The sequence below is a fragment of the Dermacentor andersoni genome, chromosome 2 (assembly GCF_023375885.2).
Source record: "Dermacentor andersoni chromosome 2, qqDerAnde1_hic_scaffold, whole genome shotgun sequence".
NCBI classification, from domain to species: domain Eukaryota; kingdom Metazoa; phylum Arthropoda; class Arachnida; order Ixodida; family Ixodidae; genus Dermacentor; species Dermacentor andersoni.
The window spans coordinates 253,989,218-254,061,306 of record NC_092815.1 but is presented as its reverse complement, the minus strand read 5'-3'; the positions used below and the strand labels follow the sequence as shown (position 1 = coordinate 254,061,306).

The following is a 72,089-nucleotide window of genomic DNA, read 5'->3' as shown; positions in this document are numbered from 1 at the left end:
GCAGGCATCACGAGTACATGATCTTTTTGGGTTGAACCAATTGGAGAATTGACCCACACATGCTGCCTGAAGGCATCCATGTTGCTGATTTCTAGACACTCTGTATGTAATGAACGAGAGGAACGCGATTAACAGAGGGGCCCGAATTTTATTTCCCATAGGAAGCGAACAAAGACACGAAGGACAACACACGGCAAATTACTTGTGCTTACTTATTGAAATAAACAAATTCTAAATTGATGGAATAGAAAGTGGATAATAACAACTTGCGGCATGTGGGGAACGCTCCTGCATCTTCGCATTACGCGTGCGATACTCTACCAATTGAGCTACCGCCGCGCCGTGTTCACATCCACCTTGTGCAGTATTTACGTTTTACTAGTAGGACTAAGCCGTGGGGTGTTAGCGAGATTCACTACCGAAGAACCTTGGCGACGTATGTGCACCATCCCTTCTGCCGCAGGCGTCACGAGTACATGATCTTTTTGGGTGAGAGCAAGTGGTGAATAAACCCACACATGCTGCCTGAAGGCATCCATGCTGCTGGATGATGCTACTGAACGATAGGAAAGCGGTTAACAGAGGGGCCAGATTTTTATTAACCATAGGAAGCCAACAAAGACATCAAGGACACAGGGGAAATTACTTGTACTTACTTATTGAAATAAAGGAATTCTGAATTGATGGAATGGAAAGTGGATTAAAATCAGCTTCCGGCAGGTGGGGAACGATCCTGCGTCCTCGCGCGCCGTCTTGACATACACCTTCTGTAGTATTTACGTTTTACTAGTAGAAATAAGCCTAGGTGTTTTAGCGAGCCCCACTACTCGGAAACCTTGGCGCTGTATGTGGACTATTCCTTGTGCCGCAGCCGTCACGACTAAATGATCGTTTTGAGTCAAAACAATTGGAGAATAAAGCCACACATGCTGCCTGGAGGTATCCATGTTGCTGGATTCGACACTCTATATGTAATGAACGACTGGAAAGGCGGTTAACACAGGGGCCCGAGTTTAGTTGACCATAGGAAGCCAACAGACACCAAAGGATTACACAGTGGAAATTTCATGTACTTATAGAAATAAAGAAATTCTAAATTCATGGAATTCAATGTGGATGAAAAAAACAACTTTAGGCAGATCCTGCTTCGTCGGATTACGCGTGCGATTCTCTACCACTTGGCAGCAGTGACAGCTGATCGGCGCAATGCTAAACACTTGATCCCTGTACCGCAGATATCGCGGACCTTGCTGACCACTAGGAGCCTTGGTCTGCTTGCGTCACTTCCTTGACGGTTCTTCCGCTGAGGACGTCGTCAGGACAAGCGGTCAAAAGCCGGCTGCCTTCGCTGGACCGACACTTGGCAGCAGTTACAGCTGATCGGTGCAACGCTAAAAACTTGATCCCTGTACTGCAGGTTAGTGTGCAAATTATACATGCTTTATAACTAGGCAGTTTATGCTGTCGATTCTGCCTTTCTGTATTGGTATGTATCTCTTGTATATTTATTATACCTTCTGTCCACTGGTACTGTTCCTTTGCGAAAACTTTACCAAATGTACAACTGAAAGAGAAAGCCGATGTGAAATCGGAGAACTTCGTGCTGAAATGAAGTCTCTCATGGACAGTGTTGAATTTATGAGCGATGAACTTGAGGAGATGAAAAAGAGGCTTAGAGAAGCCACAGAAGGCAGGGAATCCTGGTCAAAGGCGAATGAAAAGGTATGTGCTAGGTGCAAGGAAAATGAAAACGTTATTCAACAACTTCGGAAGAGGGTTGTTCAATCGGAGCAATACTCGTGCAGGCCCAGTATAGAAATGAATGGACGTGTGCAACAGGACAATGAACGCGTTACTGAACTTGTTGGAAAAATTGGTGATGTGCTAGCTGAGTCCATAACTCCTTCTGACATTGAAGTTCGTCACCGTGTGCCCACCCGAGAAGCTGGAAAATCTAATATAGTTGTCCAGTTTAAGAGCAAACAAAAGAGGGACAGTGTTCTTGAAAAGGCGCGGAAGGCTAGGTTGCGAAACAATCAGGTTGGAATTCCTGATGATACGAGAGTATTTATTAGTGAGCACCTCTGTCCCACCTTGAAACGTCTTCTTTCGCTGGCATTAGCAAGAAAGCGCGAATGTCTGTAGCGCTTTGTCTGGGCGCGAAATGGGAAAGTACTTGCACGCAAGACTGAAGCCAGTAGTGTTGTGCACATTGCCTCAGAGACTGACCTTCAAAAGATCGCCTAAATTGCAGCGTCTAAAGAAGTTCAACTTTCATCTGTCTTGACTACACGATGTATTGTGAGTATAGCTTACCAAACAAAATTGCTCTGCCCGCACGCGCAAAAAACATTTCCGCGCCTCACGTGAATTCACGTTCACTTGCCTATAAGCATGACATACTATGTTTCTAGCTGAGTTTACTTTTCCATTTGACATCATCATGTTCTCTGAAACGTGGTATCAGGAACACAGTGAAATGCTGATCATAGATGGTCACACCTTTCTTTATTAATCGCACCGATAAACGTGGGGGCGGTGTAGCATTGCATGTCAAGCGTGGCATACAATGTGATGTGCTTGACAAATTCACCTGCGTCACGCCATATTACGAAGTTCTAAGCGTTAAATCTGACAATAACCTGTTTGTTGTGATGTACCGACCACCTACTGGTAACATATCTAATTTCTTAGAATTTACTGAAAAGCTATTAAAGCAGGCTACTTTTCACAATTACAAAGTGCGTCTTGGTGGTGACTTCAACATTAACGTGCTTGATGAAAGCGCTCCAACTCGTGTAGTAACTAACGTAATCAATTCTTCCGGTTTCTGCAGCGTTATTACGACACCTACTCGCGTGGCACCATCTTGTCAATCAGGTCTCGACAATTTCATTGTTAACGCTGGTGCAGAGATTTACACAGACGGGACTATCAGCTATGATATCAGTGCTCATTGCCCAATATTCATAATATGTTCATTTTATATTCACGAAAGAACTTTACCTGATACCACGTTCATCTACTGATGCCTGTCAAGCGAAAACATGGAACACTTTCGCGCGCTTGCGTTGCGCACACACTGGTCTTCTCTTTATAACAATAAAGATGCTAGTCAAGCGTACGATGAATTTCTGTCCAAATTCAGTCGCCTATACAATTTGTCTTTGCCGCTTAAAACAGGAAAGGTAAGAAAACGCATTAGAAAGCCGTGGGTGCAACCACAGCATGTTAGAATGATTAACAAAAAAAAAAGGATGTTCAATAAATTTCTGTGTACGCGTCAGCAGAATGATTCGTTGCATTTAGGGAGTTAAAGAATATACTAAATAAAGAACTGCGAAAAGCTAAGGCCCTCTATTACGAGAGCCGTTTTGCCGCCGTGCAGAAAGAAAAAATCCAGAAAAGACTTGGACAATTATCAATGATGCAATTAGACAGAGAAATGTGAATCGCAGTTTGCGTGAGATAACCGTGAACAACGAAAAGCTGTCGGGCGTCCTTTTAACGGAACGTTTCAATGAACACTTTGTGAACATGACGGTATCATCAAAAAACACGGTCAGTGGTACTACTCTTAAGAGATGTACGCATAGCATTTTTCTGGAGCCGACTGACGATGCCGAAACTTGTCGTACATTTTTTAGCTTAATAAACACCAATGCTGTTGATGCAGACGGCATTCAAATCAGACCTGTAAAATTTGTAATCGATGTCATCGCAGTTCATCTCGCATTTGTGTTTAACCTTGTTGTGGAATCGGGACATTTTCCAACAAGTATGAAGAAAGCAAGGGTGCCAGTTATCTTCAAAGGTGGGAATCGAAATGACCTGGGGAGTTATAGGCCAATTTTGATTTTATCCCCTTTTTCTAAGGGTTTAGGAAAACTGAATTCTGCTCGCATTAACAATTTCTTTGCGAAGAATGACATTCTTTCTGATTGTCAACACGGACTCCGCTCGGGTAGATCAACCGAAACAGCTTTGTTACGCCAGAAAGAACTAATAATTAAATAATATAAATGATGGAAAACTTACGTTGGGTATGTTTATTGATAATAGCAAGGCATTTGATCGTTTAAGTCATCAAATTTTTATAAGTAAACTAGAAGGATATGGTATCCGTGGCCTGGCAAATCAGCTCTTTCAATCTTATCTGTCTGGGTGGACGCAGTGCGTTGCTATCGAAAAATACTGCTCTTCATATAGGGAAATTAAATCAGGTGTGCCCCATGGTAGCGTTTTGGGCCCGATTTTGTTTAATATCTATGTAAACAATATTGCTGAAATAGTAAGTGACACATCCATTCTAATAAACGCTGACGATACGAGCCTGTTTGTCTCTGTAAATGATCTTTATGATCTGTTACAGAGATCTCGCAGTATCCTTTCTAAATTGTCGAGTTGCTCTCGTGATAACGCTCTAACGATTAATAGCTCCAAATCAAAGGCCATATTGTTCAAGGCAAGAAACAGGCAGTCTTATTTAAATGAAGAATTATTATTAGATGGCGCGCCCATTGAGGTTGTAACCAAATACAAAGTATTGGGCGTTACGCTGTCAGAAGATATGAACTGGACATATCACATTGAAGTAGTTATGAAATCATTGTCATCTGCCGCAGGTGAATTGTCCCGTTGCCGTCATTTTTTTTCCAGAGAAAGTAAAGTTGCAGATATAGTATGCCTTGTTTGAATCGCATCTCAATTACTGTGCGCTTGTATGGGCTACCACCACGAAACGTAATCTTCATGCACTTCTCCGACTTAAAAAACGAGAACTTCGACATGTAGCAAATCTACCTTATTTCCATTCTACTGCGCAACTTTTTGAAAGTTATAAGATAATACAAGTAACTAGCATTTATGAATACAGGCTACTGTATTCTTTTTGCTTCGGCTCCGAAAACTTTAAGACATTTTTCAAAAATATGTCACGACTTGAATATGACAGAAGTGATGAGCGTACCCGCAGCAAAGACAGGTGGTTAGTACCGTACAGGCATACAAATTACCTCATGCAGTCGCTAAGATACACGTTACCTTCATTGTTAAGTAAGTTTGGGAAAGAAAATGTTATCATAAATACCTTGACTCGAAAACAGATTAGAGCATATTTTTGTAGACCTATTTTTGAAATGTGATCTTTGTAATTATTGTAAATGTGACCCAATGTATTTGTATACCCTAATAGATAAGTAATTCCATTGTTGACTTACTGCTGCAATGTGAGGGCCTTCAGGCACATTCAAGCTGCGTGTCGCAGCTTTTCGCCTGGAGGACCCGAAACAAGTGTGTTGAAAATAAAGCATTTGATTTGATACCAATTGAGCTACCGACGCACCGTCTTGGCATCCACCTTCTGCAGTATTTACGTTTTACTAGTAGAACTAAGCATGGGGGTGTTAGCGAGCGCCACTACTCAGAAACCTTGGCGGCGTATATGGACCATCCCTCCTGCAGCAGGCGTCAAGAGTACATGATCTTTTTGGGTCAAAACAATAAGAGAATAAACCCACACTTGATGCCTGAACGCATCCATGTTGCTGGATTCGAGACCCGCGTCATATGATGAACGAGAAGAAAGGCGGTTAAAAGAGGGGCCCGCTTTTTATTAAAGGAACACTAAAGTGAAAAATGATTTCTTCTGCATCAGTGTATTACCGTTCTAATACACCAAGAACACCACTCTTACAGCGATAAGACGTTTGGTAAGCCAGAAAAAGCGCACTAACGAAATACGGGTGGCGACGCATACTTAAGTTCCCGCACTTGGGGGCTGTGACGTCTTGGATTTTGATGTCATCATCTAGGGCCTACTAACTATATATAGCGGTACACATTGACTACACTGTGTTCCAAAGGAACCAAATATTAAACATGGCAAGTTTCGGGAACCTTTATCCAGCCAACGCGGCCCAAATGCGAAAACCTAATTTGGAATCCCTGCCGTCACGCAGACGTTCCGGCGCTGGGGTTTCTGCGCGAAATTCAAACACTGATACTGCTACCTTGATTTTCTCATCTAAAAACCAAACTATATTCTTGAAATGAGTGCCTGCAGGGTTCTCAAACAATGATTCATTAGCCTAACTGATTTATTGTTTCGCTTTAGTGTCCCTTTAAACATATGAAACAAACAAAGACACCAAGGACAACACAGGGGAATGAACTTGTACTTACTTATTGAAATAAAGAAATTCTAAATTGATAGAATTAAAAGTGGATGAAAAAAAAGACAATTTGCGGCAGATGGGGAACGCTCCTGCATTTTCACCTTACGCGTGCGATGCTCTACCAGCTCAGCTACCGGCGCGCCGTCTTCCCATCCACATTCTGTAGTATTTACGTTTTACTAGTAGAACTAAGCCTGGCGGTGTTAGCGAGCGCCGCTACCCAGGAAACTTGGCGGCGTATGTGGACCATCCCTTCTACCGCAGCCGTCACGAGTACATGATATTTTCGGTCAAAGCAATGGATGAATAAACCCACACATGCTGCCTGAAGGCATCCATGTTGCTGGATTCGAGACACTCTGTATGTAATGAACAATAGGAAAGCGGCTAACCGAGGGGCCCGATTTTTGTTACCCATAGGGGGCCAACAAAGACACCAAGGACAACACAGAGGAAATTACTTGTGCTTACTTATTGAAATAAAGAAATTCTAAATTGATGGAATTGATGGAAAAACAACTTGCGGCAGGTCGGGAACGCTCCTCAGTCATCGCATTACGCGTGCGATCCTCTACCAATTGAGCGACCGGCACGCCGTCTTGACATCCACCTTCTGTAATATTTGTTTTACTAGTAGAACTAAGCCTAGGTGTGTTGGCGAGCGCCACTACTCAGAAACCTTGGCAGCGTATGTGGACCATCCCTCCTGCCGCAGGCGTCATGAGCACATGATCTTTCTGGGTCAAAACAATTGGAGAATAAACCCACACATGATGTCTGAACGCATTCCTCTTGCTTGATTCGAGACCCTCGTCATATGTTGGAGAAGAAAGGCGGTTATTAGAAGGGCCCGCTTTTTCTTAAACATATGAAACCAACAAAGACACCAAGGACAACACAGGGGAAGAAACTTGCACTTACTTATTGAAATAAAGAAAGTCTAAATTGATGGAATTGGAAGTGGATGAAAAAAAAAAACTACTTGCGGCAGGTGAGGAACGACACTGCATTTTCGAATTACGCGTGCGATGCTCTACCAGTTGAGCTACCAGCACGCCCTCTTCCCGTCCACTTTCTGCAGTATTTAGGTTTTGCTATAGAACTAAGCCTAGGGGTGTTAGCGAACGCCACTACCCAGGAACGTTGGCGACGTATGTGGACCATTCCTTCTGCCGCAGGCGTCACAATTGCATGATCTTTTTGGGTGAGAGCAAGTGGTGAATAATCCCACATATGCTGCCTGAATGCATCCATGTTGCTCGATTCGAGACCCTCGTTATGCAATGAACGAGAGGAAAGGCGGTGAAACAGACTGGCCCGATTTTTATTAACCATAGAAAGCCAACGAAGGCAACACAGGGGAAATTTCTTGAACTTACTTATTGAAATAAAGAAATTCTAAATTTATGAAATTGAAAGTGGATGCAAGAACAATTTGGGGCAGGTGGGGAACAATCGCGCGTCTTCCCATTGCGCGTATGATGCTCTACCAATTGAGCTATCGGCGCGCCGTCTTGACATCCACCTTCTGTAATATTTATGTTTCACTAGAAGAAATAAGTCTAGGTGTGTTGGCGAGCGCTACTACTCAGAAACTTTGGCGGCATATGTGGACCATCCCTCCTGCCGCAGGGGTCATGAGCACATGACCTTTCTGGGTGAAAACAATTGGCGAATAAACCCACACATGATGCCTGAAGGCATCCATGTTGCTAGATTCGAGACCTTCGTCATATGATGGAGAACAATGGCGGTTATTAGAGGGGCCCGCTTTTTCTTAAACATGTGAACATAATCAACAAAGACACCAAGGACAACACAGGGGAAGAAACTTGTACTTACCTATTGAAATAAAGAAATTCTAAATTCATGGAATTGAAAGCGGACAAAAAACAACTTGAGGGAGGTGGGGAGCGATCCTGCTTCTTCGCATTACTGGTGCCATCCTCTACCAATTGAGCTACCGGTGCGCCGTCTTGACATCCACCTTCTGCAGTATTTACGTTTTGTAGAACTCAGCGTGGAGGTGTTAGCCAGCGCCACTGCTCAGAAACCTTGGCGGCGTATGTGGACCATCCCTCCTACCACAGGCGTCATGAGTACATGATCTTTTTGGATCAAAACAATTGCAGAATAAAGCAACACATTCTGCCTGAAGGCATCCATGTTGCTGATTTCGAGACCGTCGTAATGTAATGAACGAGAAGAAAGGCGGTTACCAGGGGGGCCCGCTTTTTATTAAACATATTTTTCCGTGTAGCAGAAGCCGAATGATATTTACAGTTTATTTACTGGGAAGCTAACGGAGGCCAAAATGGCGACGCTATATCAAGCCGGCGCACACGTCGTCTTGTTCCTCCTCAGTGCAGCCACAGTGTGGCGGGTGTTCCTTAGCATCCCCCCCGGCTGTAGAAGCACCGTTCCTGTGCTTAATCTACACATCCGCGGAGAAAGGTGTGTGGTATGGTTTTAGTCTCGCCACATTTTAGTCTCGCCACTTGCAGCTGAGGATGACGCTGAGAGGTCGGCGGGGATGATTTCAGACGTGACATCGGTCACTTGTCGCACCACACGGTTAGGGCCAGTGCAACGCGACAGCAGCTTTTCGGAAAGGCCCACACATCGAATGGGTGACCAGAGAAGCACCAGAGAACCAGAAGAAAAGTGTACGTCGCGATGGTGGCAATCATAGAGGCGTCTCTGATGCTCCTGTGAGGCATCGAGACGGGTGCGGGCGAGCTGGCGCGCGTGGTCGGCGTGTGCGATCGCGTCGCAGGCGTATTCAGTGCCTGAACGTGTGGCCGAGGGCAGCAAAGTGTCCAAGGGCAACGCGGGTTCTCGGCCATACAGGATATAGAATGGTGAATAGCCGGAGGTGTCGTGACGCGGTGAATTATACGCGAACGTCACAAATGGTAAGTGAAGATCCCAGTCGTGGTGGTCGGTCGCAACGTACTTCGAAAGCATGTCGGTGATGGTCCGGTTGAGGCGCTCCGTGAGGCCGTTGGTCTGTGGGTGACGTGCTGAACTTGTTCTTAGTCGAGGAGGAGCGGAGGATGTCCTCGACGACTGCCGAGAGAAAGCTGCGGCCACGATCAGTGAGTAATTGGCGCGGAGCACCGTGCACTAAAATGACGTCATACAGAAGAAAGTCAGCAACGTCAGTAGCACAACTTGTCGGGAGGGCTCTGGTGATTGCGTACCGCGTAGCACAATCAGTAGCGATGGCGACCCATTTATTTCCGGAGCCCGAGAGAGGAAATGGTCCAAGAAGGTCTAGACCAACACGGAAAAATGGTTCGGGTGGGTTACCGATCGGCTGGAGACATCCAGCTTCCTGACAGTATTGTTTTTTCATCAATTAAGGTTTTTGCAGATGACTGCGTAATTTACAACAAAATAACTAATTTATCTGGTTCACTAAATATCCAAAAAGATCTCGATCAATTATCTCTATGGTGTGACAAATGGCTTATGCAATTAAACGTTAATAAATGTAAAACCATGAGAATAACCCGGCGCCCTCACAGTACAAACCACAGTTATTTCCTGAAAGGAGCCCCCTTGAATGCCGTTAACTCCTACAAATACCTTGGCATTAATATGACTTACGACCTATCCTGGAACATGCACGTTGATTACGTAACCCGCAATGCTAACCGCACCCTTGGCTACTTGCGCCGAAACTTTTCCAAAGCGCCGTCTTCCTTAAAATTAATTCTTTATAAAACTTTAGTCCGTCCAAAACTAGAATATGCATTCAGCATCTGGGACCCCAGTCAATCCATACTAATCGCTTCCCTTGAATCTCTTTAGAATCGCGCAGCCCGGTTTATTCTATCAAACTATTCCCGCTACTCTTCTGTATCCACTATGAAGAACACACTAAACCTGCCTGATCTGTCTTTACGTCGTAAATTTCTTCGTCTCTGCCTCTTTCACAAAATCTATCATCAAAATGAAGTGTTAAAAAGCTGTCTTTTTCTTCAACCGACGCACATTTAATCGCGTGTGGACCATAAATTCAAGGTTGGTGTGCCATTTTGCCGAACCAACTTATATAATTATTCTTTCATTCCAAAAACCAGCGCAGAATGGAAACACCTTCCTGCATCCATCGCTGCCATTATCGACACTAAGTTCCGAAGTGCCATTGAAGATTACTCATTTTGTTAACTTGTATTTTCATAAATTGTATTATTGCACATTTGTATATGTATTAACCACTCCTTTCTGTAATGCCCTCGGGCTCTGAAAGTATTTGTAATAAATAAATAATAAAAAATAAATAAATTGAAAGTGGATGAAAAAATTGGCTGATGGCTTAGCTTGGTTAAGCCTGGAAGATTGCGGAAGCAACACCCTTGGCTGCGTCTTGGTTCGGCTGATGGTGTGGACATGGTTGCCCTTTGTTAAACTTATGGCTATACATCATCCGACATAGCGCAAGATAGCGCAGTTAAAGCCCAATCAATACCTGTTCTGTAGCTTGATCCGGAAATCCTCTATTTTCCCTCTTACCGCTAACTCATTGATCGGCTTCTTATGTACCGGATTATTCCGTTCCCTCCTCAAGTCTAGGCTAATTCGAGTTTTTACCATCCTACGGTCACTGCAGCGCACCTTGCCGAGCATGTCCACATCTTGTATGATGCCAGGGCTAGCGCAGAGTTTAAGGTCTATTTCATTTCAAGTCTCGCAATTCGGGCTCCTCCACGTCCACTTTCGGTTATCCAGCTTGTGGATGAAGGTGTTCATTATCCGCAAATTATTCCGATCAGAAAACTACTAATAACTCTCCACTGCTATTCCAAGAACCAATGCCATTATCCCCCATTGACTTGTGTCCAGCCTGCTCCTTGCCTACCCTGGCATTGAAGTCGCCCATCAATATAGTGTATCTCGTTTTGACTTTACACATCGCCAATACCGCGTCTTCATAGAAGCTTTCGACTTCCTGATCCTCATGACTGGATGTAGGAGCGTAGACCTGTACGACTTTCAATTTGTACATCTTATTAGGTTGACAGCAAGACCTGTCACCCTTTCGTTAATGCTATAGAATTTATCTATCTTACCAGCTATATCCTTATTAATCAGGAATCCGACTCCTAGTTCTCGTCTCTCCGCTTAGCCCCGGTAGCACAGGACGTGCCCGCTTTTTAGCACTGTATATGCTTCCCTTCTCCTCATACCTTCACTGAGCCCTATTATATCCCATTTGCTGCCCTCTAATTCCTCCAATATCACTATCAGACTCGCCTCACTAGATAACGTTCTAGCGTTAAACCTTGCCAGGTTCAGATTCCAATGGCGGCCTGTCCGGACCCAGGGATTCTTAGCACCCTCTGCTGCGTCACAGGTCTGACCGCCGCCGTGGTCAGCGGCTTCGCATCTGCTGGGGACTGCGCGCCGGGTTTTGATTGCTGTATGCACATAGGAGGCTGTGGCCAAGTACTGCACCAGGGTGGTCAATCCTGCTCTGGTGAGGGAGTGCGTTACCGGTTCAGGTCACCGGGATCAGGCCGCACTCCAGGCCTGTTTATGCAATTGTATCAACACGTGGATTTTTTTTATTCCGGTGGAAAATTGCGCGGCACCGGGATTGGAACCACGGTCCTCTTGCACGCTAGGCGGATGCTCTACCACCACCGCTGTGCTTTATTCAGCATAAATTATGAATTCCTCATGTGTTTTCAGTAAGTTCAAGATAACGCGCCCAATGGACCTCTTGCAGCGTGCAACTGAATGGCTGCTGCAAAAATTCTAACTAGCACTGGCGCTGCACGTAACTTCAGTGGTCGCAGATCACCCATGGGCGAAAGACACCGTCAAGCGCTCGGCCTATTTATAACGTAAGCATGCAGTAAGCAAAATGACACCTTCTGTTATGTGACTCCTTATTTCAACAGCGTTCCGTACAGAGTAGACTGCGAAACTCAATAAAATTAGACACAATACGCGCGCTAAGCACGTTCCGCATAGGCTCAGAATCATGGGCTGGTGAACGAACCATTTTAAGCGTCATCTCAGCACACGTCTTATTGAACACATCATGGTTCTGACAGCGTTTGCGATTTTCAAAGCTCTTCAGGACAGCGGCAAAATCACATGCAGTTATCGCGACGATTGGATTTTTCGATTGACATCGAAACACACAGAGCGCTTGCCTAGTTCGTTGTCAATCGCGTCGGCTAAGTGCCGCGACGAATTCTTGGCGATAGCATGTCACGTACGCAGAATGTGCCCTAAGTTAGAATTTACTTACCCTGGAGGATTTGTTGTTATATCCAACGAATGACGAATGAGTGTCGTGTTCTGGCGGCGACGCGAGATGGCTGATACACGACCTCCCTTGGACGGCTTTCATTGCTGCTCGCAGGACGGATCACCTTTCTCCAGCGCTGTGCTGTATCGCGATGTTGTGCGCGCGTGCGGTGGGGACTCTGAGTAAAAAAGTAGAGCGCTGGCTCCGCGTTTGTTTGAACTGTGGCTGCCTATTCTCTTAAAAGAAAACGGTGTGTTCCGTGTTCAGCGTGCGTGGGTGATACATCGCCATGTTCGGGGCCAGCCTCCTACAGTTGAGGCAGAAGTTTACGCTACATTTTGTTCTCTATTGCCGCAAGAGTACAACGGGCATTCTACTCTCTCTCAGAAGGACAGAGTGAAAAGCACAGTTCACTCTCTCCTTGCTGACGGAGTGAACAATGCCTTTCACTCCACTCGACATTTTGCGAGAGTAAAACAACCCTTTGAAGAGTAAATCGGCCCCTTCACTCCTGCAGTACCCTCCCTAGTCTTTAGAGTGCATATATATTGCCACGTGGTATACGGTGGCGTTAAACAACACAGTAGCAATGCTACGCAAGACAAAACTAGCTTTTATTGGCCGAACCTGTGCCCACAAAGACAGGCTACACTTAAAGCACAACGATAGCGGCGAATACAGTCGGCGATCTTCGAAAATCTGATCAGCGGGTCAAGCGCGCCGGCTTTTATAGATCAGTTGTCGAATGTTCCAGAGCAACCGCTGGGATCCGCGTGTCTTCCCCAAAGTTCTACACTATTCGCGTCGCGCATACATGCAATGAGATTACACAAGTTGCGGGGAAAGACAGCGAACCATCGATAACATTCCAGAAACTTCTTTTACATGCAGGTGCGTCCTGCGCTGTGCGATAACATTTGTTAGGTGGTGAGAAGTGGTCGCCCGATAAAGATAAAGAAGTACACGTGTTAATATATTATATATATATATATATATATATATATATATATATATATATATATATATATATATATATATATATATATATATATATTTGTGTATATATGTAGATATATGTGTGTGTGTGTGTGCCATCACGTAAGAAAATAGTTTTGAGTCCTCGCGCGTCCTGTTAATTTCTATTTCTGTTGTCTGTGTGTTTATAGTGCAGTAACCCCCTTATTCCAAGTTATATATGTCCTTTCCTCATTCCTCATTTATTCATTTCCTCAGTTATATATAAATCTTTCCTCATTTGTACACAAACTTTCGTTGGTGCCGTGGGACACTGTGTATAATATTACACATGCTTGCGCAGCTTAATAAGAATTCCTTAAAATCCTTAAACCTATATATACAGAGAACTTTCCTGTTGTACGCCTAAAACAAGAGAAAAATTCGTAAGCCCTGGATAACCTCTGACCTGGCAGCGCAAATTCGGGAGAAAAGTACAATGTTTAGCAAATTTATTAAGAACAGAGATCCAGAAGCACTGAAGAAGTTTAAAACTTCCCGTAACAGTTTAAACAAAGAGTTAAAAAGAGCAAGAAAACATCATTTTAATAATTTATTTACTTCCCTTTCTGGCAGCTCAAATGCTCTCTGGAAGAAGTTGAACTCAGTGTTACAATATAATGTTAAAAACCAATCAGTTCGTGAAATAAAATACAATGGCAACGAGTTGTCAGGGAAGGCGTTAGCCAATGCTTTCAATGAGCATATTGTGAACACCGCGGGTCAAATGGCAGCAACGAGTGATTTAAAAAATGTTTACTACAATAACAGTTCAGTGTTCCTTGACCCTGTCACTGAAGCTGAAGTGACAGAGGTAATAATAAGCCTAAATAACAGCAGTGCGTTGGATGTTGACGGGATGTAAGCGAAGCCTTTGAAGCATGCTGCCTCTTTGCTTGCTCCATGCATACGGTACATATTTAACCTATGCCTCGAGCAAGCGATCCTTCCACCCCGAATGCAAGTTGCTCATGTTAAGGTACTCTGTAAGAAGGATGACAAGAACGATATGGGCAATTACCGGCCTGTTTCTATACTGCCCGTGTTTTCAAAGGCCTTTGAAAAGTTAATCCTCAGAAGACTGAAAAAATTCGAACGGAAACACAACATCTTGATTGACTGCCAGTATGGTTTCCGTGAAGGTTTGAGCACTGAATCGGCACTTCTTGCACAAAAATAGTATATACTAGATCAAATCGAAAAAGAAAATGTAATACTGGGCATTTTTATAGATTTTTCAAGGGCCTTTGACCTTATTAATCATGAACTGCTTATTAGGAAGCTAGAACGATACGGTATGCGAGGTGTTGCTGCTTCTCTAATCTATTCATATTTAAGAAATAGGCAACGAATTGTAGACATAGAAGGCTTTCACTCGGATCCATTAGCACTTTCTTGCGGTGTGCCTCAAGACAGCATCTTGGGACCATTTCTTTTCAATCTCTATCTAAATGACATTGTAAGTATATGTCCAGAAGTAAAATTCGTCATTTATGCAGATGATACTAGTATATTTTTGTCAGCAAAAGAAACCAACCAAATAGTTCGCAACGCCAACGAAATCCTGGGTAAACTTGAAAAGTGGACAGAAGAAAATGCCTTAAAAATAAATGTACAGAAAACAAAGGCACTTTTGTTTCACGCTAGAAACAAGAAGATAACATTAAATCAAAGGGTTCGGCTTAACTCAACTCCAATTGAAATAGTGCCTTCTATTAAAACACTGGGTGTTGTCTTCCACAATACCTTGTCTTGGGACGAGCTCATAGATCAGTTAACAACAAAACTCTCCCAAGTAGTCGGCCTCATATATCGGAACGCAAGCATACTACCACGCCGTGTAATGATGCTAATTTACAATACTTTATTTTGTTCCATACTTAATTATTGTCACCTAGTTTGGGCCTCTACGACGCAAACCAATCTGCAAAAAATCCATGTTTTGCAAAAAAAGTTTCTTCGAGTTATTGCAGATGTACCCAGGTACCATCCATCTGAGCCCTTATTTCGCAGCTTCAACATAATGCCAGTAACAAATATTTATGATTATTGGCTGTACAAGCGATATAAACAAGAGATAAATATAATACTTGTTTCTTGCGTCAGTTAGCGAAGTTGAAGTATCACTCTACTAAAAATAATACGCGAAATTCTGAAACATGGGCAATAGATACATGTAGGACAACATATGGCTTACAAATGTTGAAAAACCGGCTGCCAAGGTTATTGAATACGCTACAGAAACAAAATATAGAGCCTGACAAAATTACTTTTGCGGACCTTCGAAAATACTTTAGTGCGTAGAAGAAGAAAACAAAAAGGGAAAGAAGAATAGTATAGTTAGTGTATAATTTTGCCGCACTTTTATGCGGAGTTATCTGCGCTTTCTGCGGATCATTTTGTGTGCGCTGGTCTCTGGTGGCGTTCTTGTATGGATAAACAGTGTCTTGAAAGCTGAATGTTTGCACTTCATAATTGTATAACTTCAAATTGTATTGTATTAATTGTATTGCAATTGTAATTGTATTAATTGTATAACTTCAAATTGTATAACATGATTTGTATAACGATGTCTGAATATGGAATGAGCTTTATCTTTTTGTATGTATGGATTTCAGTGAGTGCTGATCATAACTCACATATATTTTATAATTTGCTGACTGCTACGTGAAGTTGCCAGTGCGGGGGCCTGCGGCCTTGTCAAGCTGCAATGCGACAGCTTTTTCTGTAGGCCTCCGGCATCGTGTATTTCGGATGCAAATAAAGTTATTATTATTATTATTATTATTATTATCATTATTATTATTATTATTATTAAATGTTCATATGACAATGTTTGCAAGCGTTGTAGTTTCATCAAGATTACTCTTGAGGGTGGCTAGAACATATGCAAGTCAGGTGATAAATGAAAATAGAAACTCTATACGATCTGTCATGTTAAAAACTTGTTAAAAGGTAGCAAATGCTACCAAACTGCATCTGCCAGTAAGAAATACAGGAGTGTGATTTACTGATGCAGTCCAAGAGAGCAGTAATACTTTTCCATTTAAGTATCATGCAGTGTTCTTATGCTACACGGTAAGGTCAATAAACAAGCTGACACATTCAGACCTCAAGGGCAGATGACGTGCTCAAACGTGCAATATAAATTCTTTTTATCACATAGATGCATCAACTTTAAGCATGGGAGCTCTACACCACATCATTGCTGCTGCCTAGTTAATGCCGGTGATCAATTCAATTGATACACAAACGATCATCACGCTGTGGTGGCACATGTACCCATGCAAATCGTATTTAAATTGCGATGTGACAGCCTGATAAAGCAGTTTAAAGACCACCTCACCGCGGATATATAAACGTACACGAGCCAATGAGCACTTCATCCCAAGGACTATAGATGCATATTGACACGTGTACTTATCTTTATCGGGCGACCACGTTTCGCCGCCTAACAAATGTTATCGCACAGCGCGGGATGCGCCTGCATGCATCCGAAGTTTCTGGAAAGTTATCGATGCTTCTATCCGGCTGTCTGTTGTCGCCGAACCTTGTGTTATCTGATTTCATCGCGTAACGCGAATGGTGTAGAAATTTGTGGAAGGCCCGCGGGTCCAAACGATTAGTCTGGAACATTCGACGACTGCTGTATAAAAGCCGACGCGCTTCGCCCGCTGATCAGATTTTCGACGATCGCCGAATGTGTTCGCCGCTATCGTTGCGCTATAAGTGTAGCCTGTTTTGTGAGCACAGGTTCGCCCAATAAAATTTAGTTTAGTCGTCGACAGTGTTGCTACTGTGTTCTTCAACGTCACCACCACGTGACATCTGGTGGAGGTGCTAGAGCGTTCATGTACCGAACGCCCCCGCAAAGCCGCGATCCAAGCCCGAAGCCCGAGGACAAAACCAACATCGTCCAAGACCAAGCGTGCTAGCCGCAGACTGCAAGGACTGCCTCCAGAGCACGGACTTCTACCTGAGTCGACAAAGAAGATCGTGGTCAAAACAACCCCAATGGCTGCCCCAGCGTCCCCCGTTATCCTACAACAACCTCGGGACCCACCGACCTTCCATGGAGCAGCGACTGAAGACCCAGAACCCTGGCTGGAGTTCTACGAGCGAATCGCGACTTTTAACAACTGGAACTCCGACGACAAGCTGCGGCGTGTATACTTTGCTTTAGAAGATGCCGCCAGAGCATGGTTTGAGAACCGGGAGTCGACCTTGACGACATGGGACCTCTTCCGTAGCGGCTTCCTGCGCACCTTTACGAGCGTCGTGCGCAAGGAAAGGGCCGAAGCCATGCTGGACGCCCGAGTGCAGCTACCTAACGAGAACGTTGCCATCTTCACGGAAGAACTGAACCGTCTGTTCCGCCACGCCGACCCGGATATGCCCGAGGAGAAGAAATTCCGCCTTCTCATGCGTGGTGTGAAGGAAGAACGTTTCGGCGAAATGATACGGAGCCCACCGAAGACCGTCGACGAGTTTCTTCGCGAGGCCACCAGCATTGAGAAGACACTCGAGATGCGGAACCGGCAATTCAACCGCCGTACAAGCTCTACCCACAACGCAGGAATTCAATCACTGGCCACGGACGATCTGCGCGAGACCATCAGGGCCATTGTGCGCGAAGTACTGCGCAAGGTCTTGCCTTCGTCGCACCCTCAAGTGGCCTCGATCGCCGACATCGTGAAATAAGAGGTGCACCGATCGCTTGGAGTTCCTGAGGTGCAACCAGAATCACCACAGCGCCAGCCGGAAGCAATGACTTACGCCGCCGTCGCACGCCGTCAAGGCACGCCTCCGCGACCGCTCCAGGGCCCTGTAATGCCGCAATTTCGTCGTCCGCCGCCGCCGCCACCAGCACGCCCACCTGTCGCCCACCGCATCTACGCGAGGAAGAAGGACATTTCGCGAGCCCCCGACCACCGCCCGCTCTGCTATCACTGCGGAGAAGCCGGCCATGTGTGCCGCCGATGCCCATACCGCGACTTGGAACTGAGAGGGTTCGCCGTCAACGCGCCGCGTCCACAGCTTGGCGACCGCCCACGTGACATCGCCGATTACCTCGCCGCTACTCAGTGGAGCCCTCGACGGCCGTCCCGTTCGCCGTCACCAGGCCGCTACCTGTCGCCGCAGCGCCGACCATACACCGGCCCAGCCCGGGGCCGCTCTGCGAGCCCATATCCGGAAAACTAAAAGCAGCAACTGATGGAGGTGCGGTTGCTGTTCGTCGAACTGACGAAGATCCTCCGCCGCCGACGAAGACGACGAAGAGACCACCTCGACGACATAATAACGACCCGCCGCCGCCCCGACGAAGTCAGGAAGCCAAGACTACACCGACGAAAGACGACTTGACGACGCGACGTTCGACATTCAGTTCAACACGATGCAGCCGTGATCCGACGCCAAGACCTAACTGCAACGCCAGACAAAGAACCACCGACCTCGACGTGCTTCTCGACGGCCCGCCTTAGTGGACACAGGTGCTGATTACTCCGTCATGAGTGGACACATAGCCGCCCAGTTGAAGAAGGTTAAGACTGCATGGGAAGGCCCTCAAATTCGCACCGCTGGAGGACACCTGATTACGCCGACTGGAATCTGCACGGCAAGAATAACCGTTCATGACCGGACTTACCCTGCCACCTTCGTTATCATCCAACAGTGTTCGCGAGACGTCATTCTCGGCATGAACTTCCTGAACCAACACGGCGGAATCATTCACCTGAAGTGGAAGTCCATAACGCTGTCGGAAGATCGAGCGATACCGCCGGAGAGTCCTCGTAGTCGCCACGCCTTGAGTGTGCTCGAAGATCAAGTAAGCATCCCGCCTCGCTCCAGCATTATAATTTCGGTCGGCATCGAAATACCCGCTGACGTAGAAGGTGTCATAGAAGGCGACCAACGTCTACTGCTAGACCGTGAAATTTGCGTCGCAAGAGGGATCGCTCGACTTCATGGAGGGAAAACTGAAGTCTTGCTGACAAACTTCAGCCAGGAGTTCAAGCACATCAACAAGGGCACGACGATCGCGTACATCGAGGAAATTCTGGAAACCAGTAATGCGTTTGTCATCTCGGATTCCGCCGCATCTACCCCGACGAGCATAATTCACGAACCAGACTACGACAATAATCCAAGTCTCCCCGTGATTAAGCAACAGCAGCTCAGAAGTCTGCTCCGACGATACAATGGCTGCTTTCCGACGTCATCGAGGATTCGACAAACACCAGTCGCCAAGCATCGCATAATCACCGAGGATTACGCTCGACCACTCCGCCAGAGCACTTAACGAGTTTCGCCGTGAGAACGCGAAGCTATAAGAAAACAAGTCGACGAAATGCTGCGCAACGACATCACCCAGCCGTCGAAAAGCCCCTGGGCATCCCCTGTTGTCCTGGTGAAGAAAAAGGACTGAACCCTACGTTTTTGCGTCGATTATCGTCGTCTGAACAAGATCACCGAAGAAGGACGTATACCCCCCTCCCACGAATAGACGACGCATTGGATCGGCTCTGCAACGCTAAATACTTCTCGTCGATGGACCTCTGGTCTGGCTATTGGCAAATAGAGGTCGACGAACGAGATAGCGAAAAGACCGCCTTCATCACCCCAGACGGCCTCTACGGGTTCGAGGATATGCCTTTCGGAGTGTGCTCGGCACCTGCAACGTTCCAGCGCGTGATGGACACGGTTTTAGCAGGATTGAAGTGGCAGACCTGTCTCGTTTACTTGGATGACGTCGTTGTATTCGCCGGAAATTTCGACGATCACCTTAGGCGGCTTGCGCAGTACTAGAGGCCATCAAGTCATCAGGGCTCACTCTGAAGCCAGTAAAGTGCCGCTTCGCTTACAATGAGCTTCTCTTCCTAGGCCACGTCATCAGCAAAACCGGAGTACGCCCCGACCCGCAGAAAACAGCTGCCATCACAAAGTTCCCGCAGCCCATTGACAAAAAGGCAGTGCATAGATTCCTTGGCAAGTGTGCCTACAACAGGAGCTTTGTCAAGGACTTTTCACGCATCGCTGAGCCGCTAACGCATCTAACCAAATCTGATGTCGAGTTCAAATGGGAAACGCCGCAGGCCGACGCATTTCAAGAACTAAAACGACGCATGCAGTCGCCGCCCGTACCTGCGCACTTCGACGAGCACGCCGATACCGAAATCCACACTGACGCCAGTATTCTAGGCCTCGGTGCCGTCCTAGTCCAGAGAAAAGATGGTCATGAACACGTGATAGCTTACGCTAGCCGGTCGTTGTCAAAAGCGGAAGGCAATTATTCTGCAACCGAAAAGGAATGCCTCGCCATCGTTTGGGCTACAGCGAAATTTCGCCCTTACCTATATGGCAGGCCATTCAAAGTGGTCAGCAACCATCACGCGTTGTGTTGGCTAGCTAACTTAAAGGACCCTTCAGGACGGCTGGCACGGTGGAGCCTCAGACTACAACAATACGACATCACTGTAACATACAAGTCTGAACGAAAACACTCAGATGCTGATTGCCTATCACGCGCCCCCATTGACCCGCCACCGGAAGATGACGAGGATGACGACGCCTTACTTGGAATAATAAGCGCGGAAGACTTCGCCGAACAGCAACGAGGAGGCACGGAGCTAAAAGCCCTAGTCCAGCATTTGGAAGGGCACACCGACGTTGTCCCTAGGGCATTTAAGCGTGGATTGTCTTCGCTCACGCTACAAAACAACCTGCTCGTGAAGAAGAACTTCTCACCAGTCCGCGCCAGCTACCTTCTTGTTGTACCGTCAGCGCTGCGTCCAGAAATACTGCACACCCTACACGACGATCCAACCGCTGGGCACCTCGGATTCTCCCGGACGCTGTCGAGAATACAGGAAAGGTATTACTGGCCGCGTCTCACCGCCGACGTCGCCCGTTACGTCAAGACATGCCGAGACTGTCAGCCGCGCAAGACACCACCGACAAGGCCAGCAGGATTACTACAGCCGATCGAACCTCCTCGTCGACCATTCCAGCAGATTGGGATGGATTTGTTGGGGCCGTTTCCGATGTGAACATCCGGGAATAAGTGGATCGTCGTGGCGACGGACTATCTCACCCGCTTAGCTGAAACTAAAGCTCTACCAAAAGGCAGCGCAGCCGAAGAGGCGAAATTTTTCGTCGAGAGCATCCTGCTGCGACATGGTGCCCCAGAAGTCCTCATCACCGACAGAGGAACGGCTTTTACAGCAGAGTTCGTCCAAGCCATTCTGCAGTACAGCCAGACAAGCCACAGGAGGACAACTGCCTACCATCCGCAGACGAATGGTCTCACGGAACGCCTGAACAAGACCCTCGCCGACATGCTAGCAATGTACGTCGACGTCGAGCACAAGGCGTGGGACGCAGTCCTGCCGTATGTAACCTTCGCTTACAACACGGCAGTGCTAAACAACACAGCTCACGCCGTTTAAGCTGGTTTACGGCAGGAACGCGACGACGACGCTCGACGCCATGCTGCCCCACGTCACTGACGAAGAGAATGTTGACGTCGCTAGCTATTTCCAGCGCGCCGAAGAAGCCCGACAGCTCGGCCGCCTACGGATCAAGAACCAACGGAGGACCGACAGCCGATACTACAACCTGCGACGACGCTTCGTCGAGTACCAGCCCGGCGACCGTGTTTGGGTTTGGACCCTGATACGCCGACGAGGACTGAGTGAGAAACTATTGCGCCGCTATTTCGGACCCTACAAGGTCATTCGACGTATTGGCGCACTGGACTATGAGGTCGTGCCAGACGGAATTTCGCATTCACAGCGGCGCCGCGCACGATCTGAAGTGGTACACGTGGTGCGTCTGAAACCCTTTTACGCACGCTGACGAACTTCCTTATTTTGTTGTTTTCTTTGCTACGGGTGTTTTCTTTATTACTTTCGTTTGTATGCAGCATCGGGTCGATGCTTTTTAAGAGTTGGGTATTGACACGTGTACTTATCTTTATCGGGCGACCACGTTTCGCCGCCTAACAAATGTTATCGCACAGCGCGGGACGCGCCTGCATGCATCCGAAGTTTCTGGAAAGTTATCGATGCTTCTATCCGGCTATCTGTTGTCGCCGAACCTTGTGTTATCAGATTTCATCGCGTGACGCGAATTGTGTAGAACTTTGTGGAAGGCATGCGGGTCCCACCGATCAGTCTGGAACATTCGAAGCTTCGAAGTCTGGAACATTCGAGCTTCGAAGTGGATGCGTCCGTTGACCCTGCGCTGCATTTGAAGCTACAGCCTGTGCCCGCTTATGATGGTCTACCTCCGAACTGCCCTGTCACCTCCCCGTGTGACAGCTTTGGCAAGTGCGATAGTGGTCCTATCGTCGCGCCATATGGTTCCAACTTACATGTGACGTCATCGGACGGCCCAATAGGAGCATGCTGTTTGTCAATGACGTCATCGACACAACGCTTAAAAGTCCCGGACCCGGCTTCCCTCGTCAGTGGGCAAGACTGCAGCAGCACCAACAGGATGCTTAATCGCGTCTTGTTTTTCGTGCAGTTTCTTTGCTGTTCACCCGGAATCTTCAATGCTGGCCTTTCCTCGAGGTGCTTCGAAGTGGATGCGTCCGTTGACCCTGCGCTGCATTTGAAACTACAGCCTGTGCCCGTGTATGATGGTCTACCTCCGAACTGCCCTGTCACCTCCCCGTGTGACAGCTTTGGTAAGTGAGATAGTGGTCCTATCGTCGCGCCATATAGTTCCAACTTACATGTGACGTCATCGGACGGCCCAATAGGAGCATGCTGTTTGTCAATGACGTCATCGACACAACGCTTAAAAGTCCCGGACCCGGCTTCCCTCGTCAGTGGGCAAGACTGCAGCAGCACCAACAGGATGCTTAATCGCGTCTTGTTTTTGGTGCAGGTACATTACTTTAAACACGCTCATTGTTTGAGATCAGATGATCGTTGTTTGCTGCTGCTCTCTTGCCCACAGAGCTTTTTGTTTTGTTTTATGCATGCACTGTTCTGCGCAAATCGGCTTGTCCTTAGCGGTGATGTTGAATTAAATCCCGGTCCCACGAGAAAGACGATTCGTAACACCGGTAATTCAGGCGAAACTTCGTGTTCATCTGCTGAACCTGATAATGACTTGAACAATATTTCCGGCATGCTGACAGAACTATTGGCTGGGCAAAAAATGATCGCTCGTGACATCGCTGACAGCAAGGTTTTTCAGCAAACTGTTAACAAGCGTTTTGACGCTCTGGAATCCCGTGTGGCCGCTCTCGAAAAAACTAGCGCTGATCCTAGAGTCTCACTTGACCATTCTGGTTCTGACGTACGCTCTTTATCTCAGGCCGTCTCGGAACTAATTAAAAAGAATGATGACCTTGAAAATCGCTCGAGACGCAACAATATAATTTTGCATGGACTTGGTGAACGCAATGCTGAAAACACAGATACGCTTTTGTCTAATGTACACCAATGTTTCACAGAGAAACTTCAAATTGAATGCCCACCCATCGAACGTTGTCACAGAATTGGCACCAAACGTGAAGGTAGATTGCGCCCAGTTATATTACGAGTACTAGACTTTCGGAACAAAGTAGAAATAATGAAAATTGTCTCAAAGCTGAAAGGAATAAAATTTTACATAACTGAACATTACTCGGCTAATGTACGTGCCATTCGCAAAAAGCTATGGGCAGCAACCTCTTCTTTCGTGACCATGGCTCTGTGGTGAGGTTGCGTTATGACCATGTCTTTATATATAGTGTCCGCTACAGGTGGAATGATGCAGCTAATGCCCTAGCTGACGATTCAGGTCTCGCTGTAAACACCGTAGTGAATAATTCGAGCCTTTCTGACAACACTCTCCCGGCCACGTCATCTTCACCTTGACAAATTCGCGACTCTTACAAGCTTACTTTCTTGAATTTGAATGCAAGAAGTCTAGAAAATAAGTTCCTGCTGTTTCTTTTCTTGGTAGCCTCTTATTCCCCTCATTTCATTGGTGTCACTGAAACATGGCTTCACGATCACATATATGACTCTGAAATCACTCCACCCGGCTATGTAGCTGTCCGATCAGACCGCAAAACTGGCAGGGGAGGCGGTGTCGCCCTTTTTTTTAAATCGGACTTAAAGTTTTCGGTTATCTGTCCTCCAGCAGATCTTGAGTCTGTTTGGTGTAAATTGTACCTAGGCAAAAAAAAACAAAAAAAACAATCATAGTCTCTGTTTTCTACCATCCACCTGCCTCCTCACCTGATAACATTTTTCTTCTAGCTGATTACATCAACACGCGCAGTTTTCATGCATCTAGCTTAATTCTAATGGGAGACTTTAACACGCCAGATATTCACTGGCCCTCACTATCGCATCACAGTTGTTTAGGTAGCGAACTAATTAACTTTTCTTTATCTTTTGGGCTTACACATGTAGTGAATGGCGCAACAAGACAAAACACACTTCTTGACCTAGTGTTGATTAGTTCAGACCTTGTTGATAAGCTGTCTGAGTGTGAAATTACTGACAGAATTTCAGATCACAGGGCAGTGTTTATATCGCTACACTGCACAGTTTGTAAACCGCGCGCCGAAATTCAAACTTTTTTCGACTTTAATCGCTCTGACGACACGTCTATTCTTGATGTCTTATCAGAACGTTTTGAATCGTTTTGCACACTTAGTAAAGATTGTGACGTGAATACATTAGTTCGCCAATTTGAAAACATTATAAAGCTGTGTATTCGACGCTTTGTTCCGTTAAACAGTAAGGAAAAAAATCGTGCCCTTCCTTGGATAACTAGAGAAATCTTGCAGTTATCACGCCGCGTTAGAAGACTGAGACGCTCAAAAAGCAGTAATGACCCTGATGCAATTGCTAGATTCACCTCTGCCAAAGAGGAACTAAATTTGAAAATGAATACGGCCAAAGATTTTTTCTTTCATATCGAGCTGCCAGGATTACTAAGCAATAATCCTCGGAAGTTCTGGCGTTCTGTCATGCCTACTACTGAATCTTCATCTTCATTGACTATCAATGATGAAACTATAAATGATCCTGCACGCATCTCCAATGCATTCAATGAATATTTCCATTCGGTGTACGCAAACGATTCTCATGTCTGCCCTGCCTTTGATAATGATTCAGATTTTTCTATTTCCGACATTTCCGTTGATGTTAATGGCGTTCTTAATTTGATTTTAAATTTAGACACAAGAAAGTCTAGTGGCTCCGACGGTATTCCTAATTCGTTTTTACTTCGCTATTCACAATGGACATCACGCTATCTTGAAATTATATTCAATAAGTCTCTAGATACAGGAATCGTTCCTTCATCATGGAAACTTGCAAGAGTAATACCCTCGTATAAAACAGGCAGGAAGACAGACATAACGAATTGCAGACCAATTTCTTTAACTTCCCAATCGTGCAAAATACTGGAACGTATTATTTACAAACACATAATAGATTTTGTGGAGTCCAACACCATTCTTGCTAATGTTATGCACGGCTTTAGACGTGGTTTCAGTGCTATCACGCAGTTAACCGACTTCACCCATGACATCGCTTATCAGTTGGATCTTGGTAAACAGATTGATGCTATCTTCATTGATTTTTCTAAAGCTTTCGATTCATTACTTCATTCTCACCTCTTGCAAAAATTAAATGCAATACTAAAAAATTCCCATCTGGTCAATTGGATCGCTAGTTTCCTTTCTAACCGGTCCCAATACGTCGACTTTAGTTCTGCAAGGTCATCCATACTCGAAGTAGGCTCCGGGGTTCCTCAAGGATCCGTCCTGGGTCCGTTATTGTTTTTAATTTACGTCAATGACCTCCCAAAACATGTTTCCTCTAATATTCGTCTTTATTCTGACGATTGCGTCTTATACGACGTGATTGATTCCCCGAATAGTTTTCAGCGATTAAATGATTCCTTTGTCTCTTTCAGTGCTTGGTGTGAAAAATGGAAAATGAACATTAATTAAAAAAAAAAAAGGTTGTTTTGTCCTTCACGAAAAGAGCAGCACCTGTAATGAAGACATATTCCTTGAATGGGTCACCTTTAACCAGAGTTCGACAATACAAATACCTTGGCGTAACATTTACTCACAATCTCTCATGGACTACACACATTGACCAAACATGTTGAAAGGCCCTAAAACAGCTTGGATACCTACGTCGTACCATGCAAAAGGCTCCGAAGGCAGCTAAACCTTTAATGTATAAAACTCTTGTTCGCCCCATTATCGATTATGCCGCAACAGTCTGGTCACCACATAACCAAAACAACATAATCACACTAGAAGCAGTTCAGAAAAAAGCCGTCCGTTTCATTTTACATCGGTATGACCGCTATTTTTCAGCCTCATCTGCCCTCCCTACGCTGAATCTAACATTACTTTCAGTACGTCGTGATGTGGAATCATTAAAATTTTTGCACAACATAATTAACAAGTCATACCACACTTCAAACACCGCTTACATATCTTTCACCAAGCCTTCTTGCGCGCGTAATTTCCACGAGCTTAATCCTAACCCTCTCTATGCCCGTACAAATACCTTCAAGTACAGCTTCTTTCCCCGCACAATAGAAGTATGGAATTCCTTGCCTAGCTGCCTTCGTTCACTCCCGATAAGCGAATTCGAAAGTGCTGTCTATGAAAAGCAGTATATGTAACTACTTAAATCAGGTTTAGTTTATACTTTATGTGTGCGTATTGCTGTGTCTTTGCTTTTTATGAATCGATGAAAACAATTTGTAAGATTTTGTAAACGATTGTAACGATGTTGTAAGAGTCTTTGTAGATTTCACTTTATTTTTGTTCAACACTGTTTTTACCCACTCCTGCAATAGCCCTCCTATGGGGCTGCAGTATGTACAAATAAATAAATAAAAATTCGACGACTGCTGTATAAAAGCCGACGCGCTTGGCCCGCTGATCAGATTTTCGGCGATCGCCGACTGTGTTCGCCGCTATCGTTGTGCTATAAGTGTAGCCTGTTTTGTGGGCACAGGTTCGCCTAATAAAATTTAGTTTAGTCGTTCACAGTGTTGCTACTGTGTTCTTCAACGTCACTACCACGTGACAATATAATGATGAAGGGGCAACTTGCATTAATATGTACAAAAATCCCCTAAAGATAAAGAAATGGCCGAATTGTGTGTACCGGCCTATTTTTCTCAAGCAGCAACTGGTGGAATGTGATGGCCTCCGCGTTTTCCGCCTCCGTCAGCTGCCCCTGCGATGCACATTCAGCCTCTGCCCTGCAGTCCGCAAGACCCAGTGGCTGTTGCCTAGTTCATGATCCTTAAATAGAAGATCGGTAAAGAGGATAAAAAAATTCCGTGCCCTGCTGTGTAGAAAACTTACCAGTTCACAATGATAGGTGGAAGGGAAGAAAAAATATTCCCGGCCACAAACCACTGAAGAAGTTTACACCACATTATAATTTAAAAGAGACCACCACATTTTCGCGTGCTAGTTAAGCCCACACGAAACATTTGTGCAACGGGCTGGGGGAATTTATCACTGCGCACTTTCTCGATGTTTGGAGACAGTTATGACCGCTTACAAAAAAAGTTTGCTTACTGGCTATCTGCTCAGATGTACTGCCTTGCAATCTTCACATATTCTTGCGTTTCCTAGATCAATAAAAGCAAAAGTAAGCATCACGCGATCATCGCAAATGTTCACATGCTACTGTTCAGGCATTAGGCGCAAGAGAGAATGAGGTTCACTCACCTTGCCTTAGGCTTTCACGATTTCCATGATGTTTCCAGCTTCGAAAATTTTTTTCAGGCGAAAGTACACCTCAGTAGCCTAGATCTAATCTCACCGCGCAGCGTTATAGAAAAAAGTGCACTTAATGAGGGTCACGGAAATGATCAGCTTTTTTAACGTAGCCGCCATCTTATGTCTGCACAGCGAAATGGAGTTGATGCGGAATTGACGCATGTGTGGCTATGGCTCGAAAAATGGAAATACTTGCGCTTGCTTTGATGTGCGCTTGAACCATTTGCGCGTCAAAAGATTATCAAATAATTTTGCTTTCAGTAACACAGAATAGTTCTTTTATTAGGTATCTATATCTAAAATAATGTCGCTATACGGACCCTTCAGGAGTAAAAAACAAGCAAATCATGCTTGCGGAAATGATGAAAGCCATTGATTGCGTTGATTGAAAGACGTCACGGGTTCCTGCTCCCATTCGCAGAAACAGCCACGTCAATTTGATGTCCGGACTTGGGAACAATTTCAATTCTGAATAGTCTTACGCTATCGCGCCCTAGGCTAAACATAGAGAAAGATCAGCTCACGCAAAAGCATGAACTGATGCAATGAATGCTACACATTAGGAGACAATTCTGTCAATATATGTAATTTTTTTGGTCAGTGGATCATTGGACGCTTTCGCATCAACTCAAGGAAGCCAATTTGAATGCACTGCCACGTTGCGCTCAGTCTGCTCTACGGCGGAGCCAGGACAGCATTGTGTCTTTCACTGCTTGTAGTAGGAGCTTCGTGCGCCGCGTTCAAGCACGGCCGAATAAACGCTAGCCTTCCTTCGGGAAAATGTGCCCATACGGCGGAGTGGTGCATTCAGTTGTCTATCGGAACAGACAGTGAGTGTGCTTCAAGATCTATACGAGCGGTGACGGTTTTACTTCGTTCAAATCTCGTGGAGGTGGAGGCACTCACCCTCACGCCTGCCTCGTGAGACGCCATCGGGATGCTTTCACTGCTGCACAGTAGCGGCTGTCTCGCGAGCTACGTCGCGTCCCCGTGACGTTTATTCATTTATTCATATACCTCGCAGGCTCCCGAAGGAGTATTGCGTGAGGGGAAGATACAGGGAATTAGCAAAAAAGAAAGGAGCAAAAAGAAATTATACATTGTTAGCGAGTAAACATGAAAGAACAAATATCTAACAATATAAATGACGCGATAAATGAAACAAACGACTGTGTGACGTAACAAAAAGGAGTACCAAGAAATTATACAAATGGTAGCAGGTGAAGGTGAAAGAACAAGTCTGTAATAGTGTTAAAGCAATTCCAAACAAATATTCAAACAAAACAAAGAGAAAAACCTATACAACTTCGCTACAAGTATTTACTTAGGTGCGCAGTATGGTTTAGTTGTGACGAATTATGGAAATAACATGCATAAGCGTGCTTTGAAGGATACTGGGTCAAGAATGTCAACTATGTCGTTTGGTAGGTTATTCCAATGTTGAATGGCACGTGGTAACGCGGAAGAATTGAAAGCATTTGTTCGGCCAAAGATACGCTGGAAACTCAAATGATTATGCAAACGCCGAGATGTACGAGATGGACGAGTGAGCGGCAGTGTGGACGGGCGCGTGCTATGGATTATCTTGTGAAATAGACACAGCAATCCTATGGTTCTTCGTGATTCAAAAGATGAGAGAGATAAAGATGACTTAATGCTAGTCACGCTAGAGCCGCTGTGATAATCTCTGACAATGAAGCGGGCGGCGTGGTTTTAGACCGATTCGAGAGACGCGATTAAGTAAGCTTGGCGAGGTGACCAGATAGGGGCTGCGAATTCCAGTTGTGGCCTTACAAAAGTCTGATACGCGATTTGTCTGGTGAGGACAGGAGCATCACGAAGGTTGCGTTTAAGATAGCCGAGCGTACGTGAAGCTTTAGCAGTTATTTTTTCGATGTGCGCAGACCATGACAGGTTAGGTGTAAGGAGAATGCCGAGGTACTTGTATGAGTTGGTGCGTGTGACGGGGTTGTTATCAGTGAGTAATCGAAAGCGCAAAATGTCTTTTTGCGGGTGAATGTTATTAGTTTGCATTTATCAGTGTTTAGAGTCATTTGCCAAGAAGAGAACCAGTTAGTAATACGGTCAAGATCTCGTTGGAGAGCGACGTGATCGGAAGGTGAGCAGATTTCACGATAGATCACACAATCGTCTACGAACAAGCGAATGGATGACGTTATTTCGCATGGCAGGTCGTTAATATAGATCAGAAAATCTAATGGTCCGAGTACGCTTCCTTGTGGTACACCAAATGTTACATCGCTGATACTGGAAATAAAGTTATCGACGACGGTGAATTGCTTACGGAATGACAAGAAATGTCGTATCCAAGATACTGTTAGAGAATCGATGTTTAAGCATGAGAGTTTAGCTATGAGACGGCAATGAGCAACTCGATCGAAAGCCTTAGCGAAGTCTATGAAAATAGAATCTGTTTGTATGCCCTTATCCATATTTAGTAAAATATACGCAGTCAATTCGAATAGTTGCGTTTCACATGATAGTCCTTTTCTAAAACCATGCTGATGTTTAAAGAAGAACTTGTTAGTTTCCAAGTGATTTGCTACGTTTGAAAAGATTATCTGTTCTAGTAACTTACCGGCAACGTTCAAGAAGCTCGAGCGCGACGCTAAAACTTGATGTCGCTTTCAATGCTTCCTCTTTGTGCGAAAGTTCCATATTGTTTTTATGCTCCACGGCATTCTGTAACTTCTCAGTTTCAATCATGCTGACGTTATGCACCTGGTTTAGGTGTACAAAAATTGGAGGTAATCGTCGCGGAAGTTTGCCGCAGTAAGCACGTGAGTCCAGAACTCCATTGAAAACGCGAGTACCTCTCATAGCCTCAATATGCGCGAAATACTACATCGCCGATATTCCGAAATGGCAGAGCGTGTTAATTACCCATTATTTGGTATCATTCTCCTGCGACAATTTTGAAAACTACCTTTTCTTACGCGCAGTGTGAACCCTCCCGTATGGCTCTACCAAAGTGGTACGTGCCTGTATCTGGTCGTGAAGTGCGAGGTTTCCAGGCGCAGCGTCAGTGCCGTTGCTGAGAAATCCGAGCAAGTGCAGGCGGTAGTACGGCACTACGACCACGAGGTCACCGAGAGCCGAAAGGCCCGAGCCGTCGTAGTCTCGTGTCCACTTGAAGTCCGCCCCATGAAGGACCACGAGCACCGTGCGCAGGACACCCTGCGCAAGTTCAGCGCATCTGTGCTCGCTATAGCGCCAGAGCTTGGCGTAAGTCAGCCCTGTAGTGATTGGCCACTATGGTCCACTTGCCTCCTATGCCCACAGGATAATTTCATTCTTACCATTTTGCGGGAACAATTTATTCTGTGCACTGTCTGATGAGACGGTCTGTAACCATCGCTTCACAATCGCGTCAGCCTCGGCCACGCACGAAGTAGCACAAAAGCGATATACTTGTTTTATTTATGGATAGGCGAGCGTAAAACATAGGGTCATAAGATGTCAAAATAAAAAAAAGAATGTCGCGGTTTAGCCAGATAGGGAGTCATTGATTGTGATAGGAAATTATTACACAACACGAAACAACACGCTTAGTTTCATTCGTCGTATAAATTGCAGTGATCATTATTTATTTACTTATTTATTTATTTATATTACTTATTTGGAATACTCTAAATGCCATTGCTGGTGCTACAGAGAGTAGTGCTACAGTTGTGGTACATCATTGCAGGTTGTTACGTTTCGCCTCCGACGCGCGGTATAGACCAGAACACGCAAGCCTCGCACCCAGACTAACCGAACGCATACTCTCGCACCCGGATTGCCCGGTCGACCAGCGCCATCTTGTATTGGGCTGCCAAAGTGTGTTCGCCGGCGACCAGTAGACATGGCAAGCGCCAGCTCTAGGACTCCAAAGTGCGGCAATGTGCCCGTTCACGCGGATCCAAAGTACAAGTTGGCAGCAGTGCGCAGGCCGCGCGAGCATCTACTAAAAGTATTCTGCCTTTGCAGAGACAACGAAAGGATCCATATCTCGGGCTGCAGCTGATCCAGGGAACCAAGTGTATCTCGGACTGCAACTGTGCTGTCACGAAGCTAGCGCCGTAGATCGCCGCAAGGAGCACCCTCTGTTCAGCGCGTGCCGACTGATCGGTGTGACAAGCATCGATCAACCAATCGGCGTGGGCCAGCTGTTGCCCTGGGTCTTTAAAAGCAGACGCACCTTCATCTGTCCTCTTAGTTGGCAGCAGTGCGCAGGCCGCGCGAGCATCTACTAAATGTATTCTGCCTTTGCAGGTAAGCACCCACTAGTAGCAACTTCTTCTTCTTTTTACGCACTGCGCACTGCTGCCACACTTACAGTTCCCACTTTTTCTGTTCAATTTGTCATTCTTCCTTTTCTAATATGTCTAAGGACTTAGCTAAAGCCTTCGACGATTTTAAGCGTGAAATGAGATTAGAACTTCGTTCTGTGAAAGACAGCATGAAATTATGCAGCGACACTTGCGATGAGACGAAGAAGATCACCTCTGAGGTTAAGGCACTGAGAAAAGAAGTCAGCGAACTTGTTAAGTGTAATGAAGGTTTGAGGAGCGAGAACAAGCGGTTGACACGACAAATTGAAGAGCTACAACAGTACACGAGGCTCAACAATTTGGAAGTAAAGGGTGTCAAGGGGAATTCAGAGCCTGTTGGTATCATAAAACAAATTGGTGAAGTTGTTGGCGAGCCAGTCAGTGAATCGGACATCGATACATGTCACCGCATTCCCACTCGGAACTCGGACGAGACGAACATTATAGTTCGTTTTGTTCGACGAGAAAAAAGGAACACGTTCCTTTCTAAGGCAAGGAAACAGAGACTTAATAACAGTGTGCTTGGTTCCTCGGATGGAGGGGCTGTCTATGGTAATGAGCACCTATCTCAGTTTAATAAGCAGTTGTTAGGTGCGGCCATTGCACGTAAGAAATTAGTGTCATGGAAATATGTCTGGACTACAGGGGGTAAGGTGTTCGCACGTCAAAGTGAACTGACTGACGCTCTGAGGATCACCGATCATGGTGATCTGGAAAAAATGACTAGGTAAGGTCTGTTTCCTAAGATGGACTGTCGCACCCCCATGAACTGCGAGCCAACTTGTGCTGGCTATAATGTTGAAGATTTCAAAACGAAGCTCGGCTTTCTAAAGAAAGGGGTCAGTGCTATTCACTTTAATGCTCGAAGTATTAAACACAAGGGTGACCATCTGAACTTGTTTTTTGCGTCCGTAAAGCATAAATTTGATTTTTCGGTGTTTACAGAAACATGGCTAACATCCCATGAGGATCATCCCCACTTTGAGAATTACACTTATAATGGATTATTAAGGCTTCACTGCAAGGGTGGTGGTCTTGCTGTGTACGTAAATAATTTGTACAAACATTCCGTAATAGATGAATTTTGCATAATAGATTCTAATGTGGAATGCATTACTGTATCTACTAGAAATGTAGTGGTCGTTGCAATATACAGAGCTCCCACCGGTAACAAACAGCACTTCTTCGACTTCCTTGAAAATTTTCCCGTGTATCTCACTTCTACTGGATGCGTATTTATTATTATGGGTGACATAAATATTAACTTATTGTCGAACGATTCATGTGCAACGCAATTCAATGATACCGTTGCATCATTTGCCTGCTGGAATTGCATATCTTTACCCACAAGGGTAACTGTGGAAACAAGTAGTCTACTAGACGTATGTATTACAAATCTGGTGTCTAACAACATTATCTCTGGTGTCCTGTCCCATGACCTCAGCGATCATTTGCCAATCTTTTGCTTCCTGCCTGTCATTCACGACACAGATGTGAAGGTCCCACGGTTATACAGAGTAATTAATGCTCACACGTTGAGTATGTTCAAAACATTAGTCGAAAGTTCACATTGGGATAATGTGTACGATACAACTGACGTAAACAAAGCATATAATGCATTTATTAATCAGTTTCTTTGGTGCTACGACACTGCCTTTCCACTAAAAGAAACTAAAACTTGCAAAAAGTTTAAAAAGCCTTGGATGACTCGGGAACTATACAAAAGAATTAAAACGAAAAACCATTTGTATCACAAGTTTATCAAGAGCCGTGATGCCAATGCCCTCATTGAATTTAAAAAATACAGAAATAAACTTAACCACGATGTTAAGATAGCTAAATCTACTTACTATATTGATCGGTTTACCAAAGTACATTCTGACAGCAGAAAAGTTTGGCGTGAAATTGCCTTTTTAACTAGTAAATGTAATCCGGACCCGCCCCTTACTATTATGACAGTCAATGGCGAACTTACAGGCTCTGATCTCGCAACCACCTTCAATGATTTTTTCATTAATGTAGCTGATTCTGTATGTACGTCATCAGTACCAGACGCACATTCTAATCTAATCACTCCGTTACAAAATTCTATTGCGCTTATCCCAACTACTACTCATGAAATAGCTTCATTAATACATAAGGTAAAAAATCATGTTTCACCAGGGCATGATGGTATACTAGCGGTGCTTTTGAAGCATGTATCTTCTTTAATATGTGACGTCCTGTGTTACATCGCAAATCGTATGTTAGAAAGCGGAGTGTACCCAGATCAGCTGAAGATAGCACGTGTATGTCCAGTTTACAAAAGTGGGGGAAAGAATGACATATCAAATTATAGACCCATTTCTGTTCTACCCGTCTTATCAAAAGTTTTTGAAGGTGTCATTAATACTCGTCTCGAGAAATTTTTCCATAAGTTCAGTGTTATTACTTCCTCGCAGTATGGATTTCTGAAAAACAAATCAACAGAGCAGGCGCTTTTAACAGTAAAAGAAAAAATTATTAAGAATATCGAAATGAAACAGTACACTCTTGATCTTTTCTTAGATTTCCGAAAGGCATTCGATTGCGTACATCACAACACCCTACTACACAAGCTCAACAGTTATGGCATACATGGTATTGCATCTGACTTGCTAAACAACTATTTAAATAACAGATTACAGTATGTTCAAGTTAATGGCATACCCTCAGAGAAATTGGCAATTCAGCATGGTGTTCCTCAAGGATCTATATTAGGACCGTTATTGTTTTTAGTATACATAAATGATATCGCTAACATATCCGAATCGCCTAATCTGGTCATGTACGCTGACGATACGAATATATTTTTGTGATCCCACTCCTTGTCTCAAATGGAGGCTACGGCAAATGCATACTTAAGAAAGTTACATAACTGGTTACTGACGAATCGGCTACGCCTCAATTTATCAAAGACTAACTACATAATTTTTCAGCCTATTAATACAGTAGAAAGTATCACTCTGAAAATTTTCTACGAACATACTGAATTAAAACGTGTTTCAAACCAGAAATTTCTTGGTGTTTGGTTCAATGAGAATCTTTCTTGGAATTTTCATATCACCAAATCAATGTCTGATTTAAGTAAAACAGTCGGCTGTTTGTATAAGATATCTCATTTGTTGCCCCCCTAGTTAAAGATATCCATGTATTACGCACTTCTCTACTCAAGGTTATCTTACTGTATCCTTGTATGGGGAACTACGGCGTCCAGCAATTACCTCAAGTTAATTTCAATTCAGAAACGCGCTATGCGTGCCATTGAAGGGTATCATGGCAGACCTTCAGATTTACCTACGTTACCGCTATTTCAGAAATATGGCATCCTTAAAGTAAAAGAAGTATATAACTTCTGTCTACTTAAGTACACCCATCATCATAGATTATTCTTTCCATGCCCATATAATTCCAACAGCCGTTATGCATTTCGTACGAAACGTAAGCTTGTTCCTATCACACGCACCAATTATGGCAAGCAAACACTATGCTACCAGATTCCCACGGTAATAAATAACTTTCCCTTTGAAACTGAGTATTACCTTCCACAAAAACGCTTTAAATCTACAATTAAAAAATACCTATTGGAACAAACGGAATGATACATTTATTTAGTCGACATACTTTGTATTTATTTGTATTCAATTTACTACCTTTCAAATGTTTTTTTTTTCTATAACGCACATGTTGTAAGCTGTGATATTGTTTCTTTGTTTTAGGACTGATATTTTTATGTTTGTATCAAAAAGATATTGTGTCTTTACACCACTAATACGATAAGTTGTGTATTCAATTTATTCTTTTCCTGTACAAATTTTGTGCATGTTAACTTACTGCTTCATGCTTTTACAATGCTTGAGAAATTCATTGTGTATTTGTTGTGAAGTGCTTATGCACAATGCCAGCTGTTTTACGGGAGACCGGGACCTTGTCAGGCTCTTGCCTTTTGTCTTGGCGCCCTCTTTTCGTTGAAAAGAAAATAAACTTTCACTTTCACTTTCACTTTCAAGAAGTCATCTGGGCATCATTGCGTCGTGTTTGGATGACAAAACAACTAGAGCGAAAGGAGCAGGTTGCTTAGCGCTGTTTGCGAGGAGCACAACACACGTAGGAAATCGTGCCGGTGCGGTGTTTTCAGCCTGCACCGATTTCCATCCGCAACGAAGAATGACAAGCTGCGCCACCGGTGGATAGCTGCAGTGAATAGGAAGAACTACCAACCCAGTGAAAATGCACGAGTGAGTATTCAATCTGTGTATATTTCGGTGCCACGTTCAACTTTGCATCCTACGAACGTAATATGTGTAACACGCAGGTTTGCTCCGAGCACTTTCTGGACAAGAAGCCTACAGAGCAGAATCCCGCGCCGGTGTCTTGGCTATAACAAAAAGGCAAGCCTTTTCATGTTTTCATTCAGGCAGAGCTCCCGACGGTTAAGCGGAACAGTTGAGTTTGCGGTTAGCGATACTTGCAGCTGCTGCACGGCATGAACATTAAGCGTGAACGACAAGTTGTAGGCAATAATATGCTGCCCTGCTGTTGAGCGTTATTGCTAATGAAAGTAAACCGAAGTCTGCTCGTCACGTAGCATGCGTGCACAAAAACGTAAACAACGACTGCTCGTCGTCGAAGGTGTTGTTGCAGCGCGCCTGTCTTTACGAGCTGATGTTGCAGGTGGCATCCGTAACGAGTTAATTTGAGCCTCCTGAGCTCTAAACTGCGTGCGGGCTGTTATGGGGGCCAAGGCGGAAAAATTTTTCCGTTCATATGGCGAGGAAAATAAGGTGCTTAATTATTGTTGTATTTTGTAACAAAATTTCGCTCGTTCTCACCAGCTTTTTTTTTTTTAGTTTTCTTTTCGAAGGGAGCGCCAACAATCCGATATGGCCTCGCACAAGCGAAACAGGTCTGATACCAGGTAGGTGCAGTTGGTGGAGCTAAGTTCCTGGAATGCAGATGCGGTTGTTGTATTGTTCCCTGATGATGCAGCTTTAAGTAGGGATAGTAATTTTATGTGCCCTGTCATGGTTTGTGCAACTGTACAACACCTGCATCTGTCATGCTCGCCCTGTTTTACGGGCTTTGACTGCACATGTAGTTGAACATTATAACTACTGTAGTTCCTCATTTTTCAATGAGTACAGGTTTAGCATCATATGCGGCTTGTTCGAGTGCTGTAGGCTTGTGTTCAGAATGTTGTACTCTTAGGTGGTTGCACGATACAATTGGCCTGGCGTATTTTCTATTTCATCTTGAGAGGACTTTATATCTTCGCAACAGTGATGGCATGGGAAAGAACTACAGCCCTTCTTACTATAACATCTATCTTGTTTTCAATGTGCAGGTGGTGAAGGGCAGGCGTCTGCTAATCAGGCAGGCTGTAAGCCCAGTCAAACAACCTCGCCATTTGGTAGCCAAACGTGGTCAACCCAGTAGTGACCATGACAAACAAGCCCAAACTGAAAGTACAGAGGGCAAAGTTGTGCGTGCTTTAATAATATATGGCACCAACACAGTGCTGTAAATTCCTTCACAGGTTACGTGCCAAAAAGCTCACACGTGTTCTAGCGTATAGCGCGCGGTTTGTACAAGCGTAATAGCGTACTTACCCGATGTATTCGCTTCTGCAGTCTGCACAGCACTCAGTGTGGCCATTGCGGACTTGCATGAGCCCTTGAAGTATGATTGAATCGAGACAGCGAAAATTACAGGTTAGAAAAACGCGAAACACGCCTTCCGCCCAGCTAAATCGCCCAAGTTTTGCTTTCGCGCCGTGTCGCCTCTCCCGGCGTGGCAGCCCAGGCCTGCTACTTCGCGGCGCTTGGGATAGATGGCGCGACCGGTGATCATCAATATGGCGGCGCGCTTTGAATTCACGGTGTTCTGGTGTATAGCCGGCGCGGATGCAACGGACACCGGGGCTTCGTTTAAAGCGGCGGACATTTTGGCCCGTTCAGCGCTGCCGCAACGCTTCCTCCCAAGCGCGTCCAGGCATGTTTCAATGCCACCTGTCTTCGTGTGTGTGTGTGTGTGTGTTTGTGTGTGTGTGTGTGTGTGTGTGTGTGTGTGTACGTGTTGGTGCCCACGCTTGTCAAAGCGCGGCAGTCGGGGAGAGGAGCTCCCCAACTGTGAAGCGAGGAGGTCTGTCCGGCGCCAGCCCGGCGGATGCGTCACTTCTCGTCTCAACGTGTCCGTGCGGCGCCGTCACGTGCGCCTCATTCCGAGCCGTTCCTTCTTGCCCTCGACTCCGAGAGTATAAAAGCAGCAGCCCACGGACGCCGAGGGAGGCTCCCATTTCTTTCGTCGAGTAACGTGCTCTCCCGCCTCTCCATTTCGGTCGACCTGACCGGCCGCTCTTTTGCGATGCTATAATAAACAAGTTGTTCTGTTAGCAGTCGACTCATCCTTTGCCAGGACCTTCGGATGCTTCCAGCTGTGCCCCACGCCGCCAGGCCAACGCTACCCTTGGGGCTTGCGACCCAGATGCAACAACTGGCTGCCACCGGTGAGATCACGACAACGGAGGCCAGCAGCGAAGGTATGCGGTCGACTGTATGCTGAGCAGCACAACTACCATCCGGGAGCAGTGCAACGAGCCCTGCGTGATGACTGGTTGCCTGCAGCGGAACGACTGCGCTGAATTCTTGGCTGCGAGGTTTGGTGAGTGCGGGACTTTCTTCTGAGTTTTGCCAGGTTTTTGTTAGTGTCAGAAACAGAGCTGGCTATTGTGGTTGTCGTTGCTGCCGGGTTAGTTTGCGGCAAGACAATAGTAGGCAGTAGAGAAAGCAGCATTCAGAGCAGCCATGGATTGGAAGTCGTTGCGCAAACCGAAATTGCTGGAGCTTGCAAGAGAGTTGGGTCTAGATGTCTCAGACAAACTCAGAAAACCAGAACTGCTAAGGGCTATTCTTGAGTTAGAAGCTGAGGATGACGAGCTGTCGGAATGCCTTGAGACCATTGAGGAGAGGGAGACGGCAAAAAGACAGGAGCGCGAACTTAAAGAGCAAAAAGAGAAACAGGAGCGCGAACTTAAAGAACAGAAAGAGAAAGATGAGCGCGAACGAAACGAACAAAAAGAGACAGAAAAAGAAGAGCGCGACCGTCAACACGCTTTGGAAATGAAGCGTCTCGAGGTAGAGATGGAACGCGCTCGTAATGGAAGTGAGGCACACGGTGCAGGAGAACGAGTATTGTTCAAAATGACTGACCTGATGCGGCCGTTTAAGCTTGGAGAGGACATTGGTTTGTTCCTAGTTAACTTTGAGTGAACGTGCGAGAAGCAGGGGTTCTCTCGCGAAACGTGTCGACAGCGCTTGCTCACTTTGTTACCCGGCGAGGCGACCGACGTAGTCGCTCGCTTTAAGAGAGAGGAGGCAGAGGATTTCGACCAAGTGAAATCGGGTCTGCTAAAGAAATACAGGCTGTCAGCGGAGGCGTTCCGTCGGAAGTTTCGGGAAAATGAGAAAGGCAGAAGTGAGTCATATACAGAGTTTGCCTACAGGCTTATGTCAAACATGCAGGAGTGGCTCAAAGAAGAGAAAGCGTTTGGTGACCACGAGAAAGTTCTGCAGTGTTTCGGGCTGGAACAGTTTTATAGTCGGTTACCTGGGAACGTGCGGTACTGGGTCTTGGATAGGCCAGACGTTAGTACGGTGGCTAAAGCCGCCGAGCTAGCCGAGGAGTTTGTGACGCGTCGGGCTCGCGGAGCTAAGGATGGTCAAAAGGTTGAATTTGGCTCCAAGTTTGAGAGGCCGAAGTTCACACCCATGAGAGCAAGGGGGGACCCACGTAGTGCGGATGCGAGTGAAAGGAGTCCGACCGAACGTAAGGAGACGGCGGCAGCCGAAGCCGAACGCAGAAAGCGGTTCGAGACGAGGCGAGCGCGCGTGTGTTATACGTGCCAGAAGCCGGGTCACTTTTCGGCTCAGTGTCCAGAAACAAAAACAGAAGTCGTGTTTTTGTCATTATGCAGCACTGAGGAGAACGTGAAGCTTCTCGATCCTTACATGCGAGACCTCCTCGTGAACGGGAAAGAGTGCCGAGTGCTTCGTGATTCCGCAGCTACAATGGATGTAGTTCACCCCTCCTACGTAGAACCCGATATGTTCACGGGCGAGTGCGCATGGATCAAGCAAGCCGTGGAAGCTCATAGCGTGTGTCTGCCCGTAGCAAAAGTGCTTATTGAAGGACCTTTCGGAGCACTTGAGACGGAGGCCGCAGTGTCATCTATGCTGCCCCGCCCAGTACCCGTACCTATTTTCGAACAGGTCCGATCACCTCCTGCGCGAGAAGGGGCTTTTGTTTGGTGAGGCTAGCGTTCAGGCCTTAACCAGATCGGGAGTTCGGGAGCTCGCTGCAAAGGCGGTAGTTGCGGGGCCGACGTTGTCGAACAATGAGAAAGGGTCGGAGGCGCAGCAAGCTGATATTTAGAGCACGTCCGAACTGAATAAAATTGAGCCTGTAGCGTTGAAGGCACCAGATACTGAAGAGGACATGCCCTACACGGGAAAGTTAGAAGAGCTACCTGCAGATTTGCTCATAGCGCCTACGTCAGATGGACTCAATAGGTTGCTAAAAGTCAGCCGGTCGGCTTTGATAGCCGAGCAAAAAAAGGATGGCAGCCTAGAAAACATGCGCTGCAATGTCAAGGAAGGTATCGCCAAGAAAAATGCTCGTTTTGTGGAAAGAGGTGGGGTCCTGTACCGGAAGTATCTAGACCGCAGGGGAGTAGAGTTCGATTAGCTGATCGTGCCTCAGTGCTACCGTCAGGATCTGTTGCGCTTGTCGCATGGGGGTTCGTGGTCCGGACACCTGGGAGTTAAGAAGACTAAGGACCGTCTCTTGCAAGAGTACTATTGGCCAGGGTCTTTTCGTGACGCAGAACACTTTGTGAGAACATGTGACACCTGTCAGCGGGTGGGCAAACCAGGGGACAAATCGAGGGTGCCGTTGAAGTTGGTACCTATCATTACGGAGCCTTTTAGACAGCTCGTTATTGATACAGTGGGACCTCTGCCGGTAACAACCACGGGGTACAGACACATTTTGACTGTGATCTGCCCAGCGACAAAGTTCCCTGGAGCAGCGCCGCTTAAAGAACTCAGCTCAGTTGAGATAGTCAATGCACTACTGTCCATATTTGCGCGAGTTGGTTTTCCTGCGGAAATCCAGTCAGATCAGGGCACAGTGTTTACTAGCGCTTTGACGACAGCCTTTCTCGAAAGGTGTGCGGTAAAGCTGTTACACAGCTCAGTGTACCACCCACAGTCGAATTCCTTTAAGAAGCTCCACTCCGTCATGAAGAGCGTGTTGAAAGCATTGTGGTTTGAACAACTGACTGGGAGCTGTCTGCCTGGGGTGATGTTTGCATTAAAGACCGCGCTGCATGCAGCTACGGGTTTTCGCCAGCTGAGCTGGTGTACGGTCGCTCGCTGCGGTCTCCGCTTCGCATGCTTCGAGACGGATCACTACCCTCTCCAATGGCTGCAGACCATCTCTTCCAAAAATGGCCGCCTCCTGCGCTGGAGCCTCGCTTTGCAACAATATTCCTTTGAGGTGCGTTATAAAAAGGGGAGTCTCAACGGTAACGCCGATGGCTCAAGTCGAGGCCCCTAACGTAGGAATCAGCCTCAAAGTTGTTTGTTACTGATTTTTTTTCCTGAGGCAGGATTTTTAACATATTGCTTTTGTTTAGTGTTGCAAAGTGATGACGTGATTTCTAGTGCAATTTTCCAATTTGTGAACGCGTTCTGAGTGCTGTTAGACTACTGTAAGGAACTAGGCAGTAGTATAAAAGGGGAAGAGCCTGGCATGGCTTAGTAAGGGTTGTGTCGTGCTTGCTGACTGAGCGGTCGAGTTTCGGCGTACTTCTAACGCTTGCTGGGAACGAGAGAAAAAAATGGCAACTCTCCCGAAGTCACTTTGCAGTGTCCTGTGTGAACCTGAACGTGAGAACGTGGCCTTCTCTGTGCGCTGCACTCAAGAAACGCCGAGGAACGACCGACTTCGGTTATGAGCATCATCGAGCGACGTCCCTCCGGACAGCGGATGCAGTCCCCTGACCATCGGGATCTCCTTCTCCCGGCGGGGCGGTCTGTTACGTTTCGCCTCCGACGCGCGGTATAGCCGGCGCGGATGCAACGGACGCCGGGGCTTCGTTCAAAGCGGCGGACATGTTGGCCCGTTCAGCGCTGCCGCAACGCTTCCTCCCAAGCGCGTCCAGGCATGTTTCGATGCCACGTGGCTTCGTGTGTGTGTGTGTGTGTGTGTGTACATGTTGGTGCCCACGCTTGTCAAAGCGCGGCAGCCGGGGAGAGGATCTCCCCAACCGTGAAGCGAGGAGGTCTGACCGGCGCCGGCCCGGCGGATGCGTCACTTCTCGTCTCAACGTGTCCGTGTGGCGCCGTCACGTGCGCCTCATCCCGAGCCGTTCCTTCTTGCCCTCGACTCCGAGAGTATAAAAGCAGCAGCCCACGGACGCCGAGGGAGGCTCCGATTTCTTCCGTCGAGTAACGTGCTCTCCCGCCTCTCCACTTCGGTGGTCGACCTGACCGGCCGCTCTTTTGCGATGCTAAAATAAACAAGTTGTTCTGTTAGCAGTCGACTCATCCTTTGCCAGGACCTTCGGATGCTTCCAGCTGTGGCCCAGGCCGCCAGGCCAACGCTGCCCTTGGGGCTTGCGACCCAGATGCAACAAGATGTACGTCTTCAATGAAGATTGACCAGGGCTGCTGGTGATGGAGGCAGGCAGGTGATTCCATTCCGATGACGTCTTTGGCACAAATGAATGAAAGTACAAGTTGGTGCGGCAGCTTGGCACTTGAACTTTAAAAAAATGATCAACACGTGATGAGATGTAGGAAGCGCGGTAAAGAGTGTTATTGAGATCAAGGTTAGTGAAAAAGATTTACGAACTACGTCACCAAGGATGACCGCCAACTCTCATGACAACACTCGTACGATGAAGTTTGGCAGCAGCGGGGGGCGAATCGCCCTTTGGGCTACCTTCCGCTTCAACGCGAAGTAGGCGCGGGAGAACGCAATGCACACGAAGCCATCGGCTCTCGGCGAACGTACAGGGTCCCGAATATTTTAACGCGACAGCGTTAAGGAGCTCGTGTCGCAGAAAAGCCGGCGTCGGCTGCGTTGGCCGTGAGCGATAAATCCCGGGAGGCACTTCATGAATAAAAAAACAACTTGCAAGATGGGCTGGGTGGGAATCGAACCAGATTCTCCGGAGTGTGAGACGGAGACGCTACCAGTCAGCCATGAGTTCGATGCTTCAAAGTGGTACAAAAGCGCCTCTAGTGAATGCGGTGTTGCCTTAGAAACAAGCCGCAGAAAGTTATACTGCGGTTTATATCGGTAATTATGAACGCGTAACTTACAGAAGTCGCAGTTACACGAGTAGCGAGGTGCGTTTCCGCTACACTTCTTCTGCGCTTTCCGCACACGCAGAGCCATCTTGCGGCAAACAGAGAAGACCCCCTCCTCTCAATACACGGCGCTGCCCCGACAGGTGGCGCGTCACGCGCGCATTGGGGCTGTGCGGGGACCGGTGCGAGGCGCGTCGCGGCCCGGACTCCCTCTCCTTTGACGACGCTTCGCCGTGCTCCCCCACGGGTTGTAGAATCAAGCGTGCTTCCTTTCTTTAGATCACTATCTGTCTATCTCTCTGCCCGTGCTGATCACGACGTTTGGCTGGCGTACATCGTTTCCCCCTCCGAGACACCGAGTTCTTTGGCTCGTTCCGCTTGCTGAGGCGCACGTTTCGTTGCGGCGCGGAACGCTGCGTTGCTCGACGCTCACCGCATGATTGGTGGGTGCAAAGTCCGATGCGGGGCGCCTCGTAAGTGATCGCTGCGCCGTAGCGCGTTGTCTTACACCCCTTGGTGGGTCGACGGGAACGCTGTCGTGTTCAACTCTTGAAGGCGAAGCTTAAGCATCCTCCAATTTTTGCTGCGCGTGTTCGAAAAAAAGATTTTGCGCGCACTGCTGCGCTGTTCCTGCTAAATGTTTACAGAACGGTCGCATTTTGGCGTCGACTTCGTTTTGTATACCACTTCACACAGTTAATTGCCTGGTTTAAAAAAAAAAAACATATGCAAATTCGCCTGTGCTTATTGGAATGTAAGCTGCTGCCGCGACTGCGCAAGCATAATCTTGTGCCGCCGCCTGCCGTCAGCTAACGAAAGTACCGTTTCAGGGAGGACAGTCTTCTGTTCCAGGAGCGGGCAACACGCGGCAGCCCTCCCTGAAACACAGCCTTCTCCAGCTGACGCAGGCGGCGACACAAGCACAGCACTTTGCCTTGTTTTCTGGTGTCTTGCGATTTCGCCACCAGGGAATAAAACGAGGATATCACTTATGTCTGAACCACAGCAATACTGCGAAATAACTTTCCTGCTCACCCCCCTTCCATTTCAGTTCTCACGAAATCCAGCAGAGCATATTGCCACGGCCTCGACACAGCTGACAGCCACTCGGTGCGATTCGGTGCCACATGCTAGGCATGTTGGGTGGCTCTCAGAAGAAGAGAACGACGAAGGTGCCAGGACAGCGATATATAAAGAGATCTATAGCGTCGACCGAAGTCTCTTGTGGCTTTGTCTGTGACAAACTGGTGGAGGTGCTGGGTACGCGTCTATGTACTCTGACCCCCAGGAACTGGACGAGAACAGCCTACGCAAGCGCCGACGGCTTCAAAGACTGCCTCCGGAATACGGCCCGCAAGATCTGCCGAAGATGTCCACCACAACCGCAAGCCAGACACAGGAGACATACGGTACGGGACAGCCTCCTGCGTCGCTGGTTCTCCACACCCCACGCTGGCCGCGGCCGTTCCATGGTGAGCCTTTTGAGGACGTAGAAGACTGGCTCGACGACTTCGATCCTGTGGCTGACGTCAATTATTGGGACGAGCAGAAAAACTTAAGGGACGTGTACTTCGCCCTAGAAGACTCTGCCCGAACATAGTTGGCTAACCACGAGCCATCCATCACCACCTGGCAAGAATTTCAACGGCAGATACGCGATACGTACAGCAGCCCCGCAAGAAAAGAGCGAGCAGAGCAAGCCTTTCAGAATAGGGTTCAAAGGGCGAACGAAAGCGTAGCCATGATCGTAGAGGGCATGTCGCGGCTTTTCAAGCGTGCTGACCCTGGCATGACAGAAGCGAAGAAAGTACGCCTGCTGATGCGTGCAGTAAAAGAAAAGCTGTTTGCTGGACTGATGCGAAGGCCTCCAGCTACAGTAGCTGAGTTCGTCAGTGAGGCGACAACAATGTAGCGAGCCCTTCAGCAACACTCCTCGGTCTACGATCGCCAAATCAGCCTGGGATCAGCAGCTTCTCTCTCGTTGCCCTATGACACCGATGCGCTTCGAGAGCTTGTACGTAGTGTCGTGCGTGAGGAGCTCGATCGACTACAGGGAGTGCGATTTCAACCGACCGTAACATCCCTCACAGATATCATCCGCGAAGAAGTCCGCCAGGCGGCACAGCCATTCGTGCAAACCAAACCTGATGCCATCCCCGTACTGACTTATGCGCAAGCAGTGAGGCTACCTGCACAACCCGGGAACCATCGTAACCCGCCTTCTTCTGAAGAACCGCTGTGCCAGCTCCAGTGCCAAGCTTCACGTACAAATATGTACGGGTGCGCGAACCCCTGAATCAATACGCGAAAGTCAGACGTGTGGCGCACACCTGACTATCAGCCACTCTGCTTCCACTGTGGCGAAGCGGGCCACTTGTACCGTGCCTGCTACTACCGAAGAATAGGACTCCAGGGCTATCGCCCTGGCGCTCGTCGCCCACGTGAGGGAGAGCGCCCGCGAGAAATCCAGCAATATCTGGCCAGTCAACCTTCGTCGCCGTACGCGCAGTTCCCACCGGTTGTACAGTCCCTGCCAACGACCCGATCTCCGTCTCCACAGAGGCGCCAGTCAAGATCACCACCTCTTCGACGATAGGCGTCACCTAGCCGCTACACTACGTTCTCCGCTTCCGTGGGCAACCGGCCCATGACCCCAAGTCGGGGAAACTAAGCACAGCGACCTCTGGGGGTGGGGCCGCTGTCCAACGCACTTCGAAAGATCCTCCCCTGCAACACCCCTACGAGGGCGTCGACGACGACGACCACGATGACGACGACGACAACGACGTCTGCGTGCCTTCGACACCTTCCTTCGAAAACCGTGAACCTGTTCCAGCCGACATACTCGTTTCTGTAGATAACCACCCGGTAACCGCTCTTGTCGATACTGGTGCCGATTATTCTGTCATGAGCGGACAGCTGGTTACTGCACTTCGCAAGGGGACGACACCGTGGCCAGGACCTAAGCTCCGTACAGCCGGCGGTCATGTTCTCACGCCGATCGGCAAATGCGCTGCGAGGGTACAAATTTGTGAGATCACATTTGTGGGTTCATTTATTATTGGGGGCACGACACCGCTCGGCACACCATGCTGATCCACGTATCCACGTATCCACGTCAGGGGCGTGGAACCGGCATGGCAGAAGCGGTGCCGCTCACGTTTTTCTTGCTGCTTTTGCAGGCACATGGCATCTCCGCTTTGAAGCAGTCTTTCGGCGACGCCGTTTCATGTACGTCAACTACGAGTTCACCCTTTTGGTCTGGGATGTGCGTTGATGGATCAGCGAATGGAACTTCGTCTGCTGCTCACGACGACGAATCGACAAGCATAGCCGCTGACCTCGGGCGATGTACCGTGCCGATCAAGGAACACTGGTGCAGTGATCGCCTTATCGTCAGCCTACAAATACTGGGACCTGGCAGTCACCCAGAGGGGCGTGGAACCGGCATGGCAGAATTGGTGCCGCTCGCGTTTTTTTTTTTGCTGCTTTTGCAGGTTAGTAATCCGAACTTGCATTGCTTTCGCACGCATATTGTTTTGCCGGTTCCACCCCAAATGTTATTTGCTTGCCTGAAAACTCACTCGCAAGTGAAAGATTATTCGCGTCATCGCTTTCGATTATTGCGTCGTATTTCCTTTTATCTGTTGCTGCTACTTTTAAGTGGCGACGTTGAGCTTAACCCTGGCCCGACCATTGCCGAAACTCTGCAGAGGCTCCTCGGTGGTAAAGATAGCATTAAGGCCAAGTTAAATGCAATAGAACAAACCCAAGTTGAAAGTAAACGCGCTATGAATGGTCTCAGCGCCCGTGTAGCGTCTATAGAATCTAAAATGTCTAGCATTGACCAAATTAACTGCGCAGCTAAAGAATTTCAGAAACAATGTGAAGAACACCAGCGTATGCTGGGTTCAGTTATGGCGAAGGTAGACTATCTCGAGAACCAGAGGAGGCGCTGTAATTTGCTTTTTTTCGGTGTAGAAGATACAAAACCAAACGAGTCAAGTGAGGACTCTGGAGTATGTGTAATTGATGTGTGCGAACCAAAATTGGGTATCCAATCAGTGAAAATGGCAAATGCTCACAGGCTAGGCAAATTCAAGACTGGTAGCAATCGTCCTTTAATCGTGACTTTCGCTCCCTACGTTGAAAAATAAAATGTTTTAAAAAGTGCTTATAAATTAAAAGGAAGCAATGTCAGTATTTCAGAGGACTTTTCTGAGGATGCACGTAGAAAGAGAAAGCATCTATGGCAGTTCACGAAATCGCGACAACAAAGTGGCGACAAGATCAGTCTTAAGTACGACACCCTTATTATAAATGGTCACAAGTACTTGTTTGATGATAATACAAAGGAGGTGGTACCAGTAATAAAACACAAAGCAGACGCTACAAAGGGAGTAGAACCGGTCGGATGACGGCGTCGGCATAATGCAACGCATATTTCCTTTCTTGTAATTAACTGCCGAAGCATTAAGAACAAGGTTGATGAATTTGCATCTCTAGTTGACATGGTAAAGCCGTCTATTATTCTCGGTACTGAATCATGGTTAGCAAATGAAGTTGCTGATGGTGAAGTATTCTCAGATCGGTTTAAGTGTTATAGAAAGGACAGAGACTTGCATGGTGGAGGTGTATTTATTCTTGTGGATTCTAGAATTTCTTCTTCTCAGATAAATGCTGGCATCGATGAATGTGAGGCTTTACGGTGCAGACTGACGCTTAATAATAGCAAAGTTTTAACTGTGTGTTCATTCTACCGCCCGCCTGATTCATCCGTTGATCTGCTTAGGCAGTTGGCAGTGACAGTTGACGCAGTTCAAACAGACTTCATGGTAGTTGGAGGTGATTTCAAGCTGCCTAATATTGATTGGAGTCATCAACCTCACTTTCACTCTTTTTGGGGTCGGTCCAGTCAGCAACTGATTAACTTGGTTGAATTTTTTGAGTTACGTCCAACTGTATTGGAACCGACACGTGGGAACCATATCTTAGATTTGTTATTCACAAAGAAACCTGAATTCGTCCGGTCTACTCACGTGCTACCTGGAATAAGCGATCATAATGCTGTGCTTTGTGAAATGAATGTTGAACTTTTAAGAAGCATTGGAACAGCAAACAGACGAGTATATAACTACGAAAAAGCAAATGTATGCGAGATAAATAAAGCGTTGAATGAGTACCGGACGGTATTTGAAACATATGCCGACTACACTGGAGTAACTGAATTATGGCCTATATTTAAGGAGAAGATGTTTGAGCTGAGGCAGCGCTTTGTTCCGGCGTGGACATTAACGAAAAGAAGAAGTAAAAGTAAGCCTTGGTTTACTCGAAAGTTACGCGGTCTAACACGCAAAAGGCTACTAGCTTACAGTAAATACAAAGGAAAGCCGACCCGTGACCATTGGTTGAAGCTGCATGAAACTACTGAGGAAAGGAAATTTGCAGTGGCAGCTGCAAAGCATTAATTTCGAATTGCAATGGAGTCGAACTTAAAGGATAATCCGAAGGAATTCTGGAAACATGCAAAGAGAAATGGAAAAGACACTGTGACTATACCACCGCTTGTGTCTGGTAACAGCTTTATTGATGATGACGTTGGAAAAGCTGAGTTCTTTAATACGTATTTTAGCTCTGTTTTCAGCTGTGCATTGCATTGCAGCAGAGACATGATATGAGTACCTTGAATTTCCAGCCGGTCGTGAGTGATATGGATGATGTTATTATTAGCATTAATGCCATAGAGTCTCTGCTGCAGAATCTGAAGATTGGTAAGGCTGGGTGTCCTGATGACTTGCCAAACAACTTTTATAAATTTTGTGCTCAGTCGGTTGCACCATATTTGAAGATTATTTTCGAAAAATCGCTTGAGGAATCCTGCCTTCCAGATTACTGGAAAATCGCAAGCGTGGTGCCAATTCCGAAATCTGGTCCTCGTGACACCGTCTCAAATTATAGGCCAGTATCACTAACTTCAGTTGCGTGCAGGACTCTTGAACATATATTGTATACTATTATAGTAGCACATATGGACGCACATTCATTGTTTAATCCTCGGCAGCATGGTTTCGAAGGGGCCTATTTTGTACTACGCAGTTGACTGAATTTGTGCACGAGCTGGCAGAAGCACTGGACAGGCGTCTTAGCGTGGATTGTGTGTTCTTGGATTTCAAAAAGGCATTTGATACCATGACGCACTGTTTACTAATAAAAAAATTGCCTTTTACAATATCAGTCCTCAAGTAATATTATGGGTAGAAGATTACCTACGCTTACGTCAGCAGTTTGTGGTGGTGAATGGTACTCAGTTACAGAAGGTGCAAGTTGTGTCCGGTGTTCCGCAAGGCTCCGTGTTGGGGCCGCTATTGTTCTTGCTGTACGTGAACGACATTAGTGACGGAATAGTGTCTCAAATGCGGTTATTTGCGGACGACTGCGTTCTCTATAGAGTACTCACTTGTGACCGTTATGCTGAGTTCTTTCAGGAAGACTTGAACAGAATCTCACAGTGGTGCGTCAAATGGAATATGAATTTGGATTTGTCTAAAACTGTTATGAAATTTACAAGAAAGAAAAACCTTGATATGCAACCGTATGTTATTAGGAATGTAATGTTGGAACAGGTGTTCGAATTTAAATATTTAGGTGTTTATTTTACTCCCGCTTTGAATTGGCGCCGTCAAGGTGATTATGTCAATGCTAAAGCATGCAAAATCCTGGGATTTCTTCGCCGAAATGCAAACACTTTTCCACAGTCATGTCGGGACATCTTGTACAAGACTTATGTGAGGTCAATTCTGGAATACGCGTGTACGGTTTGGGACCCGCATACTCGTAGAGATAAATATAAGCTGGAGCGGGTGCAGAACATTGCCGCTCGTTTCGCATCTGGCATACGTGGGGCTCGGTACAGTGCAACGCGTACGAAGGAAGCACTCAACTCGGAATTACTTGACACAGGCTGTAAGAAGTTGAGGCTGAAGTTTTCCCATGCTATTTATTATTCAGCTGTTCGGGTTGACCGCGAAAAGTTTGGGCAAGAACCGTTTTATAGATCCAATCGTGTTGACCATGATTTTAAGGTCCGTGAATTTGCGACAAAAACTGAATTGTTTAGAATGTCTTTCTTTCCTAAAACCATTAGAGAATGGAATAGACTGCCGAGTGATGTTGTGAGGGTTGAATCAAATGATGCTTTCTTCTTGATCTTGTAGATTGTAGATGTGCATTGCTAAGGGCTTTGTCTTTTTTTCGTTTGTTTTTCGTTTTTCCTCATTTGTTATCGCTTTTAACACTGTACAGGAGCAGAGGTGTCGTATGTATTTCTTCTTGTACCCCCCCCCCCCCCCCCTGTGATGCCTTGGCGCTGTGGGTTCCTTAATAAATAAATAAGTAAATAAATAAATAAATAAGTATCGTTCCAGGTGCTGCTATGCTGGCCCCTTGTTCTCCCGTGCACATTACCCGGCCTGTTACCATTGCCGACGCCCTCTTCTGTCAATGCAACTGAACCCTTCGCCACCAACCAACCCTTCTTCGCCACCTTTTCTACTGGAAATCCAGTTCCAGCGCGCACGGAAGTGTCTGTCTGGCAACACCCCGCCTCGCCTACGTCACTTGTCACAGGACCGCACCAAGCACTACTTAACCGGGAATGGAATGACGCCTGCGTGGGGCACGACACCGCTCGGCACACCATGCTGATCCACGTATCGTTCCAGGTTTGTTACCTCGGCAACTCAAAGGATTTTCGTAGTAGTGACCACTTCCTCATTGCGGTGCCTTGCCCCATTCACGTAAATTGGCGCTTTGTGATTTATGTAGTGACATGATTGCTTTTGAACTGCTTTCAGAACTTATGCTGTTATTGTCAGGTGATGTCAAGTTGAACCCAGGCCCACTTGATGCTACCGACCTCACCCCTTTGTTAGAGGCAATTCGAGTAGAAATCGTAGAAATACGAGCATGTCAAGCGAACTAAGACAAGATATTTTGTCCCTTCAATCACGCGTAACACTGCTGGAATGCACCAGACAACCACCAGGCAATGATTCTTCAAATTCCCAAACAACTCAGATCCGCAACGATATTGCAGCCCTAAAAACTGCAAGCACAAATACTAGTAATAGGATGCGACGAAATAACTTACTATTCTTAGGATTAGACGACTGTGTCGGTGAGTCATGGAAGGAGTCCGAAGATAAAATACTGGCATTGTGCGTAGATAATCTAAACATTAAATTATGAGCCGACTCCATCGAGCGAGCGCACCGAATCGGTAAATTTTTCGAATCAGAGAAGCGGCCTATCATTGTAAAATTCACCCATTTTAAGACAAAACACAACATTCTGTCTCGTGGACGAAAATTAAAGGATACCAGCCATGCCATCAGAGAAGACTTTGAGGCTACCACGCGCGCGTCTAGATCTAAACTATTACAGTTCGCCCGAACTCAGAAATGTGCATTCAAACTCAGTTTCGATAAACTTCATATCGGTAATAAGTGTTTTTTCTATGACATCGCGTCTTCTAAAGTTGAGGAATGCACACCACCAATGCGTCATGCGTACACGCGAACTATAAATCCTGTAAGTACACCCACAGTCTTAATGTCTCGTAATGTCAGTTAGAATATCGGCTTTCCGCGCCTCCTCACTTATCCATACCGCTCGCTTCCTGTTTCTGAACGTTACGCCTCACATTTTTGGTTCCATCGCTCTCTGAGCAGTCCTGAACTTGTTCTGGAGCTTCTCTGTTCACCTCCAAGATTCTGCTCCATGAGTTAGCGCTGATAAAATGCAATGACACTGGTAAGCTCCCACTGAGCATTTGGCAATGCCTGTCGTAGGTACTCCAATCTATTTCTATTCTTGTTTAGGTATCCTTATCATGATCACGGTGCTCTGTGAGTAACTGACCTAGATAAACGTATTCCTGTACAGACTCTAGAGGTTGACTCGACGATCCTGAATTCCTTTTCCTTTCCCGGCTATTTCATTTCATTTATTTTCTCTCAGGGCCGAGGCATTACAGAGAGGAGTGGGGGGTATCAAAACAAAAAAGAATACGCATTTTAGCAGCATTGCAGGCTTACAAAAAGTTGTAAAAAAGGGCGTTTTTGAATTCGTTAGCATTGACGATTAAAACAATGGAAGCGGGAAGGTGCATCCAGTCGCCCCTTGTCGGAATGAAAGAATTGAAATGGAGGTTAGTGCGGCAACATGACACGCCAGCCTTGAACTGATGATCGTTTCTGGAAGAGATGTACAATGGTGGTAACAAAAGAGAGTTTTTTAAAGTGGGATTGTAATGGTAGATTTTATGAATTAGACGAAGACGTGAAATTTTGCGACGAAATGACAAGTTAAGCAAATCAAGATTGAATTTGATTGAATTGAAACTTGCTGTACGCGAATAGTTAGATAAAATAAAACGCGCTGCACGCTTATGAGTTGCTTCTATGCTGAGGTTAAGTGAACTGACATGAGGATCGCAAATGAGAGATGCATATTCCAGCATGGGTCTAAATAGTCTTTTATAAAGCAAAAGCAGGCCCTGCACACTCTCAAGTTCCAGCGATAGCCACAGAGGGCGAAAAATCAACCGCGGCGCGTTCCAGCATAAGCGCGCAAGTGGACCTACTGTAATTTGGTCGCATACTTTAATTTGTATTTTTTCTGCTAGGGGCACTCAACGCGGCTCAATATTGGATCTGTAAATGTACATATAGTAACCGTCAAACATAGTTAACGTGCAAGTTTTTGCACAATGAACAGGCAATTCTTTTTATTAAACCTACGTTAATAAATCCTGTGCTTTATGACTTGAATAAATGTTTTGAGACTTCACTGACGTCTGAAAGCAGCAGCCCACTGGTATCGACTGCAGTCGGTGCCGTTTATCGATTCAAATTGTACGGCGGCTATATTTGCGAACGGGGCGGTCGTTTCTTTTGTGCCGCAACACACAGGTTCTTTTTAATTAGACAACAATAATATCTCAGCCAGTTTCTGCATCCGACATTCGATAGCCGCTACCAGGCGAACGTGTTTAAACACGGTGAATTTTATCAGCTGCGGCGTTCTACTGGCGTAATGGCTACATACATGGCTTCCGTCGTCAGTGATCTGCCGCGTCTGGCCGCGTAATGACGGGTTGCTTGAAAGAAATGCACTGGCTAGCGTGAAATCTCGTCACTGGAACGGAGCACAGTCTCTCTGGAAACTACCCAAGAAAGCGGATTAACCTTGCAGCCTCTTGGCGTGAGCCCCGGTGAGCAAAAAAACACTGCTACGCATTTTCAACTTTCAATTTTTTCCGGGGTGCGAGGCGGATAAAACGGATTCCTGTAGTCAATTTTCTTTTCAAAGTAGAATGTCATAATATTATTGCTCTTCAAAGGCAATTCAAACACGTTGCGCAAATTCCTAACACGGAGTACAGTATAAAAAATGAATAGTTTTGGCTGTGTCTGCATGAATTATACACTGCGATAAATTCACAGCACATTAGTGCAAGTGTACTTTCGGTGATACAGTTCGATTAATATCATTTGATACATAATAAAAGTACTGTGTTTATTACTTAGTAGCTGGGAGAACTATTGAAAGAAATGCACACGCACAACAGTGCTGTGTGTGTGTGTGTGTGTGTGTGTGTGTGTGTGTGTGTGTGTGTGTGTGTGTGTGTGTGTGTGTGTGTGTGTGTGTGTGTGTGTGTGTGTGTGTGTGTGTGTGTGTGTGTGTGTGTGTGTGTGTGTGTGTGTGTGTGTGTGTGTGTGTGTGTGTGTGTGTGTGTGTGTGTGTGTGTGTGTGTGTGTGTGCGTGTGTGTGTGTGTGTGCGTGTGTGTGTGTGTGCGTGCGTGCGTGCGTGCGTGCGTGCGTGCGTGCGTGCGCGTGTGCTTTCCTGTCATGGAGAGTTTTGTGCACTGTGCTTAGTCATACATGAATCGCAAACTCACGCTTCCACAATAGTAATTGAGGCTTTCTTCTTTTGCCTCCAGCTTCCAAGATGCTGCTCATATTTGATCACGTCTTTGAACTCTATTATAGTCTCTGGACATACAAGTCAACAGTGAATCTGTCACCACAGTGCCAGAATCCTCGCAAGGTATGGTTCTGAACACTTCAACGATAACTGTGATTTGTTCAATAGGACAAATTTTGTTTTACCATTCATGCTTGCATGTTTGTCATGGCTTCATGATCCATCTTTTCAGGAAGAAGGACAAGAGAGAGGTTATTGGTCTGCAAGCTGTCCACGCCAAGCCATAAGAAGCTCAACAGTCACCATAATGACAACAGGTCTTCTTGAACAACGTGCCTGACCATGAAATCTTTGCAGGTTTACCATATAGAGGGCTGCGAGTGCTATGAGGAAAGCAGTAGTCTACAGTTTTCTATCATACCGAGCGGGAATGCTAAAATTTGACATGCAAGCTTGCTTGATAATAACGAAATTTTATGACAATCGGAGAAGTAACAAGTTGATTGCCAACTTGTTTCTTTTCTCGTCATGTAGCAAGCTCCTACTTCGTAATGCACAAGCTCTCTCATCTGCTATTTGCAAATCTGATTGACGGGCATTACCACCAAGTATCACATGCTCCCTCACAGCGTTAATTTGTTACATGAAACTGCAATGAATTATAAAGCCTTCACAACCGCTCAGTGCAATTTTGAGAAAATGATGCTTGATGTTCACTGAAACTCTGGCAGTCACTCCTCACTTTATAATTCTATTTTTTATTTAAAGTACGCTCAAGGCGATCTGCCATTAAAGAGGGGAGTGGGTGCAAAACAGTAGAGTAAAACAAACGAACAAGAGCAGTGAGTTCTGGTAATGCAATTATTCTCCTGATCATACAATGTTAGCTAATGTTTTGCAAAAAAGTTTGTTATCGGTGATGTCTATTATACTTGAGGGAAGGTGCTTCCATTCCTGAGATTGCGGGGGATGAAAGATTGAAAGAAAGACTTCGTGTAGCAAAAATCAATCCCTGCGTTACTGCGATGATCGATGCAGTTTGAAATGTACTTGTGGCCGCGGTATGAAGTCGTCGTGAAGTGTGGTATGACCGAAAATTTTATGATATTGTCACGTGGTGGTGACGTTGAATAACACAGTAGCAATACTGTGAACGACAAAACTAACTTTTATTGGGTGAACCTGCGCCCACAAAACAGGCTACACTTATAGCACAACGATAGCGGCGAACACGCTCGGCGATCGTCGAAAATAAGATAACACAAGGTTCGGCGACAGCAGACAGCCGGGTAGAAGCATCGATAACTTCCCAGAAACTTCGGATACATGCAGGCGCGTCCCGCGCTGTGCGATTACATTTGTTAGCCGTCGAAACGTGGTCGCCCGATAAAGATAAGTACACGTGTCAATATAGCGAAACATGGCGACTGCGGCGATTAGGTAGAAGAATAAGTGCTGGTTAGTCTCATTAAGGTTATACTCGCGGTACGGCTATATTTAGAAAGAATGAAACGAACAGGGTTATTTTGTACTAGTTCGAGTGAAATAATAAGACTAACGCGACTGGGATCCCATATTTCAGATGCATATTCCAGTTTTGAGCGTATTAGCATCTCGTAAAGGTGTAGCTTTAAAGTAGACAGTGCTTTGGAAAAGTTGCACTGTAAGTACCCCAGCAGGTCAATAGCATTGTTAATCACATACTCCATATTGGTCCAATTTAAATTATCTGTAATGTGTGTCACAGAGTGAGGTGGTAGGCGAATAAAATCTATGCAGCTCAGATGGCTTGGAGGCGGGTCCACAGGGTCGGCAAGAAGAGGCAAGTCAAGGCGAAGTGAGCCGGCCGAACAGTCAACGAGGGCAGAATGATGGGCAAGAAAATCCAGACCGAGAATGAGTTCGTGAGGGCAACGCTCGATGACGGTGAAGAGAACGACGGTGTGTCTCTCAGCAATGGTGAGTCGGGCAGAACACATGCCAACAATAGCGACAGTCCTCCGTCGGCGACTTTTACAACTCGGTTCGGGGCAGGCGTCAGAACTTTCTTGAACCGACGGCGAAGAGCAGCACTCATAATGGACACATGCGCCCTGGTGTCAATCAACGCGCACACAGGAACATTGTCGACGAGAACGTCCAAAAGATGCTTGTTCGTGGTTAAGGTGAAGCGAGGATTTCGTGCGAATGTCGTCAATGCAGCTTCACCTCCAGAAGCTGCACTGTCTAGTTTTCCGTTCGGGGGTGCGGCGAGTAGGTCGGAGGAGGAGCACGGCGTGACGGGGGCGAGCGAGATTGGCGGCGGGAGGGAGAAGGCGAGCGGGAGTAGCGGGATCGTGTCAAAAGTGTCGCAGGGTCAGACGATGGAGCGGGCATAGAAGGGGCGAAGGAAAAGGATGCGCTAGAGGGGCGAGGGGGGTAATCAGCATAATAGCGCGTCGGAGAAGTCCAGTGGCTGCGGCAGTGGCAGGCGACATGTCCAATGCGTCGGCAGTTCAAACAGATCGGCTTGTCGTCCACGGTTCGCCATTCGGAGGGGTTGCGCTGTCCATAAGAGGAGTAGGGAGAGCGCGGCGGGGACGTGCGTGGAGACAAAGGTTCCGAGCGTACGGAACGAATGGATTGTACGCCGACGTTGGACAACTATTGACGGACGACGACCAGGATCAAGGAGATTGTCACAGGAGAATGATCAGGTAACGGGAACGAAGGGGCCGCCGGTTGTGCCGCTTCGACCTCACGACGAATGATGCGGGTCAAGTTATCACATCACGACGGCTGGTGGAAGAGGTCGTCACAGGATGACGTAGCAGCTGTGTTGGGAAGTCGCGTGATGTGCTGGGATACCCGGCGGCTTTTAGCATACTCGAGACGGTGGCACTCCTTGAGGATGGTATCGATGCTGGTGACGTTCGTAAACACCAGTAAATTGAAGGCGTCGTCAGCAATGCCTTTGAGGACGTGAATAACCTTACCGTCCTCAGTCATGTTCGGGTCAGCCTTGGCACAAAGGGCCAACACGTCCAGAATGTATGACACGTAGGACTCGGTCGACGTCTGTACCCGTGTGGCAAGGGCTTTCTTGGCGTTGACTTGTCGACCAAACGGATTGCCAAAAAGGTCGCGTAGCTTGTCTTTGAAGAGATCCCAGCTCGAGATCTCCTCTTCGTGAGTCTGGAACCACGCCAATGGAGCTCCGTCGAGGTAGAAAAGTACGTTGGCAAGCATAATGGTCGGATCCCACCTGTGACTGGTGCAGACACGTTCGTATAAGCGGAGCCAGTCGTCAACATCAGGACTGCCGACTCCGTTGAAAAACCGAGGATCCCGAGGTGGGGAAACGGCGACGTAGGTCGGGGCTGCAGGCGGAGACGCTTGCGTAGATGAAGTGCCGCCAGCAGGAGCCGAAGTTGCATTGTTGCCGTTCCGACCGCTGCGAAGCTCCATGACGGGTACGGGGAACGTCCACCTCCACCAAATAATGTTACGTGAAGCTGAAGCGGAATACTATTTACAATTTATTTACAGGTAAGCTCACGGAGCCAAAATGGCGACGCTATATCAAACCGGCACACACGTCGTCTTCGTCCTCCTCAGTGCAGCCACACTGTGGCGGCTGTTCCGTAGCAATATATTCATAAGACGTGACGAAATCTAAGCGAACATTGTCAAGATGGTAAGTGATAGGAATAGAATTATATCTGGATGTTGCATTTTTCATTTGTTAATTACTAAAGGCTCATGTACAGTTTTCATGAAATCAGTGAATAGGCTAGCCCTGCACCGTAAGAGATGGCTAGAACAGTCAACTTCACACAACTGACCTGCTCCACACTTCTCAAACATGACCATCCAATAAAATCAATTTTTCTTTCTCTTCAAACAGCAGATGACATACCTGAGGACAGTGTGTTCACAAAATGTTTTTGGAATGTAATCGAAGTTAACATTCAGCCAATCAACAGTGGACGAGCAAGGGAAGCTTCGGCATGGCAACTTATCTTCGTCACGGTCCTCACAAATATGTTTGATTGCTGAAACGTTGGCTAAAAAAATTTAATTACGGGGTTTAACGTGCCAAAACCACTTTCTGATTATGAGGCACGCCGTTGTGGAAGATTCCGGAAACTTCGACCACCTGGGGTTTTTTAACGTGCACCTAAATCTAAGTACACGGGCGTTTTCGCAGTTCGCCCCCATCGAAATGCGGCCGCCGAGGCCGGGATTTGATCCCGCGACCTCGTGCTCAGAAGCCGAACACCATAGCCACTGAGCAACCACGGCGGGTAAACGTCGGCTACAGGCTGAGACTTCCGTTGCTCAGCTCTGTTACTGAAGTGAAGTGTTAATCTCCTTCTAACCTTTTTTGCATTGTTTGAACACGCAAACCGAGATGTTTCTTCAACATGAGACCGTAAATTGCATTTTACAAGGGTCCACGGAATCAGTTGGGCATACCTATATCTTTAGATAGTGTCCTTGTTTATACACAATATTTGCAGAGGTCTTTGTAAGCACTGTCGTCTCCATAACGTTCCTCGCGTTTCTACGAGTACTCCACTTGTGTCAAAGCCTTTACTGCTGCACCTGAACACTAAATGTGCAGTAGAAATATGAAGAACACATAATATGTGATCTAAAATTTAGCATAACGTTTCATTTTTTTCCTCTACACAACGTGCCTATCGCCAATGTGGTATGAAAACAATGCGACATTGCAGCTCGAGCTTACCTTACTGACAGTACATCTTTGCCGAGCGCTTATGTTTCTTTTTGTAATCTAGCTGAAATCCTAGAAGGCAGACAACACTCGTATGGTATGAAACACGTTAAACAGCATTGAACGCAACACAAGTACGAGTGTAGCCGAGCACAATATCGTTGTCCTTGCTTTAGCGGCACGCCAAACATGATGACAAAATTTCGCTCGATTTCAGTTTTTAATTTCAGTAAACAGATTACTATCTGTGTTTCTGTATGTAGCAAACTTGGTGATTGGCAGCATTAGATCCACGTGACCTGTACGAAAATTTTTTTTCATTTATCAATACTGCACTCCCCATTGGGGATTTTAGCAGGGTGGGAAACAATACATATGTAAAGAATACTATAGCATAGGCAACAAAAACAATACAAATCAGATTAACAGAGCTTGAACATAGCAGTGGCACAGCAAGATAACAAATTGTTACTCAATACTTGAAACAAACGCCGAAAGTGATGATCTTAAAACTTGGTCATTGGTTAGATGATTCCATTCAACGACTGTTCGGGGAAAGAAGGAATACTTAAAACAAGTATTACGTGTACAAAATGGGGTTATTGTTCGGCTATGTCGCTGCCTAGTAGCATAACCAGATGAAAAAGTAATTATTCCCGTGAGATCTGTCTTATAATGACCGTTAATAAGTTCAAAAAGAAATTTTAGCCGTGATACACGATTTCTTTGCATTAATGGTGGCAGGTTTGCTTTTATTAAGAGGTCTGTCACTGAAGTGCGTCCGAAGTTGTGAACAATGAAACGAGCTGCTTTTCTTTGCACCATTTCTATCTTGGTAGTGCCAGTTTTAGTAAAAGGGTCCCGAATTACACATGCATAGTCTAGCATCGGCAGAATTACAGCTTTATATGCGAGTAGGAGTACAGTGGGAGTAGAAAGTTTCAAAGCCCTCCTTAAATATAAAGCTTGCGGTTGGCATTAGCTACTCCATATTCAAGGTGTTTGGCCCAAGTGAGGTCATTTGTGATCCAGAGTCCTAGATACTTATAATGTGTTACTTCGGAAATAATTATGTTATTAATACCGTATGGAAACGTTAGTTTATGCTTCTTATGTGAGATGGACATAAAAACTGTTTTCTCGAAATTAATTGACATTTGCCAGGCAGCGCACCAGTCGACAATTTGTCGCAAAGCATCGTTCAGCAACTCCTGGTCAGTAATATTGTCTATCTCTGAGTACAATACACAGCCATCTGCGTAAAGCTTAGCCATAATTGGAATACCATGCAGCATATCATTAATGAATAAAAGGAATAAGGGAGGTTCAAGGACCGAGCCCTGGGGAACACCAGAGTCTACCGGAAGTCGCTCAGAAGAATAATTATTAAAAACAACAAATTGTTCTCTGCTATCAAGGTATGCTGCGAGCCAATTAATTAGTCTGGAGTTTTTCAGTATCTTGCTCAATTTGTAAAGTAGTTTTTTGAGAGACCCTGTCGAAAGCCTTTGAAAAGTCAATGAAAATAGCATCTATTTGTTTCCCATTGTTAACTGCTTTCGCAAAGTCGTGCACTGTTAAAACTGTTAAATTGTGTGCATTGTTAAATTGTGGGCATGCACTGCTTCTTCACAAGTGACAATAAGCAATGTAAGCTTACTTGTCTGACGTGTTTTTTTTTTTTTTGCTATTTGAGGCCTCTCAGTCACCTGGCGATATAATAAAGCTATCGTAGTCATTTTAAGGTATCGTACACAAGAACACTGTCCGCTCCAAACGCGGTAGCAAAACGCTTAAAGGGACCCTGAAACGCTTTTGACGATTTTCTACAAACGTACTGAGTCGTTAGAGTAGGTCCATCTAAGTGCCCCGCGTAAAGCGTGTAATTTATTATAAGGTTTTAAAAATGTGCATCGCTGCCGATCGCAGCACACTGCTCGGCGGAATTTTAAGCCGCCCCTACCCATATGACCGAAATCACCATAGAGTTACTATACTGACTCTAGAGGACAAGCTACCCATAGGGCCCATGCATTGAAATCGGGAACCGCAAGAGCGCCGCCATGTTGCTACGCGCCGAGGTTGCCAGCTCCTGAGACGCTTGCTAGACTTGGTGACAGTAGTCAGTTTTAATCCGGCAACCGTAGCAGCGTAGCAGCATGGCGTCTCGCTCGTAGTGTCGTGATGTGTACGTGCAGCCGTGTGTTTGGGATTTATAAGTTGGTTCTTTATTCTATGTTGCGGGACGGTGTGGGCGTGGTCCACGTTGGCCGTACAGGTGGCAGTTATGCAACCGACGGATGATCCTGTTGAAGTTTCCGGTGGTATGCGGTTTACAGCGGTCACGCCTGTTGCAGGAATGTCACTCGACGAGGTTACGAGCTCGAAGCTGTGGTCAGATTCCTCGTTGGCGTTCTGTAATTCTCTTCGCACGGGCGCGGTATGTTGCAAAAGCCGCTTTCGCGAACTATCGCCGTGACGATAGATCGGTTCTTTTATTATTATAAGTACTGATCCAGCTGTAGGGCACATGTAACCGACAAACGGAAGTCTCAGGAGAGCACCTGAGATTATAATAAAGCAGGCGGCGCAGGAACTCCAGGCACCCAAGGGACAGTGGGGGGGGGGTCAAAGCTCGAAGCAGAACGGTACGCAGGTTGGGGCCGCCGAGGCAGGTGTGTTCCAGGGAGTGTTCGCACGGAAAGCTCCCCTGGCACGCGCAGCACTGCCTCGCAAGGTCGAGATACTTTAAAGGAACCTGCGCCCATGATCTTTCTTTTGCCTCGGTGCAGTGAGCACGATTAACGAGAATAATATGGAAAGCATCCGGTGCAGTCGCGAATGCGTCATGGCAAATGTAGCTCGCGTCGCCTGGCGTGTGTAGTAATATCGGAGTTGGTTGCATGAACTTTATGCATAATACGCTTTGCTACGGTACCTTAACGGAATGGGTCTAGAGGACGGTGTTGGTACATTTTTTCGTACCGCCCTAATCCTATACCCCCCACTACAAACACACACATACCCCCTTTTTTATGTATACATACGATTCCTTGCCCTGACGGATCATAGCCTCCTTAATTTTGAAAAATAGAGGAGGCTATGGACAGATTGATCAGTTCAAGTTGTCAACTTGTCAGTCTCTGTCTTAGGAATCACTGTAATAAACACAATTCCACGATCAGATTGTTTACTTTCATTTTTTGTTGAAACACTGAGGACGACATAGAACTTTATTTTGTATATGTGAGAGAAGTATGTGGATATCACGAGCTTAAGCCAATGTGCGATACACAGACAAAGCAGCTGCTACAACATGAACTGTATTGAGGGCCACGCAACACATACGTAATTAAAGGTGCAAAATATAGGGGGAAGCTTCAAAATACGCTCTGCAGCACTGCAGAGTATAACATATATTGTATGTGTACAATAAATGTTCACAAAAACAATGCATCAATGTCCCATTTGCCTTCAAGTTTATTATCAAGTTCAAGTTTACTGAAGTTTATTATGAGCATATGTACAACAGGAATCTACTGACGCACCCGCAGTCAAGGTGGCTGTTCGAGGTGTGCTGGCTGCCTCAGTGTAAGAAAAAGAAACTGGGTGAATGTCGACACCAGTGCCACTGCTTCTTGCCTCTGAGCTGCACGTGCCTCCGCGGCATCTTTGCGCACAAGTGTGCCGGCGTGGCGAGGCGTAGGAGTCATCCGAGAGAAAGAGTATCGTGTACACGGAGAAGTGGCTGTTCACAATGCCTGTCAGTTTCCCTCAAATGTCTCCTTGGCGACTAGGGTGACACACCCGCAGTCAAGGTTGCTGTTCGAGGTGTGCTGGCTGCGTCAGTGTAAGAAAAAGAAATTGGGTGAATGTCGACGCCAGTGCCACTGCTTCTTGCCTCTGACCTGCACGTGCCTCCGCGGCATCTTTGCGCACAAGTGTGCCGGCGTGGCGAGGCGTAGGAGTCATCCGAGCGAAAGAGTATCTTGTACATGGAGTAGTGGCTGTTCACAATGCCTGTCAGTTTCCCTCAAATGTCTCCTTGGCGACTAGGGTGACACACCCGCAGTCAAGGTTGCTGTTCGAGGTGTGCTGGCTGCGTCAGTGTAAGAAAAAGAAATTGGATGAATGTCGACGCCAGTGCCACTGCTTCTTGCCTCTGACCTGCACGTGCCTCCGCGGCATCTTTGCGCACAAGTGTGCCGGCGTGGCGAGGCGTAGGAGTCATCCGAGCGAAAGAGTATCTTGTACATGGAGAAGTGGCTGTTCACAATGCCTGTCAGTTTCCCTCAAATGTCTCCTTGGCGACTAGGGTGACACACCCGCAGTCAAGGTTGCTGTTCGAGGTGTGCTGGCTGCGTCAGTGTAAGAAAAAGAAATTGGGTGAATGTCGACGCCAGTGCCACTGCTTCTTGCCTCTGACCTGCACGTGCCTCCGCGGCATCCTTGCGCACAAGTGTGCCGGCGTGGCGAGGCGTAGGAGTCATCCGAGCGAAAGAGTATCTTGTACATGGAGTAGTGGCTGTTCACAATGCCTGTCAGTTTCCCTCAAATGTCTCCTTGGCGACTAGGGTGACACACCCGCAGTCAAGGTTGCTGTTCGAGGTGTGCTGGCTGCGTCAGTGTAAGAAAAAGAAATTGGGTGAATATCGACGCCAGTGCCACTGCTTCTTGCCTCTGACCTGCACGTGCCTCCGCGGCATCTTTGCGCACAAGTGTGCCGGCGTGGCGAGGCGTAGGAGTCATCCGAGCGAAAGAGTATCTTGTACATGGAGAAGTGGCTGTTCACAATGCCTGTCAGTTTCCCTCAAATGTCTCCTTGGCGACTAGGGTGACACACCCGCAGTCAAGGTTGCTGTTCGAGGTGTGCTGGCTGCGTCAGTGTAAGAAAAAGAAATTGGGTGAATGTCGACGCCAGTGCCACTGCTTCTTGCCTCTGACCTGCACGTGCCTCCGCGGCATCTTTGCGCACATGTGTGCCGGCGTGGCGAGGCGTAGGAGTCATCCGAGCGAAAGAGTATCTTGTACATGGAGTAGTGGCTGTTCACAATGCCTGTCAGTTTCCCTCAAATGTCTCCTTGGCGACTAGGGTGACACACCCGCAGTCAAGGTTGCTGTTCGAGGTGTGCTGGCTGCGTCAGTGTAAGAAAAAGAAATTGGGTGAATGTCGACGCCAGTGCCACTGCTTCTTGCCTCTGACCTGCACGTGCCTCCGCGGCATCTTTGCGCACAAGTGTGCCGGCGTGGCGAGGCGTAGGAGTCATCCGAGAGAAAGAGTATCGTGTACACGGAGAAGTGGCTGTTCACAATGCCTGTCGCTTTCCCTCAAATGTTTCCTTGGCGACTAGGGTGACACACCCGCAGTCAAAGTGGCTGTTCGAGGTGTGCTGGCTGCCTAAACGAAAGAAAAAGAAAGAAATTAGATCAATGTTGATACAAGTGTTATTGCTTCTTGCCTCTTACCTGCATTTGCCTCCACGACCCCTTGGCTTGCGGAGTCTGTATGAGGGAGCTGCTGTGGTTAGGCATAGGCATTGTCTAAGCAAAAAGAAAAGGCCATTCAAATGGGGAATTATGGAAATAAATGCTGTTATGTCTGCTTCTTGCACTCTTCTTGCCTAAAAGTTTTCAAACATAGTGTCCTGTACACACCAGCACTTTGACTGCTTCTGCTTTTTACCTGCAGGTGTTGCTGCGAGATCCTTAGTATGGCTGCGTGCAACTTAGTAACAATGGTGGAGGCATTTGAAGTGGTAGCCAAAAGTATAAACAATCATCCTTGCTTGCATGAATGCTTTCAATTTCTAAATGCAGTGGTAACTATCACTATTAGTGCAAGACCCCCCTCCCCCCATGTATGCGGCAAGTGCCATAGCTTGAAACTGAATTTTTCCTTCAGTGTTTCACAAGGCATCTGATATGTCCACATTAGATGTGATGTGTTTGTTTTTATTTATCCCAGTGTCGAGAGAGCATCATTAAATTGTTTCTTTTTTGCGTGTCTTGTTTTTTGGTTTATTTCTGAATTTATCAAGCAGCAGTCTCATGATGCTAAAGTGACTTATGTAATCGCAATCAGCTTTTGTTTTGCAGAAAAGCAACGCATTTCCTGACCCATTGTTTGACATCCCCTCATTCGCATAATTTTGCAGAGTATTCTACCTATATTGACTTGCTTGACCTCCACTAAAGAGTCTTGCATTTTCAAATACGACTCTTTCCTTAAAATCACTCGACACTTCTCATAATTTCTGTGCCTTGGGCTTCTGATACTCTGCATTCACCATTTTTGCTTGCTTCTGACTAGAAATGTCTTCTTTTATTTAGAGCGTAAATTTTACCTTTGGAACACACGGAAGGACTTGCCATTGCATATCTGCATAAAAGGGAAACATGTTTCATTAAACATTTGCAAAATCCAATTGAAGATTGATGAATGCAGCTTGCAGTGTGATATGACTGAATGAGCCATAAAAGTAACTCATCTCACTTGGTAAATTAAAGCACATGTTAGTGTGATGTACAAGATACCTTACACTAACGTGGTGGGTTCTCTTGCTTATACAGCAAAATAATCGGTGCGCGAAAAAAAAATTATTTTTGCATAGCCCTTGTACACACTGATTTAAGGAAAATGAGCTGGAGCTGTCCACATGATCTACTTATTTTACCTGCGAGTATGGTCAACAAAAATGTGTCCCAGCTGCTTAGTGGTATTTGAGATTATGTCAGTATTGCATATGTGCCTGTTGTCTAAATGGCATGCAAGGAAGTGTTGAAAATATTGCACAGTTAATAAAACGCCTACACTATTATTATGTGGGTTGATGCACTCGTTATGCAAAACGGAGGTGAGGCGTGCAGACAGGACACAAGAGTAGAGTATTTACAAGCAAACAACACAAGCGCCGCCCACTTCTCTACTCTTGTGTCCTGTCTGCACGCCTCACCTCTGTTTTGCATAATGAATCCTTACCAACTAGCTCAGCTTTCTGTCTTTATAAGTCTCGATGCACTCGATTTCGTCCGCATTAGGCACTCGCCTCTTGATTACTTCGTGCCACAGAAATACTCGGCATCAGGCTGTTTTTCTGCTGTGGCCTTTGTAGAAGCATGATTGTCAAAATGCAACAATTAAACAGATTCATTGAGTTGCTTGTGGCTTCGCCAGTACAATTGTGGTGCGCTGGTCCGCCTGTCCAGCAATTTCCTACTGAAGGGAAACCTGCAAATAAAAACACCGCTCCGCATGTAGAAAAATGCTCTACTGTGACGCTTCTGAAACGATTGTGATGCACCACAAGAGCTGCCTACTCGCGTGATATACTCAACAAGGAGATACATTCGTTTACTTACATGTGAAGGTATATGCCAGAGCACTTCCGGGCTTCCGTGGCACATAAGTTGACGCGCGATCGCATGTCAAACCTAAACTGTACGAAACTACTACGCTTCCAAAAAACAGATTCGCAATGAAATTTGCGTCATCCTTTATTGCATGAATGCGTACATCGTTATTTACATAAGTCACGGACTTAGCGATCGCTTTCTGTAAACTTAATATCGACGCATCACCTTCATAAAACCATTAGGTATGCGTTTTTAGATGACAAAGCATAAGGTGACCTGTACTTGTTTTCAGCTCTTTCAATAGTAATTGCGCTGGCCACATTGACCAGTAGCAACAGGGCGGCGCCCTAGAGGTTCCCACTTTCCCGGCCCAGCTTTTCCTCTAGAGTTATTCTACTAACTCTATGGAAATCACCCATACCACGTCAGTGGGGCGAGCTATCCGATTGGCTGACCAGGGCGCGTGATCGATAATTTTTCCAACTTTATGCAAACAAATGATCTTCGTAATAGTAGGAATGTTAGTTAATTTGTTTTTATGAAAAGAAAGTAACATAAAGAGAATGCACAAGAACAATTTTTCAGTACACTTAAGCACTTCCGGCACACAGCAAGTGTCGTCTGCTTGTGTTACAACGTACTCCATTTTGACGAGACCTCCGCGGTCAGAGTCGGTCCCAGTGTTTTCGCGAGCACTATGATTCGACTTTATTGCCTTGTGGACCGCAAACGTAGCGACTGGCAATATGTCAAGCTGCGACATCGTGTCCTTCTGCAAGGCAGCGTACGAGCGAACTGGCTGCTGCGCATCGGACTGCCGCTATCCGATCGGCGCCAGGATTTGCGTGTTTGCGGCCGTCACTTTACACGGGAAGATTACTAACGCAATAGCGTTCCGCGACTCCGGTATTAGGGCAAACGCAAGCGCAAAGGGACAGAGTCTGACCGCTTGACGGTGCCGTAACGGGATAAGCCATGAGATGAGCACTGGCAGAAGGGCAAATGTGAATTGTCACGGTGCAGCCACCTGGTGGCACAGAGCTCAACCATACACAGTAGCAGCAACGAAGTGTATTCTTCTTTGCTGCTGGTGTGTATTTTTCGCAGGAGTGTAATCATCAACACGTTGTTTTTACAAATGTTTAAAATGTTTTACACTTGGTTAGAGCAATATCAGCGCTTTGTTTGGCTGGTTAAGCGCTGCGCCAACAAGCGTATGGACCGTGCAGACCGATCAGGCCGCTCACGTACGTCTACGCTAATGTTCCTTCATCAGCTTGAGTTTATGCCTCCAGTCATTTGCCGAAATGACCAGCTTGCCTGTGGTTACCGGAATACAAGACACGTTCGGCGCTACGACAGAATGCCCGCAACGCACGCTGCTTCGTTGGCTCTCGCTTGGGGTTGACGGCCAAGCGGCTAGCGGAGAGGTCTCGCGCGGGCGGGGGCGGGCTCCAAAACAACCGGAAGTGGACGATGTGACGTCGCATCGTGACGCAGAACCAGTGAAGGCGGAGCTTAGCCCCGCTCACTCGGCAAACGAGTTGAGGAGGAAAAGCATGGCTAGGGAGGAGGGTAACTTCTAATCGCTTGTAGCTCCATTAATACGTAACGCTTCACTTAAATTGTCTTGCGAATGTTCTACTTAAGCTGTTCCCTACGCGTCTACAAAATTTGTCCGAACCGTTTCAGGGGCCCTTTAAAACTAGCGAGTGCGCAGCGCAACGGACCCCACCAGCCGCTACCGTAGCGGCCACATTGCTCACACCGTAATGATGATGATATTAGTTTTGATTTTGCCAGTGCCATCTCTAGGTCGCAAACTTTAGCTGACAACGCCACCGCTACTCTTACTTTCGTTGCACTATGGAAGGTACAGTTTCCCTTCTCTAGGTTTGTATAGATGTTCTGTGGCAAAAGTTTTAAGTTGGTGGGAGCTAGACTAAACTTATGTTTGATATAACCAAGAGTACGATTACCATTGCTAGTTATGTGATCAACATGAGTTTTCCAGGAAAGGTTCTGAGAAATATAAATACGAAGGTACATGCAAGTGGAAACCTCAGTTAGGGGCACGTTATTAAGAGAATAAGTACATGGTGCATCGTCAGAAGTACGGCGAGTAACTCTCATTGCCTTACATTTCTTAATATTAACTTTCCTTAACCAAGTCTTGCACCATGTATATATACCACATAGGTCCAATTGAAGTCAACACAGCCAACACTTTAGATTTGGTCCTAACCAATCGAGCCGACTTTGCTTCAGCCATCACCTATTTACCTAACATAAGTGATCACTACTTGCTCATTTTCAATATTAACACTGCCTGTCCTAAACCTGCAAGAAAGAAAGAAACCATACTTGATTACATCAGAGCAGACTTCGATGCCATTAACAATTATCAGTTTTTACTCAAAACTACTTCAGAAACTTTGACGAACGCTCCTTGCAAACTAACTGGGATATGTTCACGGCCAAAGTTCACGAACTAACTAAAAATATGTTCCAAGGCGCACCATCACTTCTAATCCTCAAGCCCCATGGTATACCGCCCATATAAGACGCCTATCTAACAGAAAAAAGCGCGTATATGATACAGCCAAGCTATCACAATGTAACGCACACTGGGGCGCATACAAGGCTGTCGCTGACGCGTATGTAGCTGCGCTTAAACAAGCAAAAGATAACTTCCTTTCTAACACTTTACCATCGATGCTATCTACCAACATTAAAAAATTCTGGCGCGTCATCAACCCGCATACCGAAGAATCTATTAACTTAACTGACGCGTCAGGTGACCCTATTCCGGCTCATTTATGCGCATCAGAACTTAACGAAACCTTTGTCCTGAACTTCTCGCGCACATCAAACACCAAACACCCCGTTCCACTCCGGTATACTTTCCCAACTATGCCTCAAATTTTCATCGATTCATCTGGCGTTGCTAAACTTATTGATGCCGTAAAATTTCATTCATCGCCCGGTTTTGACTTCATTCATGCTAAATTTAAAAAAAATGCAATTGCCTACAGTTCCTTAATGCTAACAAAGATATTTCAGCAGACTCTCGATTGTTCCATTCTGCCAACACAATGGAAAGTCGGGAAGGTGGTTCTATTATTCAAATCAGGAAATAGAACATCCCCTATAAATTATCGCCCCATCTCGCTCACTAGTACTTGTTGAAAACTATTAGAACATGTCATCTTCACTCACCTTGTGAACTTTCTCGAGTCTAATTCTTTTTTTACACCCGCACAGCTTGGCTTTCGCAAGTCATTTTCTTGTGAAACACAACTTGCCAGCTTCGCTATCAAACTTCACCATATTTTTGATCGCGCATCAGAAGCTGACTGCATTTTCCTAGATTACTCGAAAGCATTCGACAAGGTATGTCACCGCTTATTATTTTTAAAGCTAACCCAACTGAATATCGACTACAATGTTCTAATTTTAACTCACCTTTCAGCGAAGTATACTCGGGCGTGCCACAGGGGGTCAGTGCTTGGACCCCTTTTATTTCTTATTTACATCAGTGATCTCTCTTCCATTGTATCATCTAAGATTCTTTTGTTTGCTGACGACTGTGTTGTTTTCCGCGAAATAAAATCCCCCGACGATGCTAACATTCTTCAGCGTGACCTCTCTAACATTTCTCTTTGGAGTAATGAATGGCTTATGGAACTTAATACTAATAAGTGCAAAATTATGCGAATATCAAGAAGTGCCAACTCTCCACTTGTTTACTACCTAAATAACGTTGCGTTAGAAGCGGGTACTTCATATAAACACCTGGGTGTTCATATTTCTGCTGACCTTAATTGGACGCGCCATATTGAGTACATTACTAACAAAGCTAACAGCATGTTGGGCTATGTGCGCTGTAACTTTTCCAAAACTCCATCTTCTTTGAAATTATTGCTTTATAAAACACTAATACGTTCTAATCTCGAATATGCCGCCACGATATGGGATCCGCATCATGCAAAACTGATAACTTTACTTGAGCTGGTTCAAAATAACGCTGCTCGTTTTATCCTGTCCAACTTTAACCGTACCGCAAGTGTAACAAGCATGAAAGCTAATCTTTCTTTACCTCTTTTAGCATTCTGCCACCAGATAATTCGTTTGAGCCTTTTTTCATAAACTATACCATCACCCCATGCTACGCGATTCCCTCATTTCGTCCACCAGATACGTGTCAAATCGCATTGATCATCGTCGCAAAGTTGGCATTGAAACATGTAACGCTAAAACTGCATTTGAGTCTTTCTTGCCTCGTACATCACGTGAATGGAACCGCCTTCCCGCAGATATCGTCGACATAATTGATAATCAGCATTTTCGTTCTGCACTAGCTAACATTGAATAAAGGGAAAATCAGACATCCACCCGTTCGTAGCAATTGCTACAAAGGAACCCGTATGGGTTTCCTTTGTAGCAATTGCTACGAACGGGTGGATGTCTGATTTTCCCTTTATTCATTCTTCTCTCCACCCTGCGGGTTTCCGCAGAACTACTACGTCAAACACTAGCTAACATTGTACAACAGGAGGATGATAATACTTGTTCTGTAATATGCATTGTATCTATTTATGTATTTTTGTTTTGTAACCACTCCCCTCTTTAATGCCTTTGGGCCTGTGGGTTCAATAAATTAAATGAAAAAAAAAGTGTTAGATGGTCATTAGCAGTTAACATTTCACGATAAATAACGCAATCATCCGCGAAGAGTTTTCTGGGCGAACAAATGTTGTTAGGTAGATCGTTAATGTAAACAAGAAAGAGCAAGGGTCCTTGAACGGACCCCTGTGGTACACCCGATGTCACAGGACAAGTAGCAGAATTGTGGGTATTAACTGTTACAAATTGCGTGCGCCCAAACAAGAAGCACTCTATCCATTTTAGTACGTTAGGGTCAAAATTAAGTGCGTGTAGTTCAAAGCGTAGTAATTCATGACATACCGAAACGAATTATTTCGCAAAATCTATGAAAACGCCATCCATGAAGGAAGAACTATATAAAGCGGTAAATAAGCCATTATTGAAAGCCAAAAGTTGT

At 46.1% G+C, this 72,089-nt stretch overlaps 1 pseudogene; it reads left to right on the top strand.

Annotated features, from left to right (window-relative positions):
* Positions 1-23,598: 23,598 nt before the first annotated feature.
* LOC140215895 (uncharacterized) lies at positions 23,599-25,214 on the top strand (annotated as a pseudogene).
* Positions 25,215-72,089: the final 46,875 nt, after the last annotated feature.